General features: G+C 36.8%; 4 protein-coding genes across 4 annotated transcripts in view; 1 reads left to right on the forward strand and 3 right to left on the reverse strand.

Moving 5' to 3' along the window:
- Positions 1-28,023: 28,023 nt before the first annotated feature.
- On the reverse strand, positions 28,024-43,854 carry LOC149937449 (uncharacterized). Its single transcript, XM_090153764.1, has 13 exons — positions 43,305-43,854; positions 39,408-39,476; positions 39,291-39,330; positions 38,868-38,979; positions 38,664-38,790; positions 38,352-38,596; positions 37,951-38,196; positions 37,613-37,870; positions 37,302-37,547; positions 36,953-37,225; positions 36,628-36,897; positions 36,425-36,567; positions 28,024-28,114 (listed from the first exon to the last, which is right to left on the reverse strand). The coding sequence occupies exons 1-13, from the start codon at positions 43,852-43,854 to the stop codon at positions 28,024-28,026; spliced, it is 2,670 nt and encodes an 889-aa protein (XP_090009890.1).
- A 792-nt stretch (positions 43,855-44,646) lies between these two features.
- On the reverse strand, positions 44,647-45,384 carry LOC149937450 (uncharacterized). The gene has a single exon (XM_090153765.1). The coding sequence runs from the start codon at positions 45,382-45,384 to the stop codon at positions 44,647-44,649; it is 738 nt and encodes a 245-aa protein (XP_090009891.1).
- Positions 45,385-45,500: 116 nt separating this feature from the next.
- On the reverse strand, positions 45,501-47,252 carry LOC149937451 (uncharacterized). Its single transcript, XM_090153766.1, has one exon. The coding sequence runs from the start codon at positions 47,250-47,252 to the stop codon at positions 45,501-45,503; it is 1,752 nt and encodes a 583-aa protein (XP_090009892.1).
- A 22,991-nt stretch (positions 47,253-70,243) lies between these two features.
- Positions 70,244-72,089, forward strand: part of LOC149937452 (uncharacterized) — a 3,239-nt gene continuing 1,393 nt past the window's right edge. Inside the window, exons 1-4 of the mRNA XM_090153767.1 lie at positions 70,244-70,528; positions 70,592-71,119; positions 71,653-71,776; positions 71,844-72,037. Of these exons, the coding sequence (XP_090009893.1) occupies positions 70,244-70,528; positions 70,592-71,119; positions 71,653-71,776; positions 71,844-72,037 (1,131 nt within the window). The remainder of the gene's footprint in view (positions 70,529-70,591; positions 71,120-71,652; positions 71,777-71,843; positions 72,038-72,089) is intronic.

Genomic DNA, 72,089 nt, shown 5'->3' on the forward strand with positions numbered 1-72,089 from the left:
TAAAGGTGAGTAATATAATCTTGGGGTATCTATTGAAATTCCTTATTTCTCACCCTGCTATGGAGCTCGATTTTTCCGACTTCCGGCGCGAACTCAGTAAAAGCCTCACGAGAAAATGCGCTATCGAGAAACGCCGTGATTTCGAATCTAGGGTACGTAGTTATATTATCTTTGTACAAACAGAACAGTTGCAAAGCACCATCGGCAGTAGTCACCCTTCAGCAAGAGTTTGGATATCGATTAAGTTGAATACTTTTTTAAACTGTTTTCACATTTCGATTGCACATTTTCTCTCTCGAAGTAAAAATTTCCATTATTCCTAACACGGAGTTTTCCGATGACGCTCACCATCGCTGAGTTATTGCCGTTTTACAAGGACTGTATAAAAGTATCTTGCACGTTCTGGCTCTATATATAAATACTTCCTAGCGAATCGCTGAATGGGTTTTAACATAAGTGTATAATATTGTTCAATGAGAGCTAGTAACGGAGTTACGTCATCACAAGAAGAAAATCTCCCCCTAGCGAGGCGCTGTCAAAGGTTATATGTGACGCGTTCGCAAAACGGCGACGAGACCGGTAATGCAGTCTGTCTTGAGAATAGCTCTAAGTAAAACTTTTGCATGTGAAGAATAGGAAGTGTCACTCTTGTGTAATAATATTATACACTTATGGTTTTATTTGGCTGTTCCGTCAAAGTAGCTTAGCGTGGAGATTTCACGTGAATCGTTACGTTATAGTTGCAAAGGTATCTTAGTTCTTATCGACATTATGCTCATGATCAAAACAGACTAACAGAAAAAATTAAATTTGGAGTAATGAAAGTTTCATATTTATACCATTTATCCTGCTTATGAAAATCTCTTAATAGTTTACAATTATTAAGCTTTTAACATTAATTATTTTTGTTCGAGTGAGCGAGCGAAGACTTCTAGTAGATTTGATATCGTGTTTGTGTGTTTTGTCCTGATGCTATATCTAATCACGATTTCTTTAAAGACATAGAAGTTTTGGCAATACGTGAATAGATATACCTTTCTTTGCTGTATAGTTTTTTGTGTAATTCCGTAACATACTTTTTGAAAAACGTTAAATAAATTAAAATATTTTGTTTCCACTTAAGAATAGTACCTTTTCACATTAACATTAAAGATGACTATGTATTTGTTATTTTAGTTGTCAATCACTCCTCGCTTTTGTTAAACCTGGTGGCAGAAATATCAAATTTTGTTAATCCACCATAAATATGAAAGTTCATACTCCCTTTAAAATGGGATCGATCTATACTATACATACTCGTTCGGAGAAATACATGTATCGTAGATTCAACTAAATTCTAGTCGAATCTCATTAATAAAAAAGCTGGCCTGTCGTGGAGAGAAAGCTGGCTTGTACGACAACTTCCTACTTATTACACTTAATTGAATGAGGAATACACTGCCCTCTGGCGGGTGGAGCAGATATAATTGCTCACGTTACCGCCGTTACGAGGGGGCGTAGAAGGGGAGTCAGAGTCTCGTGTTGGCAACCTGAACACGCACAGCGGAACACGAGGGATTACAGAAACAATATCCACTTTTATACTTGTTCAAATGTTTTTTCGATGATAGTGGGAATTTACGGGTTTCATTTGAATATGAGGTGCGTTTCGAAGTCGGTTTATGTGGTTGTCAGCGCTTTGTGTCCTTATTAAAGTGGACGAAGAAATTATTTAAAAGGACCAATTAAGAATGCCAAAAAAAGGTTGTTTTCCCAAAGAGAAAGTTGAAACATTTTATAAAAAATTAAATTTATTTTATCAACAATTTCTAAAATGTACCAGAAACGATCAATTACTTCTTAACGAATTTTAACTGTAGCAAGGTTATTAAATTTTAGGAGGTTGAAATATGGAAGCTCTCGGATGGCGCCCATATTTCTAGAATTCCAAATTCTAAAACTAATAATTCTAACATTAATAATAATAATAATAATTAGAAAACGTATCAAATTTCCCCAGACATTTCAAATTAGGCAGATCGAAGTAAATGGATAAGGTTCACCAACGTCCAGAAGGTTCTGTAAGTGGTATCAGTAAACAACAGGAGATGATTTAAATGCCCCTGGGTAAATTTAGTTAAGTGGCACCTGTAAAACGATGATGCCAAGGGGGTCGATACTCGAACTCCCTCGTCTACGCCACTGACTAGGTTTAAGCCTCGTCTTTACAGTATACGAGACCTGGTTTAGCCTTATAAGTCTAAACCTGGACTCTTGTTTTGAATTTTAAATGGTTCTCTGTAGAAATCGGAAATTCGGAACACGTCTTCCAAAAAAAAACACTGAAATTTTATCGCCAACTCGGATCACTAGTAATGTGTTTGTCCGGCTTTTGGGCTACTCTATAGTAACAGCGCGGTGGTGGTCAGTGGTCAAAGCGCGACTATTGATCAGCAAATGGACTGTGGTAATGGGCATTGAAAAATAAACGAAATGTCGCATGTTATAAAAGAGCTTCCATCGAAGGCTTTTTGAATATTGTTGTAGGCCCGAGAACCGCCCATTTGCGATATGCACTCGATCTCGAACTCTACAACGTGAGCGCTCTTAGAATCTACATTTACAAACGAAGTGGGATATGGACATGCGAAATCGTAAGCCTCGTTCGTGCTAATGGTAAATACAATTTGAAATGTGTTCAAATAGAGGTTATTGTGTCACGAATATAAAGAAACTTAACAACTGTAAGAGCTACATATTGATTTTGAAAGTGCTGTGAAGAAAAGATACACGCTTTTCGAATACCGTCTAAGTCATTACAAAAGTCGACGCTTGGAGGTAAATTTTATTAAAATAAATTCGAAAGGTTAAGCCCGTGCTGAGTTCAACCTGTCTATATTTTTGGAGTTGTTAATCGTTTTATTTTATTAAATTTCACGGAAACGATACTAAGTTACTTTCTTATTAATTTTCTTCATCAACTTTAATTCCCATTTGTTGGAATATTTAACAAAAACCGAATTTATGAATTTAAATTAAACAATGATATATAAAATACTTTGTAGGTAATTTTCTTTCTTAGCAATTTAAAGTTTGAAATTAACTTTAATAAGCGTAAATATAATAAACAAAATTGTAATGATATATTAGTATGAGATATTCGAGAAATTTTAATAAAAAATAAATTTTTACACTAACAAGGAGACATACCGAAGTGTAACCCACCGATTTTGTTCAAACTCAGGGGATTGCTAGAGCTTCGTGTATCATGAAAAATCCCAAAGGGAATTTATTCAATGGGCAACCGTTTTGCCATGGCAACGAAAAACGTTTTTGACAACAACAAATGGAAATTTTCCCATTGAAAATAACATGGGATTCGGACCGATTACTAAGACCCCCCTGTTAAAAATTTGAACAAATTTCAAAATTTCGAATATGCCAAAAAATAGAAAAAATAGATAAAAATTGACAAAAAAAAACATCAAAATTGATCAACTGTTGAACAATTTGAGGTCAAAATCCCGTGTTATTTTCAATATGAAAATTTAATATTTTGTGTTGTGATAAACATTTTTCGTTGCCATGGCAAAACGGTTGCCCATTGAATAAATTCCCTTTAGGATTTTTCATGATACATGAAGGTCTAGCAATTCCCCGAGTTTAAACAAAATCGATGGGTTACACTTCGGGATGTCTCCTTGTAAATAAATTGATACGAAAACAAGTTTGCATTTATTTATACATACGTTATGATGCGCCAAAACAAAACAAGAGGTTTATAAGTGGTAATATAGAGTATAACTCATGTAGTCTATATACGTGAAGTTTTCATAATCTATATTACTGAAGTTTCCATAGTCTATATTACTGAAGTTTCCATAGTCTATATTACTGAAGTTTCCATATTCTATTTTAGTGTTTAAATTTATATTCTATAGGACCTGGTGCAGAGACGTTTTGCGATTCCTGTTAATTTTAACAGGATCGCAATTTAGCAGAGGTGGGCAAAAATTGTGAGCGAATTCCGAAATGAACGCTCAGACGTTTTTAATTTGAGTGATCAAGGGAGCGAGTCCTCAATACAGGTGACGCTATTTTATCTTTCTTCAACTGAGCCAGCTCAGGCCGAGCGCCAAAAAGTTATCTCAATCACAGATCGTTCAGGGCACTTTGAGCGAGATCGGCCGATCGACGCGCTAGCATGCTCAATTCTGAGCACCGCGTCGTCTAGCGGCCAAATAGTTCGTTCAATAAAAAGCGCTGCCCTAAAGTCGAGAGAGATCTACCCGAGCGATTGAATTCATTTTTTAAGGCTGACGGATCTCAATCACGGTGAGCGACCGGATGGTTTTTTCAACCACAACCGCTCACTCGGCGGGAGGTCAACGTGCCCAAATTATTAATTTTTTATCATCATAACTTATTTTTTAATTGTTATAATCAGTAACGGGATGAATATTTTTCTTTAATTTCTCATCGATTTGTGCGTTCTAAAAATTAAATAAAAGAGGGTGCCCAATACTACCCGCAAAAATTAAAAAATATTATAAAGGAATGCGAAAAACAATTAGATAAAATAAAACGCAAAGTTTGGTATCTATATTGCACTCTTTTATTATGAAAATATATCATCCGTCGATATATTGAACGACGAAACTCCTTCCAGATTGAATTTTACCACTGTAGGTAACAGGTTCAACGAAATCTCGGGGACTCGATTGCTGCAAACATTTTTCTCTCGCTATTAGTAAATGCTAGTTTACGTCATATGACTAGTGTTTTATTCAATGGCGGTGTAAGGGGGGGGGCGAGGGGGGCGGTCAGCCCTGGGTAGCAGGGTAGCCAGGGGTGCCATCGGATAAGCTCGAGGGGGGGGGGTGCAGTGTGTCAGAATTTATAGCCCGGTGTACCTAGTAACAGAGACCATACCACCGGAGGCCTATCATCATAGTGCCCTACGCCAGCGTCCGCCTAGCCCGGACAGCTGACAAATCCAGCATGGGTAGCAGAACCCTACTACTGATGGTCGCACATTTGACGCAAGCCACTCAACCCAGCAGAAGGTGCAGCAATGGGTGGACCAATCCCACTTCGTACACAGCAGTGGGATTAAGAATGGATGCTGTAGCAACTCCAGCCGACACCCTACCTATGGAGGTAAAGAGTCAAACCCTTTGGAGAGAGCTCCTAAAGGGGAACGACGAGCACACAGCAGCCCAAGTAACCCAGCACAGCTGGCACCGGAAATCCCGGTGTGACTCCAAAAGGCCGGGAAAAAGGACCGTCGTGCCCTCATACGGAGGCCCGCCACCCCACAGCAGGCTACCCAATCCTCCGAGGCGGCCAGTTTGCATGGACCCTCTCCGTTTGCCTGAGCCTCAGTATACAGCCCAAACCTGACCGAAGTCGGTTGAGATAGGACCATTTCGTCAGAGCTAACATCCCCAGTGCGCCACCGCCCTTATGGGTTACAAGAGCCGGACCCCGACTCCCCGGTAAAGCCACCAGTTATTGCACAATCTAACCCATTTAGGGCCAGGGGGGGGGGGGGTGCAACACGATGGACCAGTGAAAACTTCTGCACGGTCCTGGGGGGCGTCACAAAACATTGCCGCCCCGGGGACTCAGCCTTCTTAAGCCGCCACTGGTTTTATCGTCTACGAATGTAATCAGTGGTCGGATTGGGAGGAGAGTAGCGGTTTTACCCCAGTTTACCGACTATCCAAAACTTTGGGGGGAGCCTCCCACATCCCCTAAAGGACGCCTCTGGAAATAAATATTATAATATAATAACTTATTTTAAGGCGTTTGCAATTGTTTTAAGCCTTCAATATGTTTTCCCAATTCTAATACGTTAAGTCTAGCAGGCTGCCCACAAAGTTGAAATGTCTGGTTTCAACGTTTTATATATTAGCCTATATGGAGAGATGACCCTAAAAAATAGTGAACAATGAAGATGGTGTCAACGGTCACCGTCGAGCTGAGGCAGGGGCGTATTAACCATTAGGCAGAGTAGGCACGTGCCTAGGGCGCCATTTTTCTAGGGGCGCCAAAACTTTGATAAAGCCGCACGGTCGAAGTACTTGGCTTTCCCCGACTTAGCTGACCAACCCGTTAGACAATGCCCAGGGGCGGAAAATTATTCTGTGATTAAAGGCGCCGAAAGGGTTAATCCGCCCCTGAGCTGAGGATGTGGCGGACGACCACCCACTGGATAGTCGGAGTACAAACACCTCTTATTTCTTTGGGGAAAAAGGGGGATATAAAATCTTACGGTTAGCTGAGGTATTTTTAGTAGTGAATTCACTTTTCGGAATACTAAAAACGCTGTTTATTAACCGTTGATAAGCAGATTTTTAGCAGTGCTTATACTGTAGGCTGCTGTTTTATTATCTTATTTTTGTATGGCTATCGAAAACGTCGTGTGTTCCGTCGTCTAACCTTAAGCTTGCTATCATTGAAACCATTACATTTACACTGTTTTGGACGGTGCTATTAGAGTGTAATCATTTATTATAATTGAGCAAGAAAACATTAATATTCTCAAGTTCTCAATACCATAGCAGAGCCTAAGTCTTAGCGCCAGTTCCGGATAAAGACGACAGGACCCGACCCGAAGAACCGCCACAACCCATAGCACGAAGCTTTTTTTATTTTATTATATAGTGTAGGTGTAGATATGCATTATAAAATATAACAAGAAGCATTTATTTATTTAAACAATTTTTGTGAAGAAAAGTTAGTTGCGAAACAGTTGAAATTTGTTCTTCGAGGACCAAGTGTCAGTCCCGTGCTGGAAAATACGCGTTCGTCACTCATTTGTGACGCGGGAATATCTAGAATTCTTCTAGCTATATTTTTTCAAAGTGCGACGAGACACGCGAAGCGGGCTCGGGCCGGGTCGGGCATAAAAAGCCCGATTCAATCGGGGGCCCGACTCGTCTCTAGGCAAAGCCGGGTATTAGTACTTCCAATAAAAATTAGCTTTTTATACGCCATTAGAAGTAATTATTAGTAGTAGTGTTTAATAATTTGTGTGTTCATAAATATAAATAAAAACTATTTGAACGGGAAATACTTAGATAAACTTGGTTGATTTTGTAAGTTAATAAAAAGATGAAAAGCAAATGGTTCTGTTTTAGTTTGACAAACGACATACAAGTATCTGTAAAAACCAATTGAGAAAATTAGTTATAAAACCGCATCCAACACTACATTAACTGTTAAAGCACTAATAAAAAAAAATTCAACTTACCATTTACAACACATCAATTAACGTCACTTTGTATAGAGTTCAAAAAGTACCTTCGTAAGGTTTTATATCCCTCTTTTCCCCAAGGAAATAAGAGGTGTTTGTACTCCGACCAACCAGCGGGTAGTCGTCCGCCACATCCTCAGCTCGACGGTGACCGTTGACGCCATCTTCATTTTTCTTTTGTAGGGCCATTTCTCCATATAGGCTAATATATAAAACGCTGAAACCAGACATTTCAACTTTGTGGGCAGCCTGCTAGACTTAACGTATTAGAATTGGGAAAACATATTGAAGGCTTTAAATAATTGCAAACGCCTTAAAATAAGTTATTATATTATAATCGTTATTTCCAGAGCCGTCCCTCAGGGGATGTGCGAGGTTCCCCCCAAAGTTTTGGATAGTCGGTAAACTGAGGTCTAGTTTGTAACTTGAAAAATATCCGGGTAGCTACTCCCCCTTAAGGGTTGGAGTGTGAAATAACTGGTGGCTTTACTGGGGAGTCGGGGTCCAGCTCTTGTAACCCATAAGGGCGGAGGCGTACTGTGAGATGTTAAATCTGATCAAATGGTCCTATATCCACCTCCGACTTCGGTCAGGTATGGGCTGGAAACTGAGTCTCGGCTCAGGCTAACGGAGAGGTTCCGTGCAAACTGGCCGCCTCGGAGGATTGGGTAGCCTGCTGAGGGGCGGCGGGACTCCGTATGAGGCGCAGTGGTCCTGTTCCCGGCTTTTTAGGGCAGACCGGGATCTCCAATACCCGCGGTGCCAGGTTATGTGGACCGCTTTGTGCCCATCGTTCCCCGTTAGGAGCTTTTTTGAAGGGTGTGGCTCTCTACCTACGAAGGTAGGTTGTCGGCTGGAGTTGCTACAGCATCCACTCTTACTCCCACTGCTGTGAGCGAAGTGGGAATTGGTCCACCCATTGTTGCACCTTCTGCTGGGTTGGGTTTCTTGCGTCACAGTTGCGACTATCAGTAGTAGGGTACTACTACCATGAATGTATTCATTTCAACCATGAATATCAAACTACATCATTACCCTTTCTGCCATCTGGGTCTGGGATGGGCGGTGCCTTTCTGCGTTTTACGCAATCACTTGAGCAAATCAGAAGACAGGCGTTTGTCGTTGAGTTGATCCACAAAACGTTTCCGGAATTGCGCGATTTAACTGGCGAAGAAAATGACTCGTGATTCTTAGAAAAATAACTGTACTCTATCCAAATTACAATTTTTGAACGGTGGCGCGTGACCACCGTCATAATAACTAAGCCCCTCCCATCCTAGCGACTGAGGCCAGACTTCTTAATGCAGTTCGATATTCATGGTTGAAATGAATACATGGATGCTACTACCCATGCTGGATTCGTCACCTGTCCGGTCTGTGGAGAAGGACCTCCGGTGGTGTGCACTCACGTCAGTTTTGATACTTTACTCCCCCCAATCCGACCCCTTATGTACGCCACTGATTAGATCCGTAAACAATAAAAACCATTCTAACAATAATTTGGTTTCTTAAGGGGTCATGTGACGTATCCAGTGGAATGACTAAAAACCCAAATAATTTTCCAGTATAAAACCAGGATTAATTAATATCGAGAGAAAAATGTTTGCACCCCAGATTTTGATGAACCTGTTACTTACAACGGTAACATTCAATCTAGAAGGGGTTAGTCGGTCAATATCTTTTATAAAATAGTGCCATATAGATATGGAAGTCTAATTATTTATTTTATCCAATTGTTTTTCGCATTCCTTTATAATATTTTTTAATTTAGTATTGGGCACCCTCTGTTCCGCTTTATATTTAATTTTTAGAACGCACAAATCGATGAGAAATTAAAGAAAAATATTAATCCCGTCACTGATTATAACAATTAAAAAATAAGTTATGATGATAAAAAATTAATAATTTGGACACGTTGACCTCCCGCCGAGTGAGCGGTTGTGGTTGTAAAAACCATCCGGTCGCTCACCGTGATTGAGATCCGTCAGCCTTAAAAAATGAATTCAATCGCTCGGGTAGATCTCTCTCGACTTTACGGCAGCGCTTTTTATTGAACGAACTATTTGGCCGCTAGACGACGCGGTGCTCAGAAGTGAGCATGCTAGCGCGTCGATCGGCCGATCTCGATCAAAGCGCCGTGAGCGATCAACGACTGAGATAATTTATCTGCGCTCCTACTGAGCTGGCTCAGTTTTGCCCTAACTCTGAACAAGATTAGCTGACTTCTAATCTACAGTGCTCGCTCACTGCAAAGGATTTTCAAATATGAGCGCTCCCAATTTTTGCCCATCTGTGCAATTTAGCGATTCAGATTTAGCGAGCTGTTTATTTTGCGATCCTCGCAATCGAAATCGCGGTGCAGAGACGTTTTAGCGATTCCTGCTAATCGGCGACGCTGTTATTTTTACGAATTTTTATTCCCGAGTCACGGACCAATAGGAGAGCTCCATTTTTGATGCAAAACGTTATCACGTGGTTATGGTTGCCTTGCATTTTGACGATGAAATCCTGGCACTTCTAATTAATAATTTTCTTACTCTAATTACATTATTAGGTTTTAAAATTTTTATAGTTAAATACGTTATTTTAATAAAATATATTTATATAATATAGCCACGAAGGGAAAGCAAATTAGTTTCTGAAGAATGAGAGGTTATCCAAATTTTTTTTAAAGCTATAAAATAGTGAATGGAAATTGGTTCCTTCTGATTATATAATTTTCTTACTCTTATTATTTATTAGATTGGTTGCATTTATTACACAGTTTAATGGTTTTGTTATTTTAAAAATTTATACATTTGTATTATATGGTTGGTACACCAATAAAATAACGAATGAAAATAAGATTCATTACTATTATAAGCCAACATTTTCCGAAAATGATTCTGTTAGAAAATGAGCCGTATTATTTGGTTTTTAGGAAAATATTTATTTCAAAACTTAGCTGATAGCAATTAAAATAAATCTAGTTATAACATACATCAATAAATAAAAAACAGCAATTTCACGAGTGTACAAAAATTGGTAATTGTCTAAAGCAATTTCTAGCGAAATAGGTAGGGGGGGTCTTTTTTTTCGTTGCCTTTCCCCAGTAGTTGAAGTGAGGTAGAATATTAAAAAAATCTGGCAGTCGAAAAATCGTCTGTTTTCGTCGGCCATTACGCTACCGCGGCGCTCGGAAGAGTATTTTTCGTTTGGCCGAGGCCTAGGAACTTGAACAGTTGCAGTTACATTGCTGCTAAGATTGCTAATTTCACTTCAAAATGCCTCTGCGTTGTGTTATAAACGGTTGTATTAATAAAACAAGCCCAAAAAAATCTGAAACTGGAATAAGTTTTCACAAAGTTCCAGGTGTAATTAAAAATCAGTGTTCAAAAACTTTTGAATATTCAGTTAATCGTCGAAAGAAGTGGATAAATTTCATAAATCGTAAAGACATCACATTTGAAACTGCAAACAACAATTCTATTGTTTGCAGCAAGCATTTTATTAGTGTTAAGAATAATTTAAAAGAGAGGTTCAATTAAGTCTAAGGTAAAATACAGTTTGAAAATGTTTTACGTAGGTCAGCCAGCGAATTTAATGGAGATAAACAACCCAGATTGGGCTCCTTCTCTAATTAACCGAGAATCTGAAGAATTTTCAGTAGCCCAGTCAAAGCTGGAAATATACGCTAGAAGTAAGAGGAGACTGTTAATGGATAGAACCAATGCTACTTCTGCCAGAACTTCAAACAAACACCTTGTAATATTAGAGCCTGAGAACGTTTTTGAAGATGAGAGTAGTTTAGATAGTTGGGATAACCAGATCGACCAAAATAGTCCCCCATGCAAATTTCGATCGTACAAATTCAGCACACCTCGTCGCAAATTTATTTCTTCAGATCTAGAGGCATCAGTCATTGACAATAACAACCAGACAACAAATGGAGACAGTGGTATAGACAGTTTCATGATTGTAGATCATTGCGTAGACCTTTTAGATAATTCTTTGAATGAAAACAATATTGAAAACATTTATATTAACAATTTGGATAACGTAATCAATGATGAAAGTACCAGCAGTAAACCAGAAACGGATATATTTCTAGCTCTTAGAGGCTCATCCAGTGAGACTAGCCCAGATAATCCATCTGTTGAGTGTAAAACACAATGGCTTGACAACCATAATAACATAGCCACCCTAAAGTCAACTGAATGTCAGACTGAGATGCCTAAAATACCAATTATGAAATCTGCTGAATGTCAAACTGAGATTAAGAAACCCATTTTGAAATCTGCTGAATGTCAAACTGAGATTAAGAAACCCATTTTGAAATCTGCTGAATGTCAAACTGAGATTAAGAAACCCATTTTGAAATCCATTGATTGTCAAACAGATTTGTCAATGATAGATATTCTGAATTTAGAGAAAGATAACGAATTTTGCTCCCTGGAACTCTCGTCATTGAAAGAAAAACTTTTACAAACTGAAATTTCCGAACGTGCGTTTACAGACAGAGATGATTTAGTAAAATGTTATACCGGCATACACACATTCACTCTTTTAATGAGTATATTTAATTTCATTTCATATTCTATTCCAAATTCTTATCGTAACAGTCTAACAGCCTTCCAAGAATTTTTGTTATTTTTGATGCGCTTACGTTTAAATTTACCTCTGCAGGATTTAGCTTTTCGTTTTAATATTTCCCAAGCTTCTGCTAGTCGTATCTTTGATAAGTGGTTAGAAGCTAGCTACAAACGACTATTTAATGTAATTAAATGGCCGGAGAGGGAAGAATTGCATAAAACAATGCCACCTGATTTTAAAGATTCATATGGAAATCGAGTGGCTGTCATTATTGACTGTTTTGAGGTTTTTATTGACAGACCGTCATCATTGTTATGTAGAGCGATTACCTGGTCACAATATAAACACCATAATACAGCAAAGTTTCTAATTGGTTGTACACCTCAAGGCACTGTATCATTTATTTCTGAAGCTTGGGGAGGGAGAACTAGCGACAAGTTTCTTACTGAACATTCAGGATTGTTAGATAAATTATTACCGGGTGATTTAGTGCTAGCTGATAGGGGTTTTGACATTTCGGATAGTATTGGTTTTTGTGGGGCCCAATTAGCTATTCCAGCTTTTACAAAAGGGAAAAAACAGTTGCCTGCTCTTGATGTTATTAATACTAGAAAAATAGCCCATTTAAGAATTCATGTCGAAAGAGTTATTGGCCTCGTCAGAAACAAATATCATATCCTTCAAGCCTGTCTCCCCGTTGAATTTGTTTCGGTTAAATTTGGAGAACGTGTAACACCCCTAGATAAAATAACGCGAGTTTGCTGCGCCCTGACCAATTTTTGTAAATCTGTAGTTTATGTAAAACCATAATTTTTAAAATTGCAATTTCAATAATTAAAAAAAATCTTTCAATTTTTTTGGCTTTATTTATAATATTTTCTAATGCCATAAGTACCTCAAATCATCAAAATAAATTGTAGTTTCGAATTTGCATAGTTATTTTTTGGATTTTTTATTATTTCAAAATGAAACCATTTTTTTAAACAACGCTTATTATCACAAAATACCATTTCTCCTGATTCTGGTTTCTGGCAGTAACAATATAGCTTTTTGTCGCAATCAAGAGAATTTATTTTGTCATCTGTTATATCCTGCAAAACCCCTTGAGTCGTAAACCACCTAGAAATTATTTCTGGTAAGATAGCAACCTTGTAAAATAGAGTAGCTTTCTCCTCACATTTTAGGAAAAAATTATCATCAGGAAGGATCCTTAAGACCACTACATCCCGTGTGGTCCAAAAGACAAAATCACAGTAATTCGCCCTAGAAAGCTTTATCTGCAACTGAACCTGATAAAAATATTCATGAGTCTTTTAATTCTACATCACCCTTGTCATTATACTTCAGGCAAGACAAATGCTCTTTCTGGTTTAGGATTTCTGGAACTGTCATTTCTTTAAACCTAAAACTGCATTTAATTTCACAAACTCCAAAACCACAACATTTGCAATTTAGGACGCCATCAGGGGATGCTCCTAAGTGCGGATAATAAGTGTTTATGAAAAATCCACAATCAGTAACAGTTAAGCCAACGTGATCCCTCTTCCATACCTGAGAGTAGGCTTGGTTCCTGGCTACATTCTCGTGGTCTTTTCCCCATTTAGTTGCAGCATTTGAAAATTCAGACTGCTTGGGATAACAAATAGAATTTATCAAACTAATCGAAGGATCCACATCTTTTAGTGGCAAGTAAGGAATCCCCTTGACATTGGCTGGTAACCATGAATTTTCTTTACTTGTGCAAGTGGTGCTGTCTCTAATGGAGACACCAGTTTCAATGCCAAACAGAATGGCGGCAACATGCGAACAAGTTTCTCCGCAGCCAGCCATACAGGTACAATGAGCTGTAACTATTTCGCCATTAGGCTTAATTAAGAGCCATGCTTTTAATGGAGATTCACTCGCACACTGAGAGTGATTAACCTAATAAAATAATATAATTACAATTTATTATACATATATGAAAAAGTAGAAACTGAATCCCGTACCTTGCCAAGCATCAAAACATTTCCATTTGGTAAAACCTTCGGTGTTATGTCATTGTGCACCCAACCACTGGTGAAATAATTGTGCGCCCAACCACTGGTGAAATAATTGTGCGCCTCTAAGGATTTATACGCTTTTATTTGCTCACATGTTACAAAATTCGTGGTTAATACCATATAATTAACAATATCCATATTTTCTACGTTGGGCCAGAGATCAACACTATAACCTAAACTTAGGCCTTGGCTATCGCCAGAAGTTCTCAAACTATCTAAGTTTAATTCATAAGGGTCAATATTACCGCATAAAACTATTTTCTTTAAATACCTATCTTTTTCTATTTTCGAAAGTCCTTCGGCGTACCCCTCGCAAAAACATTTACTTTTAGAGATTTTAGGTGGCATCACATAAGAATTACGCTTAACCGCGGTAAAGTAATGGCCGACGTAAACAGACGATTTTTCGACTGCCAGATTTTTTTAATATTCTACCTCACTTCAACTACTGGGGAAAGGCAACGAAAAAAAAGACCCCCTCGTGTAACCTACCTATATCCTATATTGATCACACGTAAAACAATTGTCCTGCTTTTTGATATAAGTTGTTTTTTAATCATCGGGCATTTACATAGCCTAGTCCAGGTATAAATTGTAACAAATGATATAAGCGTGTAGAATTAACTGACAAACACTTTTAAGGTAATACGGAGGGGTCGGACATTTACCAAAATTCCGTACTTTGTCTAAAATCGCAAAATCTTTTAACTCTCTCTATGGTAAATTAACATTGAAATCCCAAAATCACTTCAAAATTTAATGATAAATCGCCAAAATCTCTACAAAATTATTGTACAAAATAATGGCAAGTGTCCGACCCCTCGGGTAATACATCAAATTGGCTCGGTAAGCTCTTGATGCATGCCAAAAAAATTTGAATATTCCATTACATCTTTTATCGCACTACTCTACCTGAGGAAAGGTTTCTTCTCGGTAGTTGAATTGGTATAAACGCTGGTTGATAGCTAAAGATCTTTGATACACTGAACAAATTCACCATGTCATTACTGACTCATTAGTTAAAACCCACTGCATACACTACCAGCAAATAAGGATCTATAAATAAACCAAGGCTTAGAATACACCCAAAGTAGTAATGTATAAAATTCCCTATTATAATTTATTCTTACCTGTAAAATTGCTAAGAGTGGCTGGCTTATTTTTGTTTCGTAAATCATGATTCTGTTTTGGCCTTGGCTCTGACAATAATTTGACAAAAACATTTTTCGGAAAGCGATAATGAGCTAGAAACTCAAATTTTAATCATTTAAAAGATTCTGATCTACCGTGTTGTATTATTTATCGTATTAAAGTAGGTAAAAAGCGTTTACTTCTCAATTTATTTCCCAAGCTCTTTGCGTACCACAATCCGCCATTGTTATAGCGAGCTTTGGGGCGGCTAGCCATTTTTTTTTTGCCATTGTGACGGGTCAAAGAATATAAAGCACAGGAATGGAAAGTGTAGCTCCCTCTAGTGCAATTTTTTTGTTGCTCGTCTCCAAAGGCAGGCTAGGTTGACGGGCTTATTTCCGGTTTACCTGATTGGCTAGTTTTTGAAACGGTTTCTGATGTTTCGTGCGGTCTGCTAGTGTAAGACGTTACAGTTTTTTTAACACAGCGGTTCTTAATATCAAATTATTTTATTATTATAATTAATCTTATAATTGTAATTTTCTACTATTATCTCTGTAATGTTTTTACAATTATAACTGATTTTTTACTACTATCATTGTATTACGTTAAATGATAACAAATAGTTTTTGGACATCACCCAAAAAGTGAGAATTATTGTTTAAAATAATTTTTTGTACGTATTTAACAGTATTAATTAATTCATTCATTTTATTCAGTCATAATGGTAAAAAATTGCTATTATGGGCCTTGCAAATCTACAGAGAAACCTAAAACAAAAACAGTGAATGGAGCACCAGGAGTTTTCTTCATAAAATTTCCTTCTCCAAAAACTGAACCTGAGCGTTGTTCAAAATGGATTTTAGCCTGTGGGAGGAAAGATCTTTCAATTGCAAGCATCAGTAAATGGAGTCACATTTGCTCTAGACATTTCCATGGATTTCAAGGGCCAACCCCCGATAATCCAGATCCCATTCCGCTGAGAGATGTTTTAACTCCAAGCAGGTTTAAAACTCCAACATTGCCAAGTAGCAGTTCTAACAAAACACCTACGCCATCAAACCAAGGTGATGATGAAACAATCACTTCATCAAACCTAACTGTTACTGACACACCTAAGAATAAATCGCTACGTTGGAAACGCAAAGAACTATTCATAGAAGACTTATCTAGTACTACGACTCGGAAATTAGAGGTAGGATAAGCTAAATTAACTTATTATATTTAACAAATATGTAAACTGAGTTTTTTTAATTTAAAGATTCCAGCGGTTCATTCGAATGTCAACATGGGAGCTGCTACTTTATTACCACCTTCAGGTTGGGCTATGGAAATATCCGATATGACTAATTTTTTCAAAACATCATAACCATCTGAAAGTGGTAGAGTGTATATTGGATTTTGAACCAAAATTTCACTTTGGCATTAATGTTTTGGGCACCAATTTTCCTGCTGAAAAAATTGGCAAAAATTTTGATATTACGAACCTTTTAAGTAAAGTGGATGAATTTAAATTGTGTCTTGGAAATACAGATACAGATTTGGTAGAATGTTTTAGGATAAAGAGTACATGTGAGAAAAAAAGGAGCAGAAAAAAAGGCTTCTACAATGATAGACTTAAATCAGTTCATAGTACAAGCTGCGCGCGTTTCCTCAAGTTTAATAAAACTCAGAAACGTTGCTCAGAGTGTACTGCCTATAGAAGAACTTTAAGACAAATGAGGCTTCGGGCTGCTGCTAAAAGTTTAAGAGCCAAAACCGCTGTGAAGATTTCTACAAAGAAAGTTATAGAGATAAGAAAAACAGAAAAAAAGAGACAGTTAATTGAAAATTTATGTAGAGCAAAACTTCAAATGGAGGAGGAAGATTCATTTACTTCTATTGTGTTGAAAGAACAGATTAAAACAATGACAACTTCAAAGTACGGCATGAGGTGGGATCGTGGATTTTTAAATTGGTGTTGCTACATGAAAAACAAGTCCAAAGCAGCGTATGAAATTATGAGAAAATCCAAGATCATACCAATGCCTACAACAAGAACACTTTACAACCACAGCCATACTGTAGATAATGCCAGTGGATTTAACACTGAAAAATTGATTGAAATGGTTAAAGAAACGGGGCTTCATGAACTTGAAGAACATCAAAAATAATTTGTATTACTCGTAGATGAAGCTGATGTAAAACCAGATTTGGTTTGCCATAAGAATACTGGATTGCTAACTGGGTTTAAAGACATTTCACCAGAACATAATAAGCTCGACGACATTGAACAAAATGAGAAAGATTCTTCCACTCCCCCACTTGCTACTCATGTTCTCCAACTGATGCTTAGAGGGATTACAACGAGTTTTAAAATTCCTTTCGCCCACTTTCCAACAACAACCGCCACATCTAGTGCTTTATATTCCATAATTTGGGAAGCAATTAGGAGACTGGAAGCCTATGGCTTCAGAATTCTTGCCATAGTTGCTGACGGAGCTTCAACAGACAGGAAATTTTTTAGAATGTGCCGCACGCATTTTGGTGAAGCAAATGAAAATGTTCATTTTACCCATAATTTATACTCCCTGGATGAGGATCGCCCAATTTATTTCTTATCGGATGCACCACATTTAATGAAGACAGTTAGAAATGCATTGTTTTCTCATACAAGAAAAATGTGGAAAAATGGAGAACACATTAACGCAAAAGTTATTTTTAAGTTGTATTACACACTACTAAGAGACAAAGGAGAGTTTAAGCATGTACCAAAGTTAACCTACTCTCATGTTTTTCTGACTAATCAAGCTAAAATGAAGGTAACAACAAAGATAATAATTATACTCAAATGATATTACTATAATTTTACTCTTTCTCAGGTATCTTATGCAACACAGGTCCTAAGTGAAACTGTTGCTTCTGCAATAGAGGTGGTGTATAAAAAGGACAAAGAAAAATATAAAGAAACCTTAGCATTTTTGAGAATTTTTAATAAATTCTTTGACTTGTGCAATGTAAAGAACTGCACAGAAGCGTCTCGATACTTAAAAGAAGATAAAGCACCTTATCGTTCAGGGGATGATATTAGATTAAAGGTAATTTTTATTAAATATATTGTACTTACTAACATTAAAACTGAAACAATTTTTTTTATCTCCCTCTCTTAGTGGTTAGAACTTGACTTTGTGGATTATTTGAATAATTGGGAAAAATAAGTTTTTGCCAGACCAGGTGATTTTTCCAAGTCAGAAAGATTAAACATGTTACTCACTAGTGAAACTATCGAGGGACTGAAAATGACAGGTACGTTATTATTAATAATGTGTAAAGATTTTATTTTAACTTTATTTTTTTTTAAATACCAGCTCTATCAACATCGTCAATCGTTAAATTCCTAATAAACAAGGGAGCTTCATATGTCCTAACTCAACATTTAAACCAAGATGTTTTAGAACAAGAGTTTGGGCGTCACAGGGCTGCGGGTGGAAGAAATAGTAATCCATCTGTATGGCAATATCAATGTAATATTGATAAACTTAAATCACTAAAAGGACTGGTCCTAGAAGCAATTGGTGGGAATACAAAACTGAATTCATAATTTGTAAAAAAATTTATTGCATTGAGGAACTTATTAAATATATTGGAGGAACAGATCTGCATCTGGGTCAGCATTTAGAAAACTATAATCATTTTTTGTGCTTTCAACATATTGGCTACAAGTAGCTGACAAGTTTGTACTTGTTGATGGTGGTGGTTTTACCCATGGCCCATTTAATTTAGGAACTTTTTTAATTGGGGAGTGTAATTTAGGAACTTTTTTAATTGGGGAGTTTTCCTTTCCTTGTTTTGAATTTTCTTTAAGCGCTTTCCTTAATGAAAATTTTCTTCTAATTGATTCGTTATTATCAAATTGAAAGTTCTCTTTGACATCTTTAACGATAACTTTTCCTCTAGTATTAAAAAAACATCTATCACTTTGGTGAACCATTTGATGTCTCCGTTGGTTAATTGTTGCCAATCAACCATTAGTTCTTGTTCTATTGCTAACTTTGCTTGATCTTTAATTTTTTCACCTCTCAGTTTTGATAGGTCGTATGTATAAAAATTATCACAAATGTCTTTCATTTTCATAAAAAAGTTTAAGCACTCATCAGTAGCTATCATTAATTTGCCTCTGTCTAGCGCACGAGTCCACTCTTCGAAGTTTTCAGTTACCTTTTCATTTGACGTATCACAGTCAGTAGCATTTTTATCCTTAATTAATACTTTGATAATATTTTGGGGGCACTTTTTCTCAGACAGCCTTTTCAAGATAAACCCTGCAACATAGTGCAATGTATCCAAATTTTTATTTGGTTTTGCTGGACAATTTGAATTCCATTTCTCTAAAGGTAGATTTAGTTCTTCCCTGATTTTTATTTCTTTTTCTTCTTGCTTTTTACTTTTTGAAACTGATTGTGCAACGCCAATTCTCATTTCTAACATTAGCTTCTGGAAAGTCTTGCAAAAGAAGATTTTGGCAAAATTTTTGGCAATTACATGACATCTGTTTGAATGTATCAAAGTTTTCCAAAAAGACTTTAACCTTAATTTCACTTTTTCATTTAAACATACTTTGTGTGTTTGAAGAAAATAGTCCTCCCGACTTTTACTAGACTTAATCTCTTCAGTGAGAAGAGAATAAAAAAAATTAAATAATGACAAGGAAATGGTTTCATTATTCAAAATAAACAATTCTTTTAAGAAATTAGACACAGCATTTAAATTACTGTAGTCATTAGCATGAATATCCATCATGTTGAGAGTGCATTTTAATGCAATTTTACAAGCAGCACTCACATCTAAGTTTAAAAAAATATTTATAAGTAAATGTAAGTATATTTTAAAAATAACTCATGTATTTACCATTAACTTCCGACATTATTTTGATTGTAGTCAGTTACTCACTAGTCACTACCAAGAAGGATCTCACTACACCTAGGCTTTTCACTATTGCACGCCGAAGAATTTAGAGCAGACGATAATTTCTATTACCGGAAGTTCCTCCGTCAACCGAGACCCGCACCTAATAAGATTACACTTTCCATTCCTGGGCTTTATATTCTTTGGACGGGTGGGACAATACAGTCCGCTCGTCCACTTGATTAATCAGGTGTGTTACGGCCACGCCAACGGGGGGATAATTGGGGATAGGGTTGGGACACCCGCGGCGGAAGTATGACAACCACCCGTTGGGGGATTAGTGGTCGTCCTCACACGGCCTTCCACAAACTCTTCCTCCCGGACGCCTGGGATTTTTTTTTGTCGGACGCCTGGGATTACCTGAGTGAGCCACTACTCCCGGCGCGGCTAGCGATTGCCGTAGACCACTCGCAAAAATAAACAGAACGTATTCCTGTTTATTTTGCGATCGCGATGTCTCTGCACACCGATTTGGCGCGAAGCTCGCGATTTTCCGAAACCACGCCCCCTTTCTGTTAATTTGGCGATGAATCGCAATTTGGCGATTCTTAAAAACGTCTCTGCACCGGGCCCTATATTAGCATGAATCTGTTTAACCCATGATTATTTAACTCTAGCATTAGCCACTGTATACTCTGAGAGAACGTGAGGAAGAGCCTATTTTTACGCCATTCAAGTGATTTACTTTTTTAAGCCAATAAGAACGAATTCGGAAATGATGTCATTTTAGCGCAAAATAGTTAATGCATGGATTAATTAACTAATTAGTTAAAATAAAGTTGAAATTTACAAATATTTATATTATAAAAATACAAATTGAAGGAATGTAACTTCGATCTTTTGAAAGCGATTCTAACAAGTCGCTGTGAGGTTTTAAACAATTTAAACATTCAAAATATTTCCGAAAAGCTAAGCCTCGGTGATGCTTTGGAAGAAAACCTGAGTCCGTGTTTGACATATTATTATTATTTAATAATACATTTTTATAATTTTATTATAATAATAACTACTCTAATATTAAATATATTCATGAATCTATTTCATTTATTTTGATTAAATAGATTCGTGATAAATACTGCAAAAAGGAAACTTAACCATTACGCGTAATTTTAGGAACTAACTCTTCATCTGCTTTCAAATAACAGCGGAGTTCTATTACAACTACGTCATTATAAATTGGCTCCGCCCCACGCGTCGCCGGAGGTGACCTAGGGTTTCCAGTTGAATAGTCATGAGTTAAATAGATTTATGATATTAATAATAAAAATAATAATCAGCTAGGCTAATACCCAATTAGCGACTATAAACTTTTTCCCCGGACTGATTTGATTTTGGCGGGTAAGGATCTGACTGTTAGAGCATGAGGGGATTGGCATATTAATACTCCTTAAGTTTAAATAAATATATTCTTGAAATAAGTACTCGAAATTAAAGTATGTTCACATATAACCAATTTTAACTTATAATAGGCGAATTAAAGTTATTTGTCGGGTGAAATTCCATTTTTAAACTAAAGTTATTTTCCTGCGCTACTGAATGAAACAAAAATCTTTTATTAACGATAATTAAGAACACTTCATCATAAATAACATTTTTTTTTTCAATTTCTTAGTTTTAGACTGCTGGTTCCATCTGGAGAGGTTTCGTCTATTTCAAATTGGGTCTCTAATGGCGTTAACCTTGTGAAAGGATCCTTTAGTAAAATATATAAAATGTCCGTCGAAGTGCGGAGGAAGATCCCCGAGAGGAACAGTCCTTCGAAAAAGAAAGGTCATAATGAGCAGAAGGAGAATCCGCGGGTTGAAGAGAGCAGCGACTTTTGCATCACATCGGAGCACTACGACAGCCGAGTGAGGCGGTGCTTCTGCTTCGGGGAGGTGGCGGTGGAGGTGGAGAGAGCGAGCGTGTGGCCCTCGTGGGAGGACATACAGAAGAGAAAGGCCAGGTGCAACGAATGGATCGACGTACACGTTCTCAAAACCAAGACTCCTCACCACTATCGAAAATATTAGATAGGTTAAGCTTTCGCGAAAAAACTCGTTACGGAAACTTGCGAGAAAAACAGTCTGTATACTACGTCTACAATCCTACAAGTCTCTTAGCGCTGGTTTTATCTGTCTATTAAAGATTAAGCATTCGTACAACGTGCAGAAACAATGTGTCCAACATATACACTCTTTTTCGCGCCGTTATTTTACCCCTCTTACTTGCCTCCCGCTCGTCGGCCATTGCCTCTGCCCCCAGCGGGGAGTCTAGCATCCACTCTTTGGTTTCCCGTAATAGAGGATGGGGCTGAAAGGGGAAAATCAAACAGTAAAATACCGCGAAAAAGAGTGTATAGCCTTTAAACATGTTGCAAATTTCGACTAAGGTGGGGAGTGGGGTAAAATTCATCCAGGGTCGCGAGACCTCTGAGCACGGCCCTGGAAATAGACAGATTTATAAACTATTTATCATTTACGAGGAGTCGTCCTCTGTCCGTGTCAATTATTTTATTTTATTATCCCCCTCAGCTACCGATAGTGGTTGGGGTTATAATTAAAATGGTTTATAACTGGGCAATTATTAAACAACAAAATAAATATATTTTTAAAGTGTAGTAGTGACTATTTTCATGATGTCTTCATCACTTTAGTAGGGGACTAGTGTCAACACCCTTCCTCTATACAGCCATGGCCGCCATTTTTTTAATTTCTTTTCAATACAACCTAGAGAATGTGTTAGATTAAATAATAAAGATTATTTTAGGTGAAGCTTCCTTCTCGGCGACTCAAACGGCGAAATTTTAGCATCGTTAGAATATAGTAAAAACTTCACCGATTTGAATGAAATATTGAACGTAACTTTCTTCTAGATTTCCATCTGTGGTCTAGGATATTACAGGTTAAAGTTTAATATTTACGTTCAATAGCGTAATGTCATTACCAGAAATTAAACTACTTCACGCGTGCTTATTACGTGGAATTAGAAATATGTAAAAAATAGCGTTATATAATTTTCTTGCATGTGTAAGCCTGGCGGCGGTACTGTCATGTGAAATCTCACACAATAATGTCATCTATTAGATGTCTTTTCTTAATGTTTGTTACAAATTCTATGCGCTATAACTTTCAAGGTAGATTGTGCATATTGTTACTGAAAATTGTAAGTTAATTACAAAACACGGTTTATTCTTTCGTTAACCGCGTAACTTTATGTTTTCTATATTTCTATGGAAAAATCAAAAGCAATCGTCCCAAGAAAAACAAAACAATAACGCAATTAAAATGTTGACCGTAGTCTAAAATAGTGTCAAAAACTAATTAATCAACAACAGATGTCGATTCTCATTTGATCCCTCTCAATTTTCACAATGCTGATAAAGGTGCTAAGTTTTTCTACTATGGGAAATTTGGGAATCCTTCAGAAACGATAAGGTAAGCATTTTGAAATCTTTCTTTATACACTGAATAGTATTATAGTAAAAAAATTGTATTTATTTCTGCTTAGGGAAAATGACTAGGTTAAGCCGATTTTTAGCGTTGCTTCTATAATTCCTTACAAGCTCGAAAAGTAAAAATGAAATCTGCCCGGTTACTCATTTATATTTTCGTCAATATTGCAATTATCAGAAACGCAAAAATTTAAATTATCCAATCGCGTATGATGCTAGAATCAGTCGCTTACCTTCCCAAAGGTGTCTCAAACTCTCAATACAACAGTCCCCATAGCAAGTTCCGGGGAGACAACTAGCCTCCTGAGACCAAGCTATATTATCCCGAAGCAACTAAGGTCAATTTTGACAAATGGTAAGTTCATAGCCCACTCTTGAGCTACGTTCACATGTTAGCTCAAAAAGATTTAACCTGGCTCACACAACTCCTTCAAAACGTTTTGAATCGATATCTAGGTGAAGTGTGAATGCGGCGAAACAAGTGATCTAGCATTATAAAGGCCACAATGACACGACTAACATATCCTAAAGCCGTTACACAGAGATTTTTTGTTTAATTGCAGTAGATAGCCAAAGATAGCCCCTAAACTTTCAACTGCTTCTTCTGGCAGACCGCTCTATAGTATACAGCTAAAACTACTTCACTTGAATACTGAACGGTGTCTGCAAAAAACTGGAAAAGTTAAGTTAGATCTTACGGCTCAATAAAACGCTTGGCAATTATCGTGATATTCAGGCAAAATTTAATATCACGACATTTATCTACAGAAATTATACATGTAGATGTAGTTTATAACTCTGTTTTCAAAAGGTTTAGTGGCATAAAGTTTTAAGACCTTGCCCATAATTAGATTTTGCGAGTTTTATGAGCTGACTGAGTTCAGGGGGAGACGAGAAGAGGGCTTTTGTAGTTTTAGCCATGAGTTTTTGATCGATCTTTTCAAACTAAATCACATCCTAAAAATTGAAACTGCCCAATCGCGAGTAAGCAAACAAAATGGTGGAGGGTTAAAAAGAGCACGCTAATAGTCTTTTTGAGGAATCTATTTTAAAGCCTAAATCAACTAGGTTTTCGTTTAATTTCCCCAAATAAATGTATAGAGAGAAGTTATCAGACAGTTACGTTTGTAAAGCTAACTAATTATTATTTAGAAAATTTCTCAACACGCTCTCGAAAACGTTACGCCACGGTTTGCTTACATCGGATTCCTTTGGCTCCGAATGTTTGAGAAATGATGCGCAGAAAACCAATCCATTCAAAGCGCCATCTATTTGAGGTAGTCTCTCGTCCTTGGAATGGAATATCCGTGCTGAAGGTATCCCAATACAACATCATACATGTAACACACGTTTTGGCGCGAATGGACGTCTTACTATATTCTCTCATTTTGCCTTTCTCTTGTTTAGTATATTTCGCTCTCGATTTAGTTTTTCCCAGTCCCTGCCCTGTTAGGTTTTCTAACCTCTTTTCTCCAGTGTTTTCAACAAGCGTTTTTCGGGTGTTCTGAAATTTTCAAGATCGCTGCCTCCTCGTTAGGCGCCCCAAGAGGTCACTCGCCGATGGATGGCTGGCACGACGACGGCTTTGGGAAGGTGGGAGACCGGGGTCGTAAAAATGCGTCGGTCATACATACGGTCAACCCCTGAGGACTTCACTGCGCTAGGGGGACAAAGTCAGTGGTTCGGGCTCCCTGCTTAAAGCCTCTTCGTTTGAAGCCCTCACAAGATGGGCCGAATTTCTTAGATCTGGGCACGAAGATGCTTCACGAGTTGGCGCTACGGATTTTCGGCGAAGGGGTAAATCTTAAGCCTCTCTCCCAGGGAAATCTATTCGCTCGTGTAAATCCCTCGGAAGGTTTGGTTGCGGTACGGAAGATGTTCGTAAAGCGCATAATGTACGCCCAACGCCTCTGCGGCTGCACCAATACGTACCTCCTTGACTTTCCAAAGACGACAAAAAGATGCTGTTCTATAGCATTAGTTTTGCAGTTATGAATTACGAGGCACGCCCTATCCAGTGCTACTAATGCCATTATTGGGGCAACAAAGCAGCCAACTTCCGGTCCCATATGACGCATAAGATATGAGCCACACGCTTTCAACTCCAGTCCGTAAATACGCTGCCGTGGACTTTTGTTTTCTATTGCCATTGTGCCCACAATTCTAAGTCGGCCGGATGTCCGATGCTCCGCCATGAACAGAAGGTTTTGTAAGTTCGTACTGATGACTATGTTTCTTTTCCGGAGACCCTTGTAAATTGGTTGCAAGCTTGGTCGCCCTCTGTAACTCTCATCGGGGGAAATCCACCAAGCGGGAGGCCCTAAAATCCTTCGAGGCTCAGTTCAAGCAGTCTCATGGCAGTCATCAATCACCGGAATCTTCACTATTGATGGAGGCAAGCCCCCTACCTCCTGATGACTTTCGCGCCTTTTGACGTTTTCCAGTGGAACGTGCAGAGCGCCTGCGCGCGACTTCCGGATATTATAGACCTTTTTGGAGCACCGCTTATGAAAAATTACCCATGGTAAAGCAATATATAAAGACTACGACTAAATTTATAACTGAACATAACATTGCAATGTTAAAGGTTACCGGCTTAGGAATTTTTCTAGTATATATTATATTTGCGTAAAAACAAAGAGTAGAAATCTTATAGTGCAAGTTTCGAAACAGGCAAACTGTAATTGTGCTTCAAAAACGGTGTGCAGAAATTTCAATGTTTCTAAAACTAAGACAGGCAGTTCAAGAAGCCTACTTAAGAATCAATTTAGAGTTAAAATCTCAAGAGGCAATTTTAAGTCTGGCAGCTTTAAAAGGCTCTGTCAACATACATAGCGACACGTTTTCGACTAAACAGAATATGTTGTATTGAGCATGGACAGTAAATTAAGAGGACAGGTTTTCGATAGCCTTCCACAGTGCATTTTATTTCTCCCCGCGACCCGCGTATCAATCAGCTCGAGAGACTCCGAGGGAGTCTTGCAAGGTCGTTTGTACCACGTGATCTTAAAATTTCAAAATGGCAATCTATTGCTGTTGATATTGTTACGTAATTTTTGCGCTTTATATTTTAGTAATTTTGAATTTTGGTTTTTTAAAATCAATAAAAACTATTAACTGATATTTAGTATATCATATTTAATCTATAAAAACGTGAAAAAATACCTTTTGGCGTAAATATGTACTTCGTGTTTATCTTTTTTCTTTTTTCGAACAGTATCGTCCACTCTTAGCGATACTTGTTTTTTTTTCAAATAACCTTGGACGGCTCCCTTAGTGTGATTGGTTTACGGGGGCCAAAAACCAGGCTTTTTACCCATCCTCTAAAATCTACTATTCATGTATTGAGACACGTTAGGCGAGGTAACCGACCGATTCCGGCATCACTCGCGATTGGATAATTTTTGTGTGTGTTTGTGATTGATTGAAAAGCAACGTAGATTTAGTCTGAAAAGCTCAAGTCTAGTCTAAATCGTTTTTAAGCGACACTTTTCAGACTAGACACGAATTTTTATTAGACAAAAATTCAATTGTAACTAGACAAAAATTTTGTTTAAATTGAACGAAATTCAATTTCGACTAGTCAAAATTTATGTTCGGCTAAAATAATTTGTGAAATGTGAAACTTTGTTTTGCATTAAAATTTAATACGAGAATTGAGACACATTTGCCGCGCGTGACTACACATTTAACTAGTTAGATATTTTTGACATATTCATTTTCCCGGAGTGGGAAATTTTTACCGAAATTATTTAAGGAGGTAACTCAATCTAGTCAGATGATGCCAAATGGACAATGAAAGCTGAAACTATATTTTAATGAAACAATAGAATCATAGTTTTCATTGATTACATTATTTTAAATTTGACCAATTACGATGCGAAGAAAACTGACTAGTCCAAAATTCCTTCTCCTTAGCTTCTCCCAAAGGGAAAAACCATTTCGTTATAATCGAATGTTTAATTTTCTCCAATTATACTGATTTTATTAGTGTGAAAGTCACAACTATCGTGAGATCGATGGAATTAGAAGCCAATGGTTGATGACGGAAATCACTAGTCAAAAAATATTTTTTGGGACACTTAATAAAAGAGGGTTAGAAGAGGCCAATGAAAAGGCTAGAAACATTCTGTAAATATAAAACACGAGAAAGTATTTTAGTACCGGTATTAAAGTACAAGGCCGTAAACAATTGGACTCTGATAACTCATTGGGTTCAAACACTTCTCATACATTTCGAAAAATTCATTAAGCTCATGGATATAAATTCAATTCGAACTTCCAAATAGAATTCCTCGATCGCTTCTTAAGAAGAACGCCATCGTCATCGGAGTTCATATCGCAAATTTAATTATAAGAGTAAAACTCCCAATACAACTAACGTTCAAAAACTCGGTTCAAAATGTCGAAAAAAGTAGTCCAAAGAATTTTGTTTCATACCAATCATTCAGACGCGACATTAAATGTTAATTATGAAATTAAGTCTACTAATTCTGGTCTGTAATAAATAATTTTAAATTATTTTGGTAAAACTGTTCTAATATTTTGCTGGTATTTTAAATATGCAATAAAAAATTCATATCCAAGGAATTTAAAATTGTTTGGATAGAATGGTCGATTGTTAAAAAACACTTCCTCGCTAGATCGAGTCCACATGCAATTCATTCGTCATCAGCCAAAGAGAGCTGTTGGGATCTTTGCTGAATAACATACAGCTGCTGCAATTGTTCCTGAGGACTCGATTGCGACGAGCTATAAAATAACGAAAGCTTGTCTTAAAGGGAGTATAAAATTTGGTTTTAAGAGTGGATCACCTAATTTCCCTTTTTTGCCACTTGTGGCACTGCAGTAAAAATTATGAGGGGAAAAAAGCACCTACAGTACTACTGCTTTATGATTACGATTTTTTCAGTCAGGCTGGTTTACTTTAAAAAATGGCTGCTAAGTTATTGCAACAATCACGCTGTCGAGCAAAGAAAACTTCGCTTAAATTCGATCAAATTAAAGATAGAAAAAAACGGTTAGTTAAAGAAAAAATACCACGCGAATAAACCTTTTAGGTTCATTTAGCTCTTTTCAAAGACAAAACGAGGGATCCATATTGTCTCAACAACAAGGTATGCCTCAAAGGCTTATAAACAATAGTAATAGTTGCACTCCTTGGAATTCCAAATTTGTGGATCATTTACTGGACACACAATAAAAATTGCTCAGATTGCAAATGTGTTTTAAACATTTGTAGGAGATAAGAAGTAAGATTTGTAAGTTTTGTAACTATTCATTTTACGACATAGAACTATATATTTTATTTTACAGTGTCACGTTTATCAATCTGGTGGATAATGATATACCTGGGCCTAGTTTTTCGAACAAGCGAATGCTGAGTAAATTAAATACATATCAGATTGTTTTACTGCTACTTTATCTATTTTTAACGTTTCACAGTCTTATGGAAACGGCTGCCGCAGAAGCTTAGGGAGGTGTTTCACTTGATTTCAATATAAATATCATGTAAGTAAATTTATTTTTCTCAATTGCAACAAATGAATTGGCTAGTTTTATATCATGTCCCGTCTGTTATTTAAGTTCTTCAGAATAGTCGAACCCAACAACTGTAACTCCGAGAAAGGATACGACTAGCCTTGTTCTGCAATCTACCAAGCTTCAGTCTAGAAATGTAAATAAAACATTACCTTGCATTTAATTTACCACCTACACCAGAGTGCCTTCAAAATTTAAATATCAAAATTTAGTTTTAGAATTTAATCTGGTTTTGAATTATTTCTAGTGCCACTGCTGTAAGCTCCCCAGCCCATCTAACTAGCTCGTTTGAAGAAAATGAATCCGCAACTCTGAATAATATCAATTTAATAGAAAAACAAATTGTCCAAGGCAATGAAAAGTTATTTTTAGTTTGTCTTACCGACTTATTGCATTTGTTTAAAGAAGCGATTCAAGCGAAAGGAAATCAATGTAGAGTTGAACAATGTATTGGCATTGTAAATGTTACCAGTACGAAGAAAGGTGCCTATTTTTCTTTATATTTTAGATTGACGTATGGCCATAAAGGTTCATGGTGCAATGATCCAAAGGTAAATTTAAAAATGGCCTCGGCTATTTTACTGACTGGAAATTCCTATGCCAAGGTATTTTTTTTCTAGTAGACTATACCAATATTTATTTCATTAAAATGATAGAAAATTGTTTTCAGATTTGTTCACTTTGCGCTTCTTCATGTTGACTTTTTTAGTCGTACGTTTTACCAAAAGACTGTCAAAGAAAATGTCTTTCCCCCATCATCCGATATTGGGATGCCGAAGTAGTAAGTTAAATAACAAAACCTTATTCTAACAATTGGAAATTCAGTAGCGTAGCCAGAAATTTTTCAAGGGGGGATGAAATAAAGAAAATTATACTGAGAGAAGGAAAGGGGGTTAAATTTTAGTGCAGTGGAAGGTAGGCCTAAGGGGGGATGCACCTTGAAGCCCGCCCCCCAATTTGTTTGAGAAAACACATTATTTTTCGTTTTAGGTTTCCATTTTTTCAATACTGGATAAACCGCTTGTATTAGCGGTCGATGGTCGAAATGATTCTCCGGGATGGTGTTCTCAGTACTGTTCCGTAACTGGGATGATTGAAGATTCTACTAAAATCTGTCATGTAGAATGTTAAAAGTCTGGGAGAGAAAGTCCAAGTAAAAGAAGTTGTAACGGATGGTCACAAAAAAATTTGCGTCACTTTTGAGTAAGTGAAACCTTCCATTTGGGCACGAATGGATCGACGGACAATTGAATATATTTTGGTGTCCACTAGTCTGGCCACCTTACCTAGTGTTTCAAGCTCCATGTAAAATGACCATGTACCATAATGAAGGTATTAAATATGTTTACACAAGTATTTACAAAGTGATTAAAGGGATTATTTAGTGTTATGAAAACGGTAAATTTATAACATGGATATGGTAATGTTTTTTACGGGGGGGTTGCTTAATTTTATCTAAAAATAAGAGGAGCCCCAAAAATCCCCCTTGCCCGGGTGTATAAAATTTCTTGAGCCGGCCCTGGCTATATTGCAAAATTTTTTGGGCTCACTGCTAAGAAACATTCGGTTTCTTTTGAAATAGAGATGCTCTTTTTCTTATTCGCTGTCTTTGGTTTTTTGGCTGTTTGCGCTTTCAAATATTTTATGGCTTTCTGTATATTTTTGGTTTTAGGTTTCGTAGCTGAGTAAAGGAAACAGCGTAACGTTTGACCGCCCATTACCCTTTCCCCCCTTCTCTTATTTCTTCTTCTGATATCACCTAGTTAATAATATTTATTTTATTAGTTATTACTGAATAAATTGAAAAATTTTCGTGCAGTTGTTACTTCTTATTATTTTCCTTTCGAATATTACCCTGAAGTCTTCTAGTTCATAGCGAGGAGTAAAAACGCGAACAAGTAAAGAGACCAAGATGCGAAATCCTCTTCCTACAAGAGTTTGAATTGATGAGAATGGCCTCGTGAAATTGCGTTCACTTCACTTTCACCACAGTTTGTTCTAATATTTAAAATATCAAATGTCAATAATTTCAAAAGTAAATAGACAAATTTTAAAATAATATAACATTTAAAAACGTGCTTATAGTTTCACGCGCATTTAGCCCAGTACACCATTTACGGTATTCATTCTGCAGAGTTTGTTTACATATGTAATCAGGACAGGGTCCGCTACGAAAAGCCCACCTTTATTAATAGCTGCCAATGCTGGCAGAATGTCTTTTTCTAATAACCGAGTGTTTCTTATTGAAAGAGATATTCGGTACAGCACAGGAGCATTGTCACGTTGCTTTTGAGGAAGCGGCTTTTTTCCCTTTTTAATTTTAGCTAATACTTGGAGGGCTTTCTTATTTGTTGACCAAATTCCTCCTAAAGTACCACCAACAATCCTATTCATTGTGTACAGTCTATCAGTCTTCAAATTCCTTAATTTAAATCGTTTAGCCTTTTCTAAACTAATATTTTCTTAGATCTGCCATTGAATTTTTAGTTGGAATTTCATTTATTTTTGTTTCTTTGGGCTTAAAATCCAGCACTTGCCACCCAATTCACTGAATTATGTTGGATATTTCTTGTCCATATAAAATTAGATCACAAACAATAACAGGTCTATTCCATCATCACCTAGGACCAGGTTGTATATCCAATTATTCCATTGAAATAGAAAGCTAGAAATGCCATTTCACAATATTTTTCTTTTAATAAATCAAATTGTGATAGCATATCTTGAATAATTTCCTCCATACTACCATTGTCTATCATGTATTGCATGGCCTCTTTTCTTTTTCCAAGTTGATCAAGTTTAAAAAAATTGTCTGTAGCGTAATTTTTCGTTAAATCTAAAAGCTTAGCTGAAGTTGAACTTTCCATGTTGGCGCAAACTTTCTATCGCGGAAAACGACGTTTCTGAAACCGGATTTCGCATGTAGCTCGCGCAATGCCCAAATTTGTAGCGATACGCGAGGGGGTCGGCACCGCCAAGAAGGGATAAAGTTTCTCAGTTTTGATGGCACTGGCCTTGGTGAGAATCAGAAGACTTTCTGTTTATGTCTATTTACTTTTGATATTAGCTTGTTCCGACGCGTGTTCGTTAGTAAAAGAGGACTCCAATGCCATGAGAGTTTTAGAAGGTTTTGAACCACCGATAATCGGCCGAAATAATTTCCCGTGAATATTTTGAGGTATAGTAGGAAGGATTCGCGACGAAAACGAAAAACCAATTTCGACTACACCGAATAACTCCCAAATGTCAAGAAATGTCACGCTACTACCGGTACTCATCGTCGCTCCTCGTATTCCTACGGTAATTCTCAATACTATATGGAATTGAAATATTTGGAAACTATTTCGTGCATTTCTCAATATTACAAATCTAATGATATACTTCACGAGTTTCCTTAATATTCGTGATACTTCGCGAAATACTACACGAGTATTCTTAATATTCGTTATACTTCAAACAATACTTCACGAATATTCTTAATATTCGTTATACTTCACGAAATATTACGAATATTCTCGATACTTCACGAATATTCTTAATATTCGTTATACTTCACGAAATATTACGAATATTCGCGTAATTCAGGATATTAAGCGGTAATACAAGATTTTTAATATGTTACAATTTATTTTCGATATTTCCCAATACTTAAAGTATTACTTTTTCAAAATGTACACCTACTACACGTAGTCATTACCCCTTCGGGGGACTTAGTGTGAAAGAAAGGAACTACGTAGAAGGGGAGGTTTAGTTGGGATTTTTAAGTAGTTCAGGCCTTTTTGCTACGCGTGTTACAGTTTTGCTACGAGTGTTGCATTTTTGGTACCGTTTTTGCTAAGCGTTTTGCGTTTTTGCTACAGCGTTTACCTTTCTTACGAACAAATCAGATGATTTCAGATCTAATTCATTAAAACTAAGACCCCGGGTGAAGCCGGGTATTAAAGCTAGTATAGATTAACAAGTTGGCAAGCCAAAATATACCTCTCCTCGGAAGCATTGTCCCTAGTGGTAATAATTTCTCGAGATGACCCTCAAAGTTATATCTCCCCAATTCAGAGTTATTTACTAATAACGTAATCCCGGTTCAATCCCGCCCGGTATAAAATTTTAATTTGAATTAAAATAATTGAGACGAAACAACCGAGATTAATTTATTCAGAATATTATAAATTAAGTAGTTACAACAGTGAGTTAGACGTACTAAAACAATGCACAATTGACTTTAACCCTATTTACGGTACAAGTTTAGCAGTTAAAAATAATACGAAGCCAATTTTAATGAAAGAAATATCTACAGAGGGTATTTGTATTTTTGTCGCTTACGAAATACTTGCCGCATAGTTAACGCTCATTTTATTTCAACTATCGCCCGATCAAGATACCGTAGATATCTGGTAGTGGACGACTCGTAGACTGTCGGAACCTGTTGACGTTGTGACACATACCGCATGAAAAAGACCAAAACCGTCCAATTTCCCATATCATATAATGACTCGCACACCCAGGATATCAATGACTGCATTAGGAATCGTAGATATCCAAATTTCCACACCAACAAAAAACTTATTAACAAGAAGCGAAAAACTTACCATTCACAAAGCACAGAAAGCCACTTGACTAAACGTATATCAATAAATGACCGTAGAGGGAATAGTTAGGGTTCTTTATAAATAAACACAAACGAACCCAATTGATGAACTGCATTAAACATCTTAATCAGCCGAGAAAACGTTTAAAATAAATTACGACCGAGTTGAAAACCAGACCAACTCGATATGTTGTTAATAAATGAATTATTAAGCTTGAAAACCAATACGCTAAACCTAATAGATAAGAATATACGACTGAAAAAAACTAAATAAATTACAAAAAACTAACGGGTTCTACCCTTTATCTTATCTGCTGACTGCGCTAAAACAAGATTTGACCATTAAATTTTTTGAAAATGCGACGTATACACTTTGAAGGTTCCGTCAAAAATTATCCTTTCCCAAACGTAAAGGTTCTCAAAACATTAATACACAAAAAATAAGTAAAAAGGTTCCTCCAAAAAATGAACCATTTTGCGGAAGAAGTAAATAATTTTAAAAGAATAAAAGATAAAACAAATATACAACCGCAAAAATAAAACGTCAAATAATAGAAGAAACAATCTTAAACTCCATTCATTAAAAAAACACTAAACAAAAGTACCAAATTGAAATAAAGCAACTTATTATATTAAACAAGATTAAGTCTTTATAATTTTTTCGTAAAAAAAACCACATTAGGCCTTCACAATTTCATTCGTAAAAAAATTCAGGACTTTGTTAACTATAATGCTTACAATGAGTGTCTTATTTGCAGTGTAGCTTGAAGTTATCGTTGGTTCTGTGGTAGAGCGCTCGACTGCCTAACTGAACGGCCCGGGTTAGAAATCGTAGATATCCAAATATCCACACCAAATGTATTTACAAGAAGCAAAAACCTTACCATCAACAAAGCACAGAGAGCCACTTGACTAACCGCCAGCTCTTAAAGCAATTAACGTTAAATTATCTCCTTTGAATTAACAGAACTATATATAGGTCGTTAAGAAAGTGGACCACCCACAGGGTCTACCCTTTAACCCTCTAATCTCGGCTGACTGCGCTAAAACAAGATTTAACCTTTAAAAAATACCAGATTAGGCCTTCATAAATTCATTAATAAAAAAAGACTTTATTACCTATTATGCTTACGATGCCTGTCTTAATTTCAGTGAATCTAAGCAGCTATCGGTGGTTCTGTGGTAGAGCGCTCGACTGCCAAGCCGAATGGTCTGGGTTCGAAACCTGGGTGACGCATTTGTTTTTAATCAAATGAGAAATCGCTAAATTAGAATTTCTTCGATGCAATAATTTCAATTTCAATTCTATTTCAATTAAACCAAAATTTCGTACTCTATTAAATACGCTTCCGATAAAGCTGAAGGTCTAATTTTCAATAAGGCGTAACAAATGTCGGTGGTTCTGTGGTAGAACGTCCGCCTGTCAATCAGGAGGTCTCGGGTTCAAATCCCGCCCGATGCGATCGCAAATTGATACTAAGACGAATACCGTGTACAACTGGTGGAAACCCTGCCATTGGACGTTGAGAGGTAGCATTACACTCAGCACTCGGTCCGTCCCAAAGTCATTAAGAAGATGTTGGAGAGGTAAAAATGAATCGGATCCAAAATTATAAGACTGAGTATTGTTTTAACGAGTTTTTAAGGAGGTTCAGATAAAAGGGGCTGACGAATCGCCGCTTACTACTTTTAACCCGCGAAACTTGGTTTGACGGGTAGAGGAAACCATTGAGTTGGGAATAAATAGAGGTACAACTAAATCTGGCTGGCGCGGGACCAATTTCCTTCCATAACGAGACTTTATCAACTTTATCGCTCTACCGTGGCGGCATCTGTCGCTAGTGGTGGAAACTATATTGCAATTGAATTTTCTCGCGAATCTGATGCGAAATTGAAATGTATGATTTCTCGTAACAAACAAACCTTTGAAGTTGTTTATAAATAATTTTATTCTGTCAACACGATCCTTTTTAACTCAAGTTACGGTGAGTTAGCTAATAATTATTTATTTTTAGCCATATAACTTTACAAAATATAGGTGGCGCTACGGCCTAATTATAAAGATGAATTTCGTACACTCTTATCAGAACAGGTCCCGCGTAACCATGGCAACCGAAATCGTTATTGTAATTCTAGCAGTATTATTCCCAATTCAATGGAGGAAACCCTATTAAGTATATCGTAAATAAACGGTAGTGATATGTTTACTGGATAAAAAGATATGGAAGTGTTGCAAATGGGAAAGACAACAACCGCAAAAACAACACTTCACATATATCTGACGAAACCAATAGTTTCACACTAAAAATAAATATATATAGATGTGGAACTAAAAATGGCCACGCCATCGCATCGTTACCAGAGAACGATAAGGGGTCAGGCGTACTCCATCCATTATTAAAACGAAATATAATTGCCGTAACGCTAGTTCTAGCACTTCATGCATTGTATAACTATTTTATAATATCTAGTATTTAATCTAGCAAATAAAAGACAACACAGTAACTTAGTGACTTGCTTTAATGCTTTTATGATGGCCGCTTTGAAAGTGCCGCAGCCGCTCAGTAAGCTTTTTCACCGAAACACCCAGTGTTGAGTCCTTAGATGTTAATACCCTCTAGGGAGTGGCGCCACCTAGTAACGACTCTTTGTACTAACAATGCAACTAATGTCCAAAATGACAATAAAAGTATTCCAAATAATTTAGTCTTATGGGCAATTATATATAAATAGACATCATTCAGAGGCGACAATAAACCTTAAATATGAAAATAAACCTACCGATTCGTGTATGTAATAAATATTTTAAATTCTTTTGGTAAAAATGTTTTATTATTTTTTTGGTATTTAAAAATGCAATACAAAATTCATATCAAAGTAATTTAAAATTGTTTGGTTAAAATGATCGATTATTAAAAAAACATTTTCCTCACTAGTCGAGTCCACCGGCAAAACGTTCGACAACCGCCAAAGATAGCTGTTGGGTTTTTAGCTGGATGGCATACAATTGTTGCAATTGTAGTTGGGGGCTCGATTCCTGAGATATTGTTTGCAGTTGAACGCTCAAAGCGACGAGCTATAAAATAACGAAATCTGGTTTAAATAATCCGAATGTAAGCGCAAAAATTTAACTAACATTCTGTCCGAACTCTTGTTGCAGGGCGATACTCTGGCCCAGGGTGTATTTCAGCTGTTTCAATTGCGACTGAATCTGTTGACTAACGACTTGCACTTGTTGTTCCATTTGTTGTTGCGATTGGTATGGCTGTTGTCCAATTTGTCCTTGCTGTTGGGAAATTTGAATAGCGAGACTAATAACTTTTCCTTGAAGGTAAATCAGATTTTGCAAAGCTTGGATTCCAGATTGTTGAGCAACCAACTGTTGTTGGGCTAATAGTTCTGACACCTAAAGCGACATGATTATTTTAAAGTCATTTTATTACCTCACTTAATTAACCTACTTGTTCTCCGTACTGGGTTTGCAGTGCAGAACTTTGAGAAATTTTAACCTGCACTTGTTGTAGCTGAAAAGCAATTTGCGAACTGAGCTGTTCAATAATTAACTGTTGCTGTTGACGTTGTTGATAGTATTGAGGCTGTTGTTGTTGCTGTTGCTGTTCGGCGATTTGAGTGGAAATCTGACTGGCTGAACCCAAAAGGTAAAGAAGACTTCTTAAGGCCTGAATTCCGGACTGTTGTGCAGCTGCTTGTTGTTGAGTCCTCAATGCCGACAACTGTTTCAAGACCATAATATTTAGTTAGGGTCCTAGTCTGAATGGCTCCTGTTTGTTGTTATGGAGTGATATTTACCTGCTGTGCGTACTGGACTTGAAGACTAGGGTTTTGAGATAATTGTTGTTGCAACTGTTGAATCTGCCTTTGAGCTTCGACACTGAGTTGTCGGACAAGTTGAAGTTGCTGCGGAGATTGGCCTTGTTGCTGGGTGATCTGTTGTAAAAGCTGGGCCGCGGAACCCAGAAGATAAATTAGACTTTCTACCTGTTGAGGTCCGGGCAACTGGCTCGCAGATTGCTGTTGGTTTTTCAAAGCCGACAACTACTCAGAATTGATATATAGATTATTAGTTATCACATTTTTAATTTAATTTTTTGTAGTGTTACCAATTGTCCGTATTGTCCTCGAAGAGAAGTGCTTTGAGAAATTTGGATTTGGAGCTGCTGAATTTGTATTTGTACTTGGCTGCTAAGTTGCCGAGCAAGTTGTTGTTGGCTCTGTATATCTTGTGGCTGTTGATCTTGTTGTTGGGTCACTTGCTGGAAAAGTTGAGAAACGGAGCCCAGCAGGTAAACCAGGCTTTGCACAGAGTCCAACCCGGATTCTTGGATCAGAGACTGTTGCTGGGTCCTAATAGCTAATAACTACTCAAAGATAATAACAACCGTTATTTTATCTTGATCGTTTCTTAATTATTTGACTTAGTATACGAATGAAGCAGTACCTGTTGTCCGTATTGAGTCTGGAGAGACTGACTTTGACTTAGTTGTTGTTGAACTTGTAGAATTTGTTGTTGAACCTGACTGCTAAGTTGTTGAATAAGTTGTTGTTGCTGTTGAACTTGTCCTTGTTCTTGGGAAATTTGGGCGGAGAGCTGTGATGCCGATCCTAGAACGTAGATGAGTCCTCGAACAGCCTCATAATCAGATTGTTGACCTGCAGATTGCTGTTGGGTGATTAAACCAGCGACCTAATGGAAAAACATTCAGTTCCTGGTGATTGTGTTTGAGTTTGCCATTTACGGTACTTAAGTCGTTTTGCATGAATAGATAAGTGTTTTTTTTACATTTGAAATACATATTTTTTGTGCCCGATATTTCTCACGTTAAATTCTTAATAATTTACCTGTCGTCCATACTGTTGTTGTAGAGCTTCACTTCGGGAAATCTGTTGCTTTAATTGTTGGATCTGGGTCTGAACTTGGATTCTGAGTTCTTGAATTAGCTGTTGTTGCTGTTGCTGCTGCTGTTGTTGTTGTTGCTGCTGCTGTTGTTGTTGTTGTTGTTGTTGTAGTTGAAATTGGCTTTGTCCGTCCAGGAGAACTTCGAATAACTCTTGTGTTTCGCGGCTTAGAGCAATTGAAGAACCCTCTGCACAAAAGATAATTATATTTATTTTTTAGTTTATTTGCTGTGAGTGGAAAATTAAACTACTTACGTTGGAGTTGCTCAATAACTTGTTGCACAATCTGCGCAATTTGTTGTTGGGTTTGTGTCAAAGATTGCAGGGCAAGCTGCTTAGGTAATCCGACAGAGCTTTCTAGTTGGTCTTGGAGCTGGGCGATCTATAGCGTTACAAATACTTAATCAAAAATTTGAGCTTTCATAAAGAAGCCGGAGAGTTCAAGAATGGACCACTTACCCTTCCTGCTACTTCTTCTTGTACGTCCTCACTCTGGGCAGCGATCTGTTGAATTTGTTGTAGAGACCTTTGCAAAAAGCCCTTCAATGCCAACACTCTATCTCCCAAACGACTATTTTGAAAAGATAAAAATAATATTAGAAATTTATTTTACAGGAAATAAAAAGTGTATATACTTATTGGACCGTGTGCCTTGTGCAATTATAAGATAAAATTTAAAACAATAAAAGTGAGAACAGCCCTAAAGCTATTGGTTACATTTGGTTAATACTAATGCGTGTAGCTCTTTCCTATCTATAATTAGAATTTAGTCAATGATTTGTCGATCAGTGAACTTTTATTTTAAATAGAAAAAGGGTTGAAGGGCTCGATATCAGGTTATATTTATATATTTAAAAGTATATTTTTATTTTAATAACTTACATTGCTGAGCCCTGCTGAATGCTGCTTCCGAGCGACTGATCTGTATTAAGAAATAATTCATACTATAGAATCTAAAGCTGATTGACTCTTTTCTTGTAAAGAGAAGCAGTGTCTTACATTTGGGCAATGCATTGACGCAAACGCAGCAAAGAACAGCTACCAGTAGAATCTTCATGGTTTTCTTTTCTAGGAACGAATAGAAATCGTTTTAATTGTTTTATATTGCTCACTATTCTCAGATAGCCCTTGTTAATGTATTTCAGTTTCAAAAACCCTTCAAGAGAACTCTAGATTTGGAGCCACGGTTACAAGGGCTGATCTATCAAGGAGTTTCAGGAAAAGTAATGGTCAAATAAAACTGAATCTATTTTGGACTAAACAATGCTAGATTTCTTAAAAAAAAATTCCATTTGCCGACGAGACGTATAAGTCCGGCTTAAATTCGATTAATTTTTAAACCAGGGTCTGTAACTCTACAATTTATTAACTTAAAATAAACCAAAACCAGCTTTTACGAAGAGAGTATTCCATTGAATATCAAACTCATTTAAACTTGCTAAAGTCAAAATTTCGAGCCTGTTTAGCGTATGGTGTTCACGATTTAAAATTCTAAATTTAATATTACTAGTATATTCGCACACTGTTTGATAATGGGAAGACAATTTATTCTCTTCACATTTTACGGATTACAAACTTAGCGATCTGGCTTAAATATTATCGTAAACGTTTCCCAATTTATTTTTACAAAAGCGGTTAGCTAAACAAAACTTCTTCTCATTTTTGCTTATAGATTTTAATATTTTGTGCTGCCATAGCTTGAGAAGATTTTATCTAATTTTCCTTATTAGCCAAACAAAATCAAAATTACAAGCTGCACGAGATTTGTTGGTTTAGTTTACCTTCTTCGACGGATGGTTTTCCCAATACTTAATTGTTGAAATGCCCAGTCCTTTTATAGTGAAATTTAAATCCGATTATCAACCGTGTTCCATTTTTATCAGGGTGAAATCGGTTGTGAAATGACATCTGTTGCAAAAATAGTTCTATGACACTATTTTTAATACATGCTGTATTTAGCTTTTGAGACAGATTCTACAATTACGATCTATTTTTAATGCTTATCTCTTTTGATAAATACGTCTGGGCTTTTGAAACAAAGATGCTAATGAACTTTGCGACTTTTTCTTAAGTCATTCTCTAAACTCCAACTAACCAACAGTTGCAGACTGAACATTGGGGACACCTCTGGCGATTAACCCGTTCACTTCACTTATTCTTATTAAGTCCCTTTGGTAAATTGGAGGCATTTCATTCACACGTGTCCAATTCAACATTTACTTTTCCAGTCATTCTCGAAATCCCAATTAAAATAACCACAACAGGCAAATCAGAGGCGACGCCTTTCACGATAATCCCATTCGCGGAATACGTGCGCGCCTTGTTTCATTATACTCTCATTTTTTGTGCCTTCTCATTATTTGTCTCAATTTAGTGTTTATGTTTTCCAACTCGCTAATTTTTACTAAAACTGGATTTTATACACGAGAGGAGACTAACTATAAAATGACTTTTTTAATTTTAGTTTATGTATTTCATTTGGGAGGAGGAATATAAATAATTTTTATTCTAAAACAAAAAATATTACCATCGTATTTTTCGTTTACAATTAAATAACGTATAGTGAATTAAAAAATATATAATTTTGAAAATGAAAAATGACCTATCTTCAGGGTCAATGGTCAACTATTTAAACCGTGAATCCGTGATTTACTGTATTCTGGCTTATATATAGTCATAATTTAAGTGCTTTTTTAAATTATGCTTTCCCTTACCTTTAAAATGAGACCTTTTTTGCAAATATCGGGGAGGTAGAAGCGGTGAAACATAGAGGTTATATTTAGGGGTCAAGGTAATTTTCTAAAATGTGACTTTACTGTAACTCCGAAACCGCTCAACCGATCTTGAAAATTCCACTTCTACGGCCCAAATAACCCTAAAAACAAGTGTTCACAAAATTTGGCGATGGTAGGGTGAACAAGTGGGCCAATCTCTCCTGAAACAACCCAGTTTAGCGGGCCGAATTTTATAAAATTAATATCTCCGCGAATTCTCATTTCCGCAAAATAATTTGGACACCGAAATGTTCAGTATCATCTATAGTATCTATACAAAAAATAAAAATCGGACATTCGTTGCTGTGTTGATTTTTTGCCCGTTATTATAGTTATTAATTTTTACTTCCTGGGGGTATACATTTTTCATAATAGATTTCTTATAATATTTTAGATGAGCGTCATCATTCCGTGGAGAAACAATTTGGCCACTCGAGAAAGAGCGAAATGAGAGGAGATCAAATTTCACCGCCCAAAAAAAGGTGAAAACAAATGTGCGCCACTTTTGATTTCTCATTAAAAGCATGACGGAGTCAACGTTACCAATAGCGACTGGAAAATGCGCAACCTCTCTGAAATAGATAAAATAAACTTAGCAATTAAGTCGTTTTTACCGCAAGGGTCATACTCCCTTTAAGGGAAAGTGCCGTTGAAAATGAGAATGTCAAACCTAGTTGACTTGGTTTGACTTAGTATGAATTGTAGATTTCTTGGTTAGATAAGCTAATCTGGTAACCAACCAACCGAAAATATTCTATACAGTGATCCCGACTTTCCCACGGAGAGGGAAGCTAAAAGTGTGAAAACTTTGACTAGCTGTTTAAATATTTTATCTTATTTTGGTGTTAAGTGTATATTATTTGGAAAAGTGTAACAATTTGTATTTAAATTTAAATGTTTGTAAAATTTGTATTTTTTGGGGAAATGTTAACGGTTTTATTTTATATACTGTATTGTATTATGGACGCCAAAAAGGCGAGGTGAGGAAAAGTTCGCTCGCCTGATCTCTTGGCATCACGGGTTTTTTCCAAGAAAACCCCGTGTCACTGGAATCTTACCCGATGAGCAATTCTCTGTGTATTGGGTATTGTTCAAATACGAGCGAACTTTTCCTCGCCTCGCCTTTTGGCGTCCATAATACAATACAGTATATAAAATAAAACCGTTAACATTTCCCCAAAAAAAATAAATTTTACAAATATTTAAATTTAAATACAAATTGTTACACTTTTCCAAATAATATACACTTAACACCAAAATAAGATAAAATATTTAAACAGCTAGTCAAAGTTTTCACACTCCCGCGTTGGAATACTTGTGTTACAATATTAAAAATTTTACATTTGAAATTTATTATTAATCAGTAACTTCCATCGCGTACAAATACCTAATTTTACCATACAGGCTCTAACATTTTTATCTCTACCTTCTATTAACTCCGTTATTAAGCCAAGTTTCCACATATGTTTAGGAGTCGTGTCTTCATGCACTAGCATAACGTCACCGACTTTAATTTTACTATTTGTTTTTGATAAAATAACATGGTGAGCCGTTCTCAATTCCAATAAATACTCTGTCTTCCACCTTTTAAATAGCCTTTCCATAAGACTAACTCTATACCGAAATCGTTTGGCAAATTAATTTTTGTTTTTGGGAATGTCCTCAATTTTTGCAATTAACGGTGGAAGACAGGTTACGCGTTTACCGATGAGCAGGTTATAGGACGAGAGTTTATCACGCTTTCGCATTCCGACAATATAGTTTCCATTTCGACATACGACAAAAGCGCTTTTCCGAGAATTTTACGTAAAATGACCTTGGTCGATTTGATTAAACGTTCGTAGTGTCCACCCCACCAGGGTGCGTGTTCCACTATGAACTTCCATTCGATGTTTTTCTGGCTGAAAAACTGCCGTACTTGGTCACTCTGAATATTTTCGAACGACTTCCGTAAGTCGTCTTTGGCTCTCTTGAAACCTTTGGCATTATCTGAATAAACAGATGTTGGTATTCCCGGTCTTGATATCATCCGCCGAAACGCCATAAGAATCTCGTAGGCGCTTTGAGAGCGGACCAATTCCAGATGGACCGCGCGTGTTACGCAACACGTGAAAAGACATACGTAACACTTTTCGAGGGTTCCGCCGATATTGACCATCAATGGCCCTCCAAAATCCACTCCAATGACGGAAAATGGGGGTGACTCGGTGATCCGGTTTCCGGGAAGAAGCCCCATGGGGGCGTCGTGTGGTCTTGCATTTGTAGCAGTGTCTGATAACATTTCTCGCTAATTGTCTACCCGCAATCACCCAATAACGTTCCCGAGATTGCGTTACCGTCGCTTGAATACCTTCGTGGGCTACTTCTTTATGGCTTCGAATCATTAGCAGTTTCGCTATTGTTTGATTCTTATTGATAATAATCGGATGTTTCACCGAGTAACTAAACCGCGCTTCTTCTAAACGTCCTCCCAAAATAAGTAGCCTTTGATCGTTTAACTTTGGATCTAATGTCGCGATTTTCGAATTCTTTGGGAAAGGTTTGTTTTCCTGTAGAGCTTTAATTTCCGGTCCGTAATCTTCAGTTTGAATGTCCCGAATGAATTTGATTTCCATTTTCCGAATTTCGTCCGCCGTAATTGGACCCAAAATCTTGGTTTTTGTCCTTAGCATCTTGATGAATCTGTCTACGTAAGCGCCGACCCGAAAGGTTTTGTTTACAGAGTTGTGACGATTTAAATCAATTACGTTTTGAATTCCAATTTTGTTTTTTACTTCCACGGTCATCGCGACCCTTCTTCTTTCGTTTTCTATTTCTTCGAAATTATCGCCGTATACTTGTTTTTGTTCCGTAGGCCATTGTGTCTTAGCTTCTCTCAGCCACGCCGGGCCCTCCCACCAAACTCGTTTATCGAGGAGCTCCTTTGCCGTTGCCCCCCTCGTGGCAAAATCCGCCGGGTTCTGACTTCCTGGGCACCAAACCCAATTCTTCGATTCTACCAACTTTTGAATTTCCGCGGTTCTATTCTGAACGAACGGCTTCCATGTCTTAGAGGGCGCTTTTAACCAACTCAAGGCTATCGTCGAGTCCGTCCACAACTTGATTTTGGGATTGGCGTCCTTGAAAGTTTCTCTTACGTTTTTTACGAGTCTCGCTCCGAGGAGGCATCCCACGAGTTCTAGTTTTGGGATTGTTATTTTCTTCAGGGGCGCCACACGTGTTTTTGCCGTAACGAAGGAGGTACTGATCGTTGGTTGGTCAGTTTCGCAACGAAGATAGATAACTGTAGCGTTCGCTTTCTGAGATGCATCCGTGAAACAATGCAATTCCGTTTTTGTGATTGTTTCTCGTATTCTGTTGAAGTAAAATCTTGATATTTTTACGTGTTGAAGTTCGATCTTCTATTTCTTCGCACCATTTTCCGAAAATGTAACCTAGGTCTTCGTGGAGGTTTTCGTCCCACGCTAATTTTCTCTCCCACAACTCTTGAAACAGAGTTTTGGCCCGAATAACAAATGGTGATAAAATCCGATGGGATCGAAAATCTGCGAAACCGTACTTAATACGAAACGTTTCGTGTTTTGGTTTGTTTTGACGATTGTTATCAATTTTGACAAGTCGACTGTCAAAACGTCCGAACTTGGGTTCCAGACTAGGACGAGTATTTTCTCTACCGAAGGTACCGCTTCTCCCGTGTACTTAATTTTCACCTCCGACAGAGTGGCTTCTTTCGTCCATCTTTCTCGCAGTTGTGGCGAATTGGTTTGCCATTTACGCAAAATCATTTTCATGTCCCGAAGTATTTTTGAAGATTTTTCCGACATCTCGTAAGCTTTGTTTACGTCGCTCTCCCCGCTGGCGAAATCGTCTACGTAGAGGCATTCATTTAGCGCCTTAAATATTTCCGGTTCTTCGTCTTTGTATTTCTCCACGTGAGTCTTGATCGTCGCTCCGAGTAAGAACGGGCTGGCCGTCACCCTGAAGGGAACGCGCGCCATTCTTAACGTTTGGTACTCTTTTTCTTGGATTTTTCCGCTCTCGTCTTCTGACGTCCAAAGAAAACGAACTGAGTCTCTTTCTTGAGGTTGAAGTGCCACCTGGAGAAAAGCCTTCTCAATGTCCACTCTGACTGCGATTTTATGCCACCGAAATTTTAAAAGTAAGCGCAACATGTCCGGATTCAGATTCGGTCCTGACGACATGCAATCGTTGAGCGAGAGGGCGCCTTGAACTTTCGACGAAGCGTCCAGGACTACTCATAGACTCGTCGTTTTGATTTCGATTCTCCGAACCGGCTGGTGGGGAACGTAGTACGTTCCTATTTGGTTGGTTCTTCTACCTTTTCCGCTATTCCCTTGTCAAGCTGGTCTTGAATTATCGCCTTGTATTCGACGTACAGATCCGGCTCCCGCTGGAATTTCCTGACGAGTCCATTCATTCTTTTTGTAGCAATCGTTAGATTGTCCGAGAGGTCGGCCTTGTTCCGATTCCAGGGAAATGTGACGCTGTAGCGTCCATCTTCCAATTTTATTTCTTCTTGAAATTTGATAAAGACCTCGTTGTCCGTGGGATCATTGGTTTCTTCGTGAATGCCCATTCCCTCCATGGTCCAAAATGACTCCATTGTTTTGGACAAGGTTTTTTCATCTAATCCGATTTTCAAGACGTTGACCGAGAAAGTTCTGACGGTCATGCTTCTTATTTTTTGCGGTCCTTGAACCGCCCATCCAAGCGTCGTTTTGACTGCGACGAGCACCTTCGTGAATCTCTCCGACCTTCCCGTGCCAAACTCCCAGTAACAGTCGAATCCGATGAAAAATCCGATGTTTGATCCGGAACTAGAATTATCTGCTAATTGAAGTCCTTTTGATTTCATGTGCCGTTTTATTTTTTCGCAATCCATTGTGGGAGCTGTTTCGCGGATGAAAGGAACTTCTACCTCCGTTATCTCGATGATTTCGCTGCGGTTTTTGGCGTTTTCTAGTCTGATCCGTACCAATCTTCTGTGGGTTTCCGAAGGCGCTTCGTTTCCGAAATTGCTGATTGAAACAGGTATTTCTCCGACGACTGGTAGGTTTAATCTTTTCGCGACGTCTTCTTGAACAAAACTCGCTTGACTTCCGGGATCCAATAAACAGCGGACCACCTCTCCGTTGCCGTTCGCGGGGTTTTTCGAAAAGGCGCGCGCCGTTTGAAGCAGAACCGTTTCTCCGTTCGCGCATGTGACCAAATTTGCTTTTACCTCCATCCTTTCCTCCGTTACCGATTGGCGACTTTCTGACGCTTCCAAATTCCGCGACCCTTTAGGTTTGTTGGCTTCATTTTTAACACAGATCGCGGCGTTATGATTATTCCGACAAATTTTGCAACAATTAAATTTTTCAGTACACCTTCTCGCACTATGCCCGATTTGTAAACACACAAAACACCTGTTACTTTCTGAAATCATTCCCTTTTTTTCATCTAGGCTAAATCTGGTACAATTTGTGGTGGTATGAGATTGCTCTTTACAAAATATACAAAAAACATTTCGCGGAGCAATTTGCGTGGAAAGAACACTGGCAGAATAATTTGGCCTAGTTTTACTAAATTCAAATTTATGAGGTTTTGGTTTAAATTTGTCTCGCGACATCGACTCCAATTTAGATTGACCATGCAAATTTCCTAATAATTCGCAGGTTTCCCTGCTTTCAACTTGTAATTTTAAAAAATCTAAAAGAGCGTCTACATTCATAGCTGGCTTTGATCCTAGAGTTTTAGTATATTCCAATCTGATTTCTTTTGGCATGCACCCTATCAACTTTGGGCCCAGAAATGACCCATTTACCGCCGTATCATAATTTAGAGAACGTAAACTACGAATATTCATTTCACAAATATCTAACATTTTTCTTAAACCTGTTAAATGTCCCGCGCTACGAACTGGTTCAATGTTTATAAGTTTTTGCATGTGAGCGTTAACTACTAAATCATCCCTACCAAACCTAGCCTTTAATAACTTAACCGCCTCGTCATAATTTTCTTCCGATGGTTTCATGCCCGCTAAGATTTTCGCCGCGTCACCTTCCATATATGATTTTAAATACACAAATTTCTGCACCTTAGGTTCCTCGCATCCACCGTCGCTTCGAACTGGTTCCAGAAACCTGTGAACTCCGTGATGTCTCCTCTAAATTTTCCGATGACCAGTTGAGGTAACTTGGCCTCTCGCGATGCTTGAAGTACACTCGCCGCAATTTGACTGACCGTCGCCGTATCGCTGTTAACCGATTGTCCGCTCGATAATGATGCTACGTTGACTCCTTCATCCTTAAGTTTCCGCTTCGCTTTCATCTTCGCTTTTGTGATCTCCTGTTTGTATTTCTCTACCAATTCGCATTCTTTATCCAATTCTGGATCCTCGCTATCGATCAGGTCGAATATTTTGCTGTCCAAAGAGTCCAAACTCGCTTCTTTTAGTAATATGAGTGCGAGCTGATCTTCCACATCTTCCGCTTTAAATACCGTTGCCGTTAACAGAAGTTCCATCGCTTGAATGGCCAATGTAGTATTTGTCCAAATTGGAGTTCTTTGCGATTTTAACTTCTTGACTTCCGCCGAACTTTGAGTTGTTAGACTCATTTTTAACCTTTATTGTTCCGCGTACCGATTTAGTCCGTTTAAAATTCCGCAATTCCGCTGATAATTTTTTGGTGGACACCTTTTCCAGAGTTCAACTCTCCGATTTTTAACTTTTAACCGATACGATTTCCGAATTTACGATCTAAAGGTCCCGGGTTTCGGCACCATGACGAATATTTACTCTGGGAGAGTCTTCTATTTTTATTTGTTCCCTAAATTTAACTGACTGAAAATTAAATCTAGGGGGGAGTAGCTGGTTTATTTAATTTTACCGCTTATATTTGTACCGATGAATGAAATAATTTATCACAACAATTTCCGTTCCGAATTTCCTTTGTTTCTTTTTTCCGAGATCCGAAATTTGGGATGGTTCCCAACCGACTTCAACACTCCGTTCTCTCGCAACAAGTACCTCTTTTTTTACATTCAAATAAATTTTTCAAAAAATATAGAGGGAGCCTAGCGGCCATTTCCGCCCAATGGTTGACCGCCGACCTCTTAACCCCCTCACAGAAAATTTCGCTCGCCTGATCTCTGGGCATCACGGGTTTTTTCCAAGAAAACCCCGTGTCACTGGAATCTTACCTGATGAGCAATTCTCTGTGTATTGGGTATTGTTCAAATGCGAGCGAACTTTTCTGTGAGGGGGTTAAGAGGTCTATATTTTTTGAAAAATGTATTTGAATGTAAAAAAAGAGGTACTTGTTGCGAGAGAACGGAGTGTTGAAGTCGGTTGGGAACCATCCCAAATTTCGGATCTCGGAAAAAATAAACAAAGGTAATTCGGAACGGAAATTGTTGTGATAAATTATTTCATTCATCGGTACAAATATAAGCGGTAAAATTAAATAAACCAAAAGCGGCGCAGCTACTCCACCCTGGATTTCATTTTTCAGTCAGTTAAATTTAGGGAACAAAAAAAAATAGAAGACTCTCCCAGAGTAAATATTCGTCAAAAAGAGAGGAGTTTTATTGAAGCGTTTATTCTGAGGGGTTGGACATTTGCCGAAATTTAAATTAAAACCACCAATGTTTGTGTTACTTATAATAATAGAGGGTATGAAGAGGCCACTAAAAGGGTTAGAAATATAATTTTAATCACAAAAACTTCAAATGAAAAATTTGCCATAAAAAATTCAAGATGTTTCAAAAATTCGAAATCGAGATCCACCAAATTTTCATTTTGGTGAAGTGAATAAATTTTTATAAGCATGTACTTACTACCATTCATAGCTAAACTAGTACTTCAATAAAATAAATTGACATGTTTTGGGTGATTGGAAGGCTCATTTGCAAACGTCAGAAATTGAGAGGTAAAGCAATCTTTTTGAAAGAGAGAAACGATATATGTGGAAAGAGAATTGAACCACTTTCCCCGCTTAAAATGAGGGAAAATAGAGGTGCTAAAATTTTACCACTAACGAATATCATACGAGTGAGCTCATCTGTACTCTGTACGAATTCAGGCATACTTCATAAATCTGCTTTTATCGGTAAAATTAAAATCGAGTGGTAATGACAAATTATAAAAATTTGGAACGCCGAAACCTTAAACACAAAATTGAGACAATTAAATAATGCCAAAGCACTAAAATTGATAAAATAATTAAATTGGACGTGTTTCACAAAAGGGTTAATCGTGAGAGGAGTCCCTTCTGTTGAGTTGTTGTCAAATTGGTGTTTCGACAATGACTTCAGAAATGAAGAGTTCATTTCCACCTTTGTTTCAAAAGCCCAGACCTATTTAACGGAAGAGATAAGTATTCAAATTAGATTGTAGTTATAGAATTTTTCTCAAGTCCTAAATACGGCATTTCTTAAAAATAGTGTCAAAGAACTACAAATTTTAACGCAGGTGTCATTTCTTATCCGATTTCACCCAGATAAAAATGCCACTTGGTTGATAATTGAAAATAATTCAGTATAAAAGGACTGGGCATTCCGACGATTAAGTATTAGAAAATCATCCATCGAAGAAGGTAAATTACATTTTTAAATTTTATTATTTTAATAATGATTTCTAGTCATGACAGAGGTAAATATTAAAATCTATAAAGTCTATATAGGATAGAATTATCGAAAATTGTCAAAACATACGATTAAAGAAAATAATTTCATTAATAAACAGCTTCTGCTTATCCAAACAGTTATAGACCACAACTTAATTAAAATGTATCGTCTACAGAAGCCTTAAGAGCGTCTATTTCCAAATTTAAGATGCTTTCTAAAATAAAAGATTGTTGTCAAAATCATATTTTATCACTATTTTACCTGGTTCTCCCTAAGACCGATGACTGGGCCCAGTAACCGAAACTCTGATTCTAGAGTCCCTTAAAAATGTTTTTGTAACTGGGGTATTGTAGTCAGAGCAATATAGGTGTAACGAGAACTATAAAACATAATTAATGAGATTTATAAACGTTCTAAAGAAAGAAAACTATGAAGTTTCTACTGCTCGCTGTTCTTTGCGGCGTTTGCGTCAAAGCATTGCCCAAAAGTAAGACACTACTCAGCTTTAAGAATAAGATCAATTATACAATTTAAATGATTAATTAATATAGATCAGTCGCTGGGACGTAGCATTCAGCAAGGCTCAGAAATGTAAGTTATTTTAACAGAACTCTGACACGTTTAGCTTAGAAATTAAATTACCATTAATTTAACCATAGATATATAATAACTTAAAAGTAACTATTTATATTATTTGCAATACAACTGTTATTTTAAAAGGAGTAAAACCTCAGAATATTGGAGGGAATTACTGGAAAACCTTTTAAAGTAGAATTAAAAGTAAACCCTGTCAATTGTTTTGGGAAGTAGCATTAAGCAGGGCTCAGAAATGTCAGTTGTTAAAATATAAATATACTATTAAAATATAACCTGATATCAAGCCCTTCACCCCTTTTTCTATTTAAAAGAAAAGTTCACACTGATCGAAAAATCATTGACTAAATTAAAATTATAGACAGGAAAGAGCTATACGCCATAGTAATAACCAAATTTAACCGATAGCTTAATTAATGGTTGTTCTCATTTTTAATTTTTTTTAATTTTATCTTATAATTACACAAGACACAGGGTCCAATAGGGATATAACTATATACACTTTTATTAACTGTGCAATAAACTCCTAATATTATTGTTACCTTTTCAAAACAGTCGTTTGGGGGATAGAGTGTTGGCTTTGAGAGGCTTTTTGCAAAGGTCTCTACAACAAATTCAACAGATCGCTGCCCAGAGTGAGGACGTACAAGAAGAAGTAGCAGGAAGGGTAAGTGGTCCATTCTTGAACTCTCCGGCTTCTTTATCAAAGCTCAAATTTTTGATTAAATATTTGTAACGCTATAGATCGCCCAGCTCCAAGACCAACTAGAAAGCTCTGGCGGCTTACCTAAGCAGCTAGCTCTGCAATCTTTAAAACAAATCCAACAACTAATTGCGCTGTTTTTGCAAAAAGTTATTCAGCAACTCCAACGTAAGTAGTTTAATTTTCCACTCACAGCAAATAAACTAAAAAATAAATAAAATTATCTTTTGTGCAGAGGGTTCTTCAATTGCTCTAAGCCGCGAAACACAAGAGTTATTCGAAGTTCTCCTGGACAGACAAAGCCAATTTCAACAACAACAACAACAACAACAACAGCAGCAGCAACAACAACAGCAGCAGCAACAACAACAGCAGCAGCAACAGCAACAACAGCTAATTGAAGAACTCAGCATCCAAGCTCAGACCCAGATCCAACAATTAAAGCAACAGATTTCCAGAAGCGTAGCTCTACAACAACAGTATGGACGACAGGTAAAATATTAAGAATTTAACGTGAGAAATATCGGGCACAAAAAATATGTATTTCAAATGTAAAAAAACACTTATCTAATCATGCAAAACGACTTAAGTACCGTAAATGGAAAACTCAAACACAATCACCAGGAACTGAATGTTTTTCCATTAGGTCGCTGCTTTAATCACCCAACAGCAATCTGCAGGTCAACAATCCGATTATGAGGCTGTTCGAGTACTCATCTACGTTCTAGGATCGGCATCACAGCTCTCCGCCCAAGTTTCCCAAGAACAAGGACAAGTTCAACAGCAACAACAACTTATTAAACAACTTAGCAGTCAGGTTCAACAACAAATTCTACAAGTTCAACAACAACTAAGTCAAATTCAGTCTCTCCAGACTCAATACGGACAACAGGTACTGCTTCATTCGTAAACTAAGTCAAAGAATTAAGAACCGATCAAGATAAAATAACGGTTGTTATTATCTTTGAGTAGTTATTAGCTATTAGGACCCAGCAACAGTCTCTGATCCAAGAATCCGGGTTGGACTCTGTGCAAAGCCTGGTTTACCTGCTGGGCTCCGTTTCTCAACTTTTCCAGCAAGTGACCCAACAACAAGATCAACAGCCACAAGATATACAGAGCCAACAACAACTTGCTCGGCAACTTAGCAGCCAAGTACAAATACAAATTCAGCAGCTCCAAATCCAAATTTCTCAAAGCACTTCTCTTCGAGGACAATACGGACAATTGGTAACACTACAAAAAATTAAATTAAAAATGTGATAACTAATAATCTATATATCAATTCTGAGTAGTTGTCGGCTTTGAAAAACCATCAGCAATCTGCGAGTCAGTTGCCCGGACCTCAACGCGTAGAAAGTCTTATTTATCTTCTGGGTTCCGTGGCCCAGCTTTTACAACAGATCCCCCAGCAACAAGGCCAATCTCAGCAGCAACTTCAACTTGTCCAACAACTCAGTGTGGAAGCTCAAAAGCAGATTCAACAGTTGCAACAACAATTATCTCAAAACCCTAGTCTTCAAGTCCAGTACGCACAGCAGGTAAATATCACTCCATAACAACAAACAGGAGCCATTCAGACTAGGACCCTAACTAAATATTATGGTCTTGAAACAGTTGTCGGCATTGAGGACTCAACAACAAGCAGCTGCACAACAGTCCGGAATTCAGGCCTTAAGAAGTCTTCTTTACCTTTTGGGTTCAGCCAGTCAGATTTCCACTCAAATCGCCGAACAGCAACAGCAACAACAACAGCCTCAATACTATCAACAACGTCAACAGCAACAGTTAATTATTGAACAGCTCAGTTCGCAAATTGCTTTTCAGCTACCACAAGTGCAGGTTAAAATTTCTCAAAGTTCTGCACTGCAAACCCAGTACGGAGAACAAGTAGGTTAATTAAGCGATGTAATAAAAGGATTTTAAAATAATCATGTCGCTTTAGGTGTCAGAACTATTAGCCCAGCAACAGTTGGTTGCTCAACAATCTGGAATCCAAGCTTTGCAAAATCTTATTTACCTTCAAGGCAAAGTTATTAGTCTCGCTATTCAAATTACCAAACAGCAAGGACAAATTGAACAACAGCCATACCAATCTCAACAACAATTGGAACAACAAGTGCAAGTCGTTAACCAACAGGTTCAGTCGCAATTGAAACAGCTGAAATACACCCTGGGCCAGAGTATCGCCCTTCAACAAGAGTTCGGACAGAATGTTAGTTAAATTTTTGCTCTTACCATCGGATTCTTCAAACCAGTTTTCGTTATTTTATAGCTCGTCGCCTTGAGCGTTCAACTGCAAACAATATCCCAGGAATCTAGCCCCCAACAACAATTGCAACAATTGTATGCCATCTATCAAAGAGCCCAACAGCTATCTTTGGCGGTTGTCGAACGTATTGCAGGGGGACTCGACTAGTGAGGAAATGTTTTTTAATAATCGTTCATTTTAACCAAACAATTTTAAATTACTTTGATATGAATTTTGTATTGCATTTTTTAAATACCAAAAAAATAATAAAACAGTTTTACCAAAAGAATTTAAAATATTTATTACATACACGAATCGGAAGTTTTATTTTCATACTAGCTTTAATACCCGGCTTCGCCCGGGGTCTTTTTGATTTGAACGTAATAAAAGTACGGCACCATAACAAAACCTTCTTCAGAAAACTTCGTATTTTAATTTCCTTCTGACGATTCTTCCTAATAACTTTTGGGAGAGCTAAATTTGAGTTTGTTCTTTAATTAGCCGACTGAAAAGATGAGAAAGATTTAAAAACCCAGCAAAACACGGTAACTTTCAATACGTGAAAGAATACGGGCGAAAAGCAAAACTCGCTAACTTTCAATACTCGAAAGAATACCGAAAAATAATATGGTAAAGAATAACTCCCTAACTTTCCATACGCGTTTCCCCCCCCCTAACTTTACTAACTTTTGAGCTTTTATAATTGTTGGCCGGGGAGTAATTAGCGGCTGCGGGAGGGCGGAAACGTAGGGGGCAACCGGAACGGCTTCAAGAGAGAGCGAGAGACCGAGAGCGAGGGGGGAGGAAACTTAGGGGACGATCGTCGATCGGTCCACGGAAGCCATAAACACACAAAGAAGGATTAAAAGTCACCAAGGACTCTTTGCCAAAGAAAAGGTATGAAAACGATTATATTTTTGTGTATAATCTCGCATAGCCTGAGATATTGCCTGATGGATCTGACAATGATTCTGACAGTGAAAACGCTGAACCAACAGATGACCCCACCGACTCCGTAGTATTTGAAGATACAACTTCAGATACAGGTCAGATAGAAGAATAACCTAAGGAGTTACCTACAATGGCTAAACCCTCCGGAAATGAATTAAGGCCTGATAATAGATGTAGGCGAGAAGTACATATCCGACAACAGAGAAAATCAAAGGGTCGTAAAGATATTTATTATTTTGACGGTGATTCTAAGACTAGAATTAGATCGTTACAAGACACGAGAGACTATTTAGAGTCCACAGGGGAAGAATTCAAATCAGACATGTTCAATTTTAAAGATAAGGATGATGACAAGGATATTGAAGCACACCTATCTGAAGTACCCCGTTCACATACTGTAGCTATGGACAGTACTCAAGCAAAAGAATGCCATGAAGCCATGACAGATGAACTAGCGACTTTTCAACAACGAGATGTTTTCGGAGTTGTACCCAAGCCGACGTCCAAGAAAGTTTTGGAAACAAGATGGGTATATGTAATCAAGCGCAACGCCATTGGAGAGATTGTGTGACATAAAGCAAAGCTTGAGGCACAAGGCTATACGCAAACCCAAGGATATGATTATAATTTAACTTACGCTCCAGTAGTTAATTATACCCTAATACGCATATGCATTCTGATATTCATTGTCTGTCTTGGGTGGTGTCATCGGCATCTAGATATAAAGTGTGTCTACCTGTATGGTCATTTAGATGAAGATATATATGTTAAATAACCAGATGGTTTTTCACAACTAGGAAAAGAGAATAATGTTTGGAGATTTAAAAAAGGATTATAAGGCCTCAAGCCAAATGGTCACCAATGGTATTCTGAATTAGATGCGACCTTGAACAACCTCGGCTACACCCGAATACCGGGATGTAACTGCATTTATAGATATAAAATAGAAGCCGTATTAATTGTTTGCGTGGATGATATATTTTTAATTGCAGAATCGAGTAATCATATGAAGAGTCTCCCTGGCACTCTACAAGCAACATTTGATATATCAGATTAGGGTCCACTTCGATACTTTCTAGGTGTCGAGTTTGAATTTCCTAGACTAGGTGAAGCAATCATGCATCAGAGACGATTTTTAGAGAAGATTAGAAAGGAATTTGAGATAGAACCTGTTGTAATAGGGATCAGACCGTATTCAAAGAGTATAACAGTTTATTACATAGCCGAGAAGAATATGATATTCCAATTTCGTTACATTGGCTTATATACAAAGCAATTTAGTCTTTTATAATATGTTTCCCGTCTTCTGCCGGTAGGCACGCTAACGCCATCTACATGGCACGAATTTCAATTATAACCAGGCGACGAGCCCGTGAAGCGGGCGAGTCGTCGCCTGGTTATATATAGGTACCTCGACTTTTAACATTAAACTCGTGGCCTTCACGCTTTGGGAAAGTTAATGGAAAAAGTAGGCGATTTGGGTGGCGAGATGCCGTTTTGTTTTTTTTTTACTAGAGTATTTTTTCCACGCGGCTACAGGTAAAAATAGTTGTTGTATAGTGGTAAAACCTTTAAAGGAACTGCGATTATAGTTTCATTGAGTGCCTTTGCTATATAATTTCTATTAAATTTAAATAGAAAATTTATATTTAATTTTCTAAAAATATCGAATTTTTCCAGATGAATATAAATAGGTCTCACCAGATGGCGGTAGCGTTTTGGCGAGAAATTTTAAACTTGTTGTGTTAGCCTCGATTACTGACTTTAGTCCATGAAAAATAAAATAAAATGGCGTCCATATGCGATGCATAAGCTCGAGATTCTTAAGCCTTGGTCTTTTAGTAACAAAATAAGTGATATAAAAAATGCAATCTGTACGGTAAATTGTGGTGTAGTGGTTATAGACGTGAAATATCGTGATAAAGTGTTGGGTTCGGGTCTAGAAAGGGCGAAAATTGCTAAATGGGTGGCATTTGGAAGTTCGAATCCAATCCGTGTCAGTAGGAATCTTTTAAATAACTATTAAATGTAATTAAATTATTATAAATGTAATTCAATTATTATAAATGTAATTCAATTATTCTAAATGTAATTCAGTTATTATAAATGTAAATAAATTAAATTATTTATAATAATGTTATTGTTTATACAAATGTTAGATTCGGAGGAATATTATTTTTTATTTCGGATTATTAATATAAAATTTTATTTAGTACTAGTAAAGAAATTTCGAGAGACTAACTGCACAATCACGGCCGAGAGAATAGGGACGCTGTACTTCGAGCATAAGGCGCGTGCGTGTGAGATCGAGTCCCCTTTCGGGGAAAGTATTTTATATCGTTATGTATGTTTTATAATCTGGCGACGACTCGTCGTCTAGTTATATATAGGTACCTTGACTTTTAAAATGAAACTCGATGCCCTCACGCTATGGGATAGTTGAGTAACAAAGTAGATATTTCGGGTGCTGTGATGCTTTTCATTTTACGCCATAGTAATTGTTCCACGCGTGTTGAGGAAATACGGCTTGTTCTATAGTGCTAATGTAAATGTTTTAAAGAACTGTGTTTATAGTTTCATTGAATTTCTTCGGCATATAATTTCTATTAAATTTAAAAAGAAGTGTAGTAAAATAACTTTCTAAGAATGTTGCAGGTTTTAATTATAAATAGATCACACCAGGTGGCGATGGCGTCTAGGTCTTGAAAATTTAACTTTCACTGTGACTCGGTTAATCATAAAAATAAATAAAATGGCTTCCAGTTGTGTGAGCTGTCCTCTAAAGGAAGAGTCAGTTTTAGCAGCTGCACTCCGAAAGAACTGCACTTCGAGGGAAATTATCGTTACTTAACCGGTCTCTTATTGTAAGGTAGCCCCGCTTATTGTATTAATGTATGTATTATAAAGAGTTATATATAGGTACTTCGACTTTTAACATTTAACACGTTGCCTCCACGCTATGGGAAAGTTAAGAGAAAAAGTAGGCGATTTGGGAGGTGAGATGCCGTTTTTTGTAACTATAGCAATTTTTTCACGCGGGTACAGGTAAAAAGGGTTGTTGTATAGTGGTAAAACTTTTGAAGAATTATAGTTTCATTGAGTGGCCTTTGTTATATAATTTCTATTAAATTTAAATAGAAAATTTATAATTAATTTTCTAAGAATATTGATTATTTCCATATAAATAGGTCACACCAGATGGCGGTAGCGTTTTGGTCAGAAAATTTAACGTTGTTGCATTAGCCTCCTTACTATGGCTGCAGGCCCGTAGCCAGGGAGGGGGGGGGGGCAGTACGGGCGCCGGCCGTACTGGGATCTCTTTCGCCCGACCTAGCCTTTTCTGCAACTCAACTCCGACGCCCCCTTTTGGGACAATTCGCCCCTCCTAAAGTGTGGTGTAGTGGTTATAGGCGTTAGAACGTCCGTCAAATCTCGTCGTAATGTTATACGTGCGAATCTGAGAGGGACAAAATATTTGAATGGGTTTCAATTGCAAGAAATTTGTGGCCCCCCTTCCCGTATTTAATTAAATAGTATCATGATCAACTACCCTGAAATTGAATACCGTTGACTCCTTTTCCGTGTCAGTGTGCTACTAATTGACATTTTTTGTCTATAATTACTTCAAAATATCTATTCGGCTGTCACGTGACTCCTAAAGTATAGGTTTAAACTATATTTTTAAATACCTTAAAGGGGCTCAAAAGCTGAGACGCATTAACAAAAATGCCTAGTACATTTTTTTAAATTCATTGCGCATGCGTGAATCTCTCAGCTTTCGCCATGTAAGTAAATTACAAAGTGTTAGGTATATCTGGTACATGAAGAGTTAATAAAAGCGTTTAGACTACACTCGTACATGTAAGGTTTTGGGCCCCTTTAATCGCGTACTTGACAGTTATTTTCTCTTGAAACTAAAATAATAACTTTAAAATAGTTGACAGCAAACAAGTTTCCTAAATTTTCGTTAGGGGTGTCTATTAAATAAATAAATAAACTCTGACAGCAAACAAGTTTCCTTAATTTTATCTAGGTGTGTTTATTAAATAAATAAATAACCTCTTTGATATCACATCCCTCAGATCGTTCATGCTTCCACTGGCGATTTTTTTATATCCAAATATTTAAACTTAGAATTGGTGTATATGGCAGCATAACCTTCGAACCTTCTTATTATAACCAGGCAACGAGCGGAGTGTACCGGTGCGTTTGACGTCACGATGGCCGTCAATGAAAGGGCGATCACTTTTGAGATCAGTTTAATTTTCTATATCGATTAGCATAGAACCATTTAGCGGCCACTGCAAGAAGTTCGCTTACCTACTGTATTTTCGTCTGCTAAGGTCGTCTATCTCCAGTCTTGTAGAGGTTTAGTGAGTTTGCGGACGGCAATCCAGTAGCTACGTGAGCTTCTTGCGATGGCCGCTAGAAGGCTTTATGGTACTCTAAATGGCTAATTGAACGCAGCCTCTGGTGTTACGTTTGCCTTGGGTTCGGGTCTCCACCAATCAGTTTGTGTGACCCTTGCGCTGTCGACACATGGCGGCACCACCAAGCAGCACGCTCAGGCCCCGTTGACCATGAGCGCAGTTAGTAAGCAACATGGAAGATTGAAGTAAGTTTGATATTCTGACAAACCTTTATGTTTCAAGAAGTCGATTTCCAGTGGTTTGGGCTTATGGGGTTACTATAGATAAGTGTCAAGGTATGAGTTTGGAATGTGCTTTGATAAATATAGGACCAAGCGTCTTTCAAAGTGCGATGGAATACGTTTCTCTTTGGAGAGTCACATCTTTGGACGGCTTTCATTTGCTTGATTTTGATGCGTCTAAAATACATCCTGATTGTAAAGCAATAGTTGAGTATCATCGTCTAAGAATTGAGTTTAGGCCAGATTTACCACAAATAAACTTTAATCTTAAAAGATCAGCAAAAACAAGTTTACCTGTGTCAGTAACGGCATTTGAACAAACGGGGAATGAAATGGATTTGGGTATTGAAGCTGTTGTAAGCAATGAAGGGATTATGAAGCTGGCCCCTCCAAGGCTAGAGTGCCTAAATCTGTAAGTGCTAATATTCCTAAAGATAATTCACTTTTGGTTATTAAAGGATTTTGAATAACGATAACTCGTGCTATGCTATCTCCACTTTACAAGCTTTTTTCCAAAATCCAGAATTTGTCAGAAGCATTCGAGGAAAAGTTATTTCTCCAAGACCAGCAATTGTTGCATTGCAACAATTGCTGCGTCAGAGGGAAGATGCTTATATTTCACTTTTAGGATATTCTATTGTCAGGAGTACACTTGATGATAAAATACGCGAAAAAGAGATAATATAGCTAAATCCTAAACAAATTGGAAGAAATTTAAAAACTTACTAATAACTCGTACCGATAGGTCTTCGAGCAACGCGAAACTCAGATCAAATAGATCTTCGAGTAATAAACTAAATTAAAAATAAATAAAACAGCCAGAAATTCCAACGGTAGACCGGTTTCGCTCTATTTGGAACTCATCAGTACCGTGCGGGAAATCTGGCTGGCGACTATCAAATCGAAAAGAGAAACTAAGCCTAAACATAAAAAATTTCAAAACGCGTTGCATATAGCAACGGAAAGCCGAAAAGGGGGAGTGTGGTGGAGAATAGTATATACGATAAATTAAGTTAGAAGAAACCACCTATGGACTGTGAGAAGGATGATAAAATACGCGTATTTTATCATCCTTCTCACAGTCCATATTATATTATATTATATTTTCTATTGCTTAATTTCTAAGTATTTGAACTAATTTTTTGCTTGACTGCGTTATAATATTTTTCTATGAATTATTTTGATTCTGAAGTCTGATTGCTTGACTGCGTTATAATATTTTTCTATGAGTTTTGTTTCTGAAATCTGATTGATTGGGTTGTTATTGTGTATTTTTCTATTAGTAATTTTTATTTTTTGATACTCTAATATTTGAAACTGGATATAGTATAACGTTACTTCTGCGTATTTCGAATGTGCGTGACGTGAAGGGTATTTTCACGTTTTATTAGGATCAGTTTTTTTAATTTTAAATATCTTTCGTTTTATTTGTATTTTATTTCGTTTTTTCAGTCGTATATTTTTATCGAGTTGTATACATCGCGCGCTTACACTTATGTTGGTCTGGTTTTTAACTGGGTCGTCATTACTTCGTAATTTATTTTAAATGTTTTCTCGACTGATTAAGATGTTTAATTTAAAATAAAATGAGCGTTAAAGATGCGGCAAGTATTTCGTAAGCGAGAAAAATACAAATACCCTCTGTAGATATTTCTTTCATTAAAATTGGCTTCGTATTATATTTAACTGATAAACTTGTACCGTAAATAGGGTTAAATCCAATTGTGCATTGTTTTAGTACGTCTAACTCACTGTTGTTACTACTTAATTTATAATATTCTGAATAAATTATACTCGGTTGTTTCGTCTCAATTATTTTAATTATAATTAAAATTTTATACCGGGCGGGATTGAACCTGGATTACGTTTTTATTAAATAACTCTGAATTGCAGAGATCTATCTTTAAGGGTTATCTCGAGAAATTAATAGCGCTAGGGACAATTCTTCCGAGGAGAGGTATATTTTGGCTTGCCAACTTGTTTAAGTTATGGGAGGGTAAGAAATGAACTGGAATACGAGTGATGTATGAGACAAACCCTGCAATCTTTTTTTTCTGTTTAGAAAATGCAATTTATCACATTAGAAAGGTTTATGAAAAGTTGATAATTTAATGACCTAAAGTAAGTAACAGAGCATTAGGATTAGGTTTCGTTTATAATTTTATTATTTTTACTATTTGTATTTTTTTAATTTAGAAAGAGCCCCCTTACCCGTATATTGTAGTTTCTTCTAATGCAGTTAGGGTTTTAAATATGTATTAGTTTTATACATTTTAAAATTATCTTAAGTTATGTTGAAAGTTTACAACTAATCATCTATAGGACTGGGAGTTAATGATTAATTGTTTGGCTTGCTTTGACTAGACAACAATATTTTACTTCACAGACACTACTAATTATTCGTTTACTATAAGCTGTTGTAACAATCAAGAGAGAAAACGTTTTTGTACTGTAACATTAGTGGTTTAACAATGCAAAGCAGACTGTGGGGACTGAAGAATATGAAAGATTGTAAAAACATTTTCTTGATGGGAGTAGTGCCAAATATTCATCTACTAAGTCAGTAAAGGTTTCGTGCTGCTACATTAATGGAATTGGTATACAATGCTGTTATTGGACTAGTGCGGTATATTTGTCTAAGCCATGCGACTGTGGGGACCACAGAATAAAAGAAACCTTGTAAAAACATTCTCTTGGTCGGAGTAGTGGCGTACTTCTTTGATATCAAGTGGCCGGAGACCAGATTATTTTGAATCAGTCAGTCCTTACTGTCCTTGATGATTATGTGTCCGAATACTCCCAAATATTCAACTACTTTATAATATTCGCAAAATCAAGACAGGGAAAAGTTTTCTACTGCGACATTACTGGAATGGATGGCAACGAGTTTAATGATAAAAGTCGAGATACCTATATATAACCAGGCGACGACTCGCCCGCTTCACGGGATCGTCGCCTGGTTATAATTGAAATTCGTGCCATGTAGTGGCGTTAGCGTGCCTACCGGCAAAAGACGGGAAACAAATTATAAAAAACTAAATTGCTTTGTATATAAGCCAATGTAACGAGATTGGAATATCATATTCTTCTCGGCTATGTAATAAACTTTTATACTCTTTGAATACGGTCTGATCCCTATTACAACAGGTTCTATCTCAAATTCCTGGGGTGGCGGAGTGGTTAGCACTTTCGCAAGAGGAGTCGGGTTCGATCCCAGCTTGTGGCACTGGGTGAAAACTCGGAACAACTCCTTCTGCGTTGAGTTTGCAAGTTCTTTCGCCACTGGTTTAAGGGGTTTTTCCCCGAGCTCTTCGGTTTCCCCTTCCATAAAAACTTGTTGAGGTTAACGGTAATAGTTAGTGTAGGGAGCTGTTGGCATGCCGGGCTTCCCACCACCCTCCTACGCATTGTAACCCAGCCACCTGAATTAAAGGCTTCAAAAGTCGCTTGACGACTTAGGCCTAAGGTGGTGCCTTGGGTATTAGCCTAGCTGATTATTATTCCTTTCTAATCTTCTCTAAAAATCGTCTCTGATGCATGATTGCTTCACCTGGTCTAGGAAATTCAAACTCGACACCTAGAAAGTATCGAAGTGGACCCAAATCTGATATATCATATGCTGCTTGTAGAGTGCCAAGGAGACTCTTCATATGACTACTCGATTCTGCAATTAAAATTATATCATCCACGTAAACAATTAATACGGCTTCCATTTTTTATCTATAAATGCAGTTACATCCTGGTATTCGGGTGTAGCCGAGGTTGATCAAGGTCGCATATAATTCAGAATACCATTGGTTATTATTTGGCTTGAGGCCTTATAATCCTTTTTTAAATCACCAAACATTATTCTCTTTTCCTAGTTGTGAAAAACCATCTGGTTATTTAACATATATATCTTCATCTAAATGACCATACAGGTAGACACACTTTATATCTAGATGCCGATGACACCACCCAAGACAGACAATGAATATCAGAATGCATATACGTATTAAGGTAAAATTAACTACTGGAGCGTAAGTTAAATTATAAACATATCCTTGGGTTTGCGTATAGCCTTGTGCCACAAGCTTTGCTTTATGTCACACAATCTCTCCAATGGACGTCGGCTTGGGTACAACCTCGAAAACATCCCGTTGTTGAAAAGTCGCTAGTTCATCTGTCATGGTTTCATGCCATTCTTTTGCTTGAGTACTGTCCATAGCTCAGATAGGTGTGCTTCAATATCTACATCTATTATCAGGCCTTAATTCATTTCCGGAGGGTTTAGCCATTGTAGGTAACTCCTTAGGTTATTCTTCTATCTGACCTGTATCTGAAGTTGTATCTTCAAATACTACGGAGTAAGTGGGGTCATCTGTTGGTTCAGCGTTTTCACTGTCAGAATCATTGTCAGATCCATCAGGCAATATCTCAGGCTATATAATCGTGTTCATACCTTTTCTTTGGCAAAGAGTCCTTGATGACTCTTAATCCTTCTTTAGATTCATCAAAGGACACATGTTTTGTTTCTTGTATCTGGTCTTGAATCGGAAACCATATTCGATATCCCTTAGGGGACGTCGCAAAACCAATCAGAACACAAGACATCGCTCTATCTTCTAATTTATTTCGTTGGGGTTTATGAAGATGTGAAAAAGGAAGACACTTAAACGCTTAAGATTCTCTCCAGAGATTTTTCTACCACTCCATTTTTCTTCTGAAACGACGTTTGTTCACTTGGAATGGGGAAGTCGATTGTTCAAATACACAAGTGCGTAGGGTTTCGGCCGACATCTTTTGTGATAATTCGGAATCCCTTAACAGAGTGCGTACTCCATGTAAAACCGTCCTATTGAATCTGTCGGCGATGCCGTTCATTTGTGGGGCATAAGAGTTCGTTCTCTGGAGCTCTACGCCATCGAGTTGACAGAATCGCTCGAAAGCCTTAGAACAGAATTCTAAACCATTATCCATTCGCTATTTCGTGAGTTTATGGCCAGTCTGTAATTCAGCAAATTTCTTAAAACTCAAATAAGTATATAGTACATTCTTCTTCGATTCCAAAAAATTAGTTCTTACTCTTCTTGGGTAGTCATCAATAAAGCTCACAAAGTAAAAGGCTCCTCCTCTGGATACTTTTGGCGATGGACCCCTTAGTTCACTATGTACAAGCTCCAACGGTCTAGTTGAAACTATATCTCCAATCTATTTCGATAGTGCTTTGGTTGATTTTGAAAGCTTACATGGTATACAAACTGTAAGGTCCCCTTTGAATCTTGGTAACCCACTAATCATATAATTACTGCTTTTCTTAATGGAATAAAATTATTATTGTTAATTTTTCCTTTTAGGGACACTCGGATGGCCCAGACGCTGATGCCAAAGATTTTCATCATCACGGGTGGTTATATGACTTGCTGTTGTTACTTCTTGTTTCTCTTGTTATTTCTGTACATAACCTTCAACAACGTAAAGATTGTTGCTTTGATATAACGCAGTCATAATAACCTTTTTTGCCTGTACATCGATGACCAAGTCGGCCCGTAAGGTTAAATGAGGAGGCGTATGTTTAGAAACCCGTCGGGCCGACTGATATACAGTCTTCTGGTCGTAAAATATGGGTTCCCAAGCTGGGTTTTTATGGACGGGCCATCTGTCAGGTTGACATCGACCGACGGTGACATTTTGACGAATTCGTGCTACTGGGGTTATTTGAATTTTAAAACAAGACAATTAAAGATAAAACCACCTAGAAATTCAAATGTGATACACATCAAAAGACCACCAAATAGAAATCGAAATTTAAAAATTTAACTTCGATTAGCTTGGAAATATTCACGTGAATGTATACGATTGTTTCTGGCTACTGGCGATGCCAAAAGCGTATAACCAAAGAAAATCCTCTTTGGTGGGTAAGATTTCGTCCATTAGGCAGTAATATAGATTAAAAACAAAACGTACGACGGTGTTAAGTTTGTTTGCTCTATACAGAGCATCCTGCAACGCCGGTGACATAACCAATATATATCCACGGCCACACTTATTTGTTATTTCTAATCACTCTTAGCTGATACTTCTGATCACACTTATTTGTTATTTCTGAAAACGACCCCCCCCTGTTCACCTGACAGAGCTGAAACTTGCAGTGTAGAGGTAGATCTATATAGATTAAAAATTAAAATTAAAAAATTATAAGAGTGCGTAATTTTTTTGGTTGGGGGCTGTTGCACCTGAAAGAGCTGAAACATGCACACAGTGTAGAGGTAAAGCAGTAATCTATAACTATAAGTCTTAAAGTTTGTCCTTTTATTTACGTATTTATTTGTATGTCATGTTCCTAAAAAATCGAGAACGGTTAGCTCTAGAGCTTTGAAATTTTAACTCAAAGTTAAGGGCCTGATTTCCAACTAACCTGACATGGTTATTATTTCGGCCTGTCTAGGCTTTCAATTTTTTTTCTCGGCATCCATCCCTTTGCTTCCCTTATCTAAACTCTTGAGTTCCTTGCACCCGTCCTGATCTTTAAACTTTTTTAACGGGTTAGTGTTAAATTCGTAGAAGGGGAGTTAGTGTGAAAGTAAGGGACTTCGTAGAAGGGGAGGTTTAGTTGGGATTTCAAGTAGTTCAGGACAGTAGAAGGAAAGTAAGGGCGAGGCTCCGACCCCGGGGTCGGGGTCAGGTTCGGGATCGGGGTCCGGGATTTAAGGGGTGAAATGGGGGTAAAATCGTCGAAAAGTCAATGTATTTTGGGTATTTCTCGCGACGATTTGTTTTCCCGTATATCAACATATTGTGTCCAGGCCAACTTGTTCATTTATCTACGCTTATCTCGAAAGATACTTGAACGTATATCTTATCAAGCTTTATCGTACGGAATAAGTTGAAATGATGTAAAAAGTGATAACCTAGGCGGCGCGTGCGCAGATTACCCCGGGGGACGCGGTTAATTTGAATTTAAGAGTGTTTTGACGTCATGGAATATTCGTTGTTAAAGTAGAATGGAAATATTTTTAAACTTCATTTTAATATCATTGTAGTACTTAAATATGCTTGACACTTGAACCAATCTCACGAGTATTTCTTAAAACGAATATCTCGATCGCGTTTTATCGTACGAAATAAGTGGAAATTATGTAAGTTGTATGATACTTGATAACCTAGGCAGGAAGATAGCGCGCGCGTGCGCGGATTACCTGGGAGGCGCGGATTGCCCGGGCGCGCGGTTAATTTGAATTTAAAACATGGATTCCCTCTCCGAAATAATTCATGTACCCAAAATTGGACCGCAAGTTTTTTTTCTTTTTAGGGGAATCTCTATGGGAGTTTAACATTACAATAAAGCTAATAGGTCCAGTTTGGGGTACTTTTGGTCCGAAATGGGGTACATAGGGCCGAAAATGGTGACTTTGGTCGTTTTAAGGGTACTTTTGGTCTATTTTGGTCCATTTTTGGGTACATCAGAAAAGCAGTTGGAAAAACGAAGAGCCTTATTTTTTTTTCCACCCATCTCCAAACTCCAAAAATTTATTGCTTTAATTTATTTATCGCTTCCGTAGGTATAAAATAAGATAAAAACCACTTACCTATATTTTAATTACGGTAAATTAAAAATACTTAATTAGTGTACTAAGTTACGTTTAAAAGAACCTTTTGTAACAATTCCAATATGTAAATATAGGTATAAGGATTGAAAAAATACTTAAAGTGGTTTTACTGATAAACTCTAAAGGAATTTAACTTTAAAGGGTATCTTAGATTATTGTTTTTAATTTTATTCAAGTTGAAAACGTATTAAGAGTCCTTCAAAGTACTATAAAAGGATTTTATTTACGAACTTAATTCATATTTTCTTCAAACTTTCAATTCGCTTTTATTACTATTTAAATACGGTAAAATATAATTCTTATACACAAATATAGTCAGAAAGATACTATAAAACACTAAAATTAAAATTAAATTAAATTTGTGTGGATAAGATTTGTAAATATCATTTTGAAACTAATAACTTTCACGCTTTAATTAAGTCAAGCCAATAAAAACAATTACCTATATTTTAAATACGGTAAAATATAAATACATTTCCGATATGTAAATAGGTAGAATAACACTATGAAAAGTTCCTTTTTCTTCTTTTAATACGACAACACACAACTCTGATACGCAAATATATAAAGAAAATATAAAAAAAATTTACTCTACGTTCGATACGTTAAAATACATTTCCGATACACAAATATAGATAAAGAAATACTATAAAATGTAAAAAGGTAGAAAAATACTACACATTAACCATTATGAATTTAAGCTTACAACATCCTTCACGTATAGAGCATAACATATATGTTCAGAGTTAACTTGTTTCCTCGTTATCTTTATCGCATGTGTTTTAAATAGCGTATGGAATAAGTTAAGAATGTACTGAAATGGTGTATGTTTAAACCTCGTAGAATAAAGAGTAAAACATATGTTCAGAGTCGGCTTGATTACTAAAGCGAATAACACAGACACGTTTCCGGTGTAGTCACGTAGGAAGAAAAATACTACAACACTCTCTATACTCTACATTCAACACGTTAAAATATACTTCCGAAATGCCAATATAGGTAGTAAAATACTACAAAATCTCTATACTTTACCTTCAATACGTTAAATTACATTCCAATATGTAAATATAGGAGGAAAAATACTACAAAAGCCTCTTTTCTTGGCGTTCAATATGTTAAAATAGATTTCTGAAATGCAAATGTAGGTAGTAAATACTACAAAATCTCTATACTCTACCTTCAATACGTTAAATTACATTCCAATATGTAAATATAGGTAGTAAATACTACAAAAGCCTCTTTTCTTGGCGTTCAATATGTTAAAATAGATTTCTGAAATGCAAATATAGGTAGTAAATACTACAAAAGCCTCTTTTCTTGGCGTTCAATATGTTAAAATAGATTTCTGAAATGCAAATATATGTAGTAATTACTACAAAAGCCTCTTACTCTACGTTCAATACGTTAAATTAATGATATGCCTCCGATCGAATCGTTCATTTTTTCCTATTTAAATATACGCATTTAAATTAGAATTGCTTCTAGTGTTCGGCAGTCGATTAATTTTTATCCACAAATTTTCCGATTTATTTAAAAAACGTTGATAAAAAGAATATCATTTTAACTTATTTAATTGTGTTTTTTACCCAACCAAGCATTTATTTGAATAAAAGTGGTATTTATTTAAATAACCAATAGTTAAATAAAAATTGTTAAATGTTTAAATAATCGAAAGTGAACAAGCCTATTTTTTAAATAAAACAAACAGACTTTAGAGTTGATAAGATTTGTAAATATCATTTGAAACTAATAATTTTCACGCTTTATTTAAGTCAAGCAATTACATTTTTAAAAATGAAAGAAGTTAAACAATATAAAAATTTGTAAATATTGTAAATATTTTTAGGTAATAAAGAAATTAAGAAATGTTTTAATTAAAATATCTTTCATTTTCTACTACATTTTTAAAAATGAAAGAAGTTTAACAATATAATTATTCTAATATAATTTCAAAATCAGGTATTATTTAAAGTACAAATGCATAATTTAGTGAAGCAATTCTTATTTAAATACTTTTATTTAATTAATTTGTGTATCTGAAATGTATTTATTGAAAAATAAGTGGGTTTTACTATTTATCACGGTTTTTTATATATATATATATATATTGGAATTGTTACAAAAGGTTCTTTTAATCGTAACTTAGTACATTAATTTATTTTGGAAGTTCAAAACGTATTAAGAGCCCTTCAGAGTACTATAAAAGGATTTCATTTACAAACTAAATTAATATTTTCTTCAAACTTTCAATTCGTTATAATTTGAATTTAAATGAAAACATCATGGATTATAGGTGCGTAATCTACTATTAGACCGAACGGATTAAAAAATACTTAAAGTAAGTGGTTTTACTGATAAACTAAAGGAATTTAACTTTAAAGGGTATCTTAGATTATTGTTTTTAATATTATTCAAGTTCAAAACGTATAAAGAGTCCTTCAAAGTAATTTAAAAGAATTTTATTTACGAACTAAATCCATATTTTAGAAGTTAGTTTGTATGAAATACTTACTAATACCTGAAAAATGGACTTTAGAGTTGATAAGATTTGTAAATATCATTTGAAACTAATAATTTTCACGCTTTATTTAAGTCAAGCAATTACATTTTTAAAAATGAAAGAAGTTAAACAATATAAAAATTTGTAAATATTGTAAATATTTTTAGGTAATAAAGAAATTAAGAAATGTTTTAATTAAAATATCTTTCATTTTCTACTACATTTTTAAAAATGAAAGAAGTTTAACAATATAATTATTCTAATATAATTTCAAAATCAGGTATTATTTAAAGTACAAATGCATAATTTAGTGAAGCAATTCTTATTTAAATACTTTTATTTAATTAATTTGTGTATCTGAAATGTATTAATTGAAAAATAAGTGGGTTTTACTATTTATCACGGTTTTATATATATATATATATATATATATAAATATATATATATATATATATATATATATATTGGAATTGTTACAAAAGGTTCTTTTAAACGTAACTTAGTACATTAATTTATTTTGGAAGTTCAAAACGTATTAAGAGCCCTTCAGAGCAAAGATGGGCGTTTTCAGCTCAATCACGGTCCATGACCAGTATTATTTCAGAAAATATAGGATAGCGAGATACAATTTCATAGGTCGAGGAAACTTCGCCCCTAAATATATTGAAATGAGTGAGTGAGATTTGAAAGTTTACTAATATTATTGCGTTACCACTTCGTACCGTGATAATACAACGGAGAACGACGAATGAACTAAAATTTACAAAACCGTGTTCTCAAATCCAAACAATATTAAATAAACATATTATCTTGTTAAAAATTACTGATATGGATTTATTTGAAAGGAGTTATGAACGGCGTTCACGTCGTGAATATTTCAATTAATATTGAAGCCCTCAGATACCGTTGTTATCTACGAGAATAGTATTTTTGGCACCGATTCAAACGTTAAAAAAATATTTTTTTAACGACGACTTTATTCTTTGAAAAATTCATACGAACCGAGTTTTGAGTTAGTTTTAAAAAATACACACATTATTTGCTCAGAAATATCGTTTACAAATATTATCTGGACTTTATAAATTATCAGTTTTTAAGCGTTTTTTTCCTTCACAAAAAATAAGACAGAAGAGTATGAACATTGCACGTAAGAACTTACGAATCGCGGTCACATTAGAGTAGATCTTAACAATGTCAGACGAAGACGACCACGTTGACGCCGATAGTTTAGGTTCAGGGAACAATTTAAAATCAGTAGACGTGAAAAATATCGATTTAGTTATGTGCCCTTCTTTTACGGAAAAATTTAACTCCGGGAATTTCGGCAAGCGTAAGCTAAATATGTTTTACGTCTACGATGGTTCAGTGCCAATTACTGGTACCAATGTCCCTGGTCCCAATAAAGTTCTTACTTGTAAATTATGCAACGAAAGGAAAAGAGGAGACGGAGCGGGAAACTTCGAAAGACACTTGCAGGTACGTTTACTTGACTTTAATTAAACATTCAATAAATTCACGACGCTTGTACGGACATTTCAGAAAAAACACAAAGATGTTTCGCTTTACCCTCGTGACTTGGGAAGTAACAGTTGTTTTCTTAAATCGCACGATCTACCACTGAAACAAGTTGAAAAGACGTCTTTAACTTCAGCTCAGCAATTATGTTTCAAGCAATGTATGGTAGACCTAGTCGCTGTCGACGGTCTTCCGCTTCGATTTGTCGAAGGAAAGGCTTTTAAAGCATTTATGTGCTTGTTCCTACCGCATATCAACCTTCAGTCACGTCGATCCGTAAGGAGAGATTTAGAAAATTTTGTTTCTAACGATATAACGCCAATGCTAAAGGAAACTCTGCGAGATATTCCGTACATACACTTAACATTAGATATTTGGAGCTCCCGAACGAGGGAAGCTGTCCTTGGAGTAAAATGTCAATTTATTGACGATATGTTTAAGCTTCAACATCGAACTCTTGCTTTCGTACATTTCGAAGAGAAACATACTGGGGAAAATATTCTTTCCAAACTTGAGGACATTCTTAGTAATCTAAGTATCGCTTCAACACAGGTAATCTTAAAGGGAGTATTACCTACAATTCATTATTTAACCTAGATCCGAAAAAACCAGTCCGCCGCTTTCTAAAGCGAGAGGCAGAAGCAGGACCGTGCAGGGGGTGGGAGCGCAGGGGGGTAAAATCCCTGGGGCCCTACCGAAAAGGCCACACGAGGTACTTATAGGGGGCCCATAGCTGTAGGGCTCATCAAAGAAGCTCAGGGGGGGGGGGCATGAGAACGATTGAAGGCTCGAGGGGTGTGCAAATATAACTCTGATAAGCTAACACCCACATCACCACCACAGGCCTAAGTCATCTTGTGACTTGTATTGCCTTATTAACGGTGGCCCGCGAGTGACGTTTGCCCCGGGCTGCAGAATATCTCTGCACGGCCCTGGGCAGAGCCGAAATATCTTGAAAGCATGGTTAACCCTAGTAAACACGAGGTCTAATACTCTCTTTGCGCTAATTTCGGAATGGGATATTTAACACGATTTTTGTCTTGCCTCGCTCTATGTCTACAGTGATTTTATTAATCTAAAAATAGATGGTCACAGTCTGTGCGGACAACGCGAGTAATATGATAAAAGCTTTCAATTTACAAGCGCTGTATGCCGAACCTTGGGAAGACGAAGAGTCCGACGATGATTCCGGCTACCAATTAGATGATGGTATTTACTTGTAAAACTTTGGTGCAAATTACGTAATTTTAAATTTCGATTAATCGTTTATATATAGCGTGGAATGATAACAGCTGGATAATTGTACAGGATACAATTGCTAAAGCCAAGTGGAATAGACTAAGCTGTGTAGCCCATACACTCCAGATAGTCGTCGTAAACAATCTCAAAATTGATTCCTTTTCGAAGCCAGTGTGCGATTATGTCCACGGCGTCATTATGTTTTTCAGGAAATCAACAAGGTGGACTGAGGTATTGCGTTCGAAGTCGGGTGGCCTGGATTTAGTGTGCCCAGTGCAAACAC

This window comes from Leiobunum rupestre, chromosome 7, assembly GCF_980474605.1.
Source record: "Leiobunum rupestre chromosome 7, qqLeiRupe1.1.hap1, whole genome shotgun sequence".
NCBI classification, from domain to species: domain Eukaryota; kingdom Metazoa; phylum Arthropoda; class Arachnida; order Opiliones; family Sclerosomatidae; genus Leiobunum; species Leiobunum rupestre.

Coding starts and splice junctions, on each gene's coding strand:
- LOC149937449 (XM_090153764.1), bottom strand. CDS start 43,854: ATGCTAAGGACAAAAACCAAGATTTTGGGTCCAATTACGGCGGACGAA. Junction 37,226..37,301: donor AAGTCCAGTACGCACAGCAG/GTAAATATCACT, acceptor GTCTTGAAACAG/TTGTCGGCATTGAGGACTCA. Junction 36,898..36,952: donor AAACCCAGTACGGAGAACAA/GTAGGTTAATTA, acceptor ATGTCGCTTTAG/GTGTCAGAACTATTAGCCCA.
- LOC149937451 (XM_090153766.1), bottom strand. CDS start 47,252: ATGGAAGGTGACGCGGCGAAAATCTTAGCGGGCATGAAACCATCGGAA.
- LOC149937450 (XM_090153765.1), bottom strand. CDS start 45,384: ATGTCGTCAGGACCGAATCTGAATCCGGACATGTTGCGCTTACTTTTA.